This window comes from Uloborus diversus, chromosome 2 (genome assembly GCF_026930045.1).
Source record: "Uloborus diversus isolate 005 chromosome 2, Udiv.v.3.1, whole genome shotgun sequence".
Classification (NCBI taxonomy): domain Eukaryota; kingdom Metazoa; phylum Arthropoda; class Arachnida; order Araneae; family Uloboridae; genus Uloborus; species Uloborus diversus.
In genome coordinates this window covers 85,149,806-85,221,894 of record NC_072732.1, presented here as the reverse complement: position 1 = coordinate 85,221,894, position 72,089 = coordinate 85,149,806, and positions in this window count along the sequence as shown.

The window sequence follows — 72,089 nt, the reverse complement described above, 5'->3', positions numbered from 1 at the left end:
GTGAAAAACAAGGATATTTTATCATTTATAGATTCCATACATTGCATTATTAAAATTTCCATATCACACTCTGGCAGTAGAAAAATTGTGAACTGGTCAGTGAATCTGCAGAAATTCATTTGAGGTATTAGACGCAAGAGATGGATTTATGTGAAAACTTTATATTTTTCAAACATTAGTGCCAAAATTGAGTCTTAAACCTTCAAACCTTGGTAGAAACATAGAAACTTGTTTAAAATGATATTGTGAATGTTTGTAGTTTTACAAATAACATAAGACCTGCAAATAACTATTCATCTTGGGAATTTCATGGTGAAACACAACGTGCAACCACCAACTTGTAGTGGGTTCTGGGTTATTAATTGCTCTTTCAGCAAAGAGCTGCATAGTGTACATTTATTGTAAAAAAAATTATAACTGGTATCTAAAAGAAGAAATACTACAATTAGGGATTGCAATACCGAACTAAAAATTCAATACCGGTATTCGGTATTTTTAAAACGTCATACCGGAATGCCGGTATTAATACCGAAATTTGAAATTTCTCAACATATATTGAAAACATATTGTTTCCTTGCCACATTTCATAATTTTGTACAAAAATTGTTTTATTCAAGAAAACATATTGTGAATAAATCTATACTAATATTATAGAGAGAGAGAGCGGATTTTTGTATGTTTACATGTTCGAGGTAATCTCCGGAATCACTGCAACTATTTGAAAAATTCTTTCGCTATGAAAGGTGCATTCTTACTGAGTGGCATCGGCTATAATTTATGCATATATGCATTCATACTATTTTTTTAAATCAATAGTTTGTCTTCGCTACCAGTTTTTGTCCCGTACTGTTTTGTTCTTATATACGTAAAGCCCCGCTTACCCCGCATTCGCAAAAACAGAATGGTTGCAATTTCTTCTCGAATTGAATGCTAAGGGATGGGAACACGTGAAAGATGAAATATCATGATTCCAGTATGAGAACCGCCAAAAGCTTTACATGCATTTGAGGCTGCACAAGCCAGGGTATGTAGCATTCTATTAGCTAGGAGGACATTAAACATCATTTAGAGTCACAGTATGTTTACGCTTCAAAACATAATGAAATGAAATGTAACTGAGATTCGTTTCGGGCAAATTAGTTTTTGAATTCAAGTAGTGTAGATAGACGGTAATAATCCGTGGTTCTAAAATTTGTAATTTTGCATACATTTCGGGCTATCCTTTAGGCTTTTGATTCATGATAAAATTGAAATGGGAAACAGCTGCTAATGAATTCAATTAAGTACATTTAGTTTAGAAAATTCTCAACTGACAGTATTTCCACACAATTACCGTACTTTCAAAGTTTAGAGTTAAAACAACAACGAACAGAAAACATTGGCCAGGAAATAATTTGACAACGAAGAGAGCAAAAATTATTTGCAGAATTTTTCTTCATAATGATCGTATTATTTGCCCATTTACATTTTATGATTAATCAAATACCGGTTTTTTCTTACAGACTATTTTTTGTTTTTTAATCTGCGTCGCTAACTGCCTGAAAAAAATTCTGCCGCTGTGCTAAAGAACAAATATGTAAGGACTGCTATAATCCCCTTCCGTGGTGTACATAGCAACCCCGCAACCCACGCAAAAGGTATAACGGTGGTACACGCTCTGAAAAAAAAAATATATGTTAAAATTAAAAAAATATACATTCTTATTGGGGAGAAGGGGTGCACTTATAAATCTTACAGAACAACAGCTAAGTCTGTGCACGCTAATGCTCACCCCCTCCCCTAAACAAAATTCTGGCCTCTGAATTGTTATGCCGCCTCCCCCCCCCCCCTTCTTGGAGGAAGCTTGTGATGCACTTTTCTTTTACATTTCTTGGAGATCTTGTAACAGATTTAAAGATCTGATTTTTCTTTCTATATGAAAGGCTTCCTTGAATTAGGGACTCAAGGTAAACACCTTCGCCTTCGGATGCCTTGATCAGTGTGCTTTCATTTTACGGCTGCTTTTCAGGACAGAAACTACTTCAACAGATCCGACCTTAGAAACCCATCACTTTCTCACATTTTATGCAGTCCAGAAATGAACAACTGTTGCCAATAGACAGCGTTAGTAAATAAAAACTAAAACAGCTGTCGCGTGAGAAACACACGGAAAGTCGATAGGTCCTTTCAAATTTTCAAACACTCTGCCTCATATTCTGAGAAGCAGTGTGCAAATTTCTGTGACATTGTCGTATCGAATTCAAACTCACACTCCCTTGAAGGAAAAATCCCATAATAACGGCTTTCCAGTCGGATTTGCACGGACCCCCCATTGCCATCAAGGATGCAAACTCCGTCAGATTTCGGGAACCCGTAGCAGCAGGTCTTCGGCGGTGACAGAAAAGAGAAATCACATCGCGTGGAGGGGTTGAGGGCGGGAAGGAATCAAAACCGGTGAGGGTAAGGGCAAAAGGGATGTCACCATCAGAGGAGACAGTCAGCGGTTTTGACGGTTGCCGTAGTTTCCGGAATCTGTGGATGAAGTTCCAAAACGGAAGTGACACTGATCAAGATTGCGGTAGGCCAAGTAACATTTTCCAAAGCTGTTAGGGCTGTTGTTTCTTTAAAAGTTCCCTTTGACCTGCGAGAATTTTTCGGGAGAGGTTTGCTAAATCTTGGGAGGGTAGTGCACGGTTTTTAATATTTTTTATGCTCGTGGGTTCATGTTAATAAGTATCGAATATCTTTTTTTTTTCCTTTAAAAAAATATTGCTGAATGAAAAAGAATGAGAAATGGCAACAGAGGATCATAGACAATTTTAAACTCGTTCTTTCGATTTGGATTTAAATGAGTTTAAATTGAAAGAACTTTTCCTTGTAATGCAGAAAAATATTCAAATTATTTAGGATGCAGGAAACCGTCTGCGTCCATGCCGCATGATTATGATTATATATTCTTTGAGTGCCTATTTGGCTCAGGCACTCTTGGTTAAATTTAATTCCTAGTGCAGTTTCGCACTGTGAGAGCCTAGCTGCCTCCATCTGGAGAGAAAATAGGGGGCGGAAGATTCTTCAGTATCAATGAGATCTGCGTTTTAATGGTTGCATATGAAAAGAAGAACGCCATATCGTAAGACCAAAATAGGTCTGCAAAAGATTAAAAGGCATCTTATCCATAGGAAAGAAAAAAAAGCATCTTCAATTTGGAAAATCCAATTTTCATTTCTTTATTTATCCCGACTCTACAACTTAAGTTGTAAATTTTTGCTTCCCCCCCCCCTATCACCATAAAAAATAATCAGTTTAAGCAACGGTAGATTAGTAATCGACGACGTGAACTCGACGACGGATGATGAGGTTGACTGGATTTAAACAGATGACTACACGTCTCAGAGGACATAAGTGTTCAAGATTAGAGTCTTCATATGAGAAGTAGTTTTCTTTTTTATTGACTTTTTGAAGCACTCTATGACAGTAAACACTTGTTTTTAGATAACGTTAAGATACTTCGAACAATTGATGTAAATTATTAGGGAATAACCGTGAGAAATGGGACGGCGGATGGAATGGCAACAATTTCCGAACAAGTTAGGGGGAAAAAATTACATTAAAGAAATTTTGCTGTAGTTTATTGATAATCAGTTTTAGTATTAATGAATAACGTACTATTCACTTGATTTTGACTCGATTTCTTAAAAAAAAAATTTTCAATGCTTTTATACGTGAAGTAATACCCTGGATGCATAACAAAAGCACTTGTTTTAAGTTAAATAAAAACCTTTGTGCTGGAAATTATAGTAAAAAATTGAGGTGTTATTTCTTACTTTACTTGTTTTAAGGTTTAAACTTAACAATCGAGTGTAACACTTATTTTGACATTTTTCTAAAGTATTTCAGGGGAAAGGATAAGCGTTAGTGTCTCAATCGAGAAAATTTTGTACTGCTCTCCGGTGACAAAATCTAAATTTCAAATTAAACAAAATCAGTCACTAAATTTATTGCATTTAATTAGTCTGAATCATTTTTACGAGCTAGATAATCCTTAACAAACCACTTCCTTTCTTCAACCACCTTTGGTGGAAAGTATGTAAAATATTTATAATTTTAATCCACCGTCCTTTTTTTTTGAATCGTGAAACATAGTTTTATAGTCCTTCTCAATTTATGTTTCGCGTTTTTTTTTTTTTTTTTAGATTCTCTACGTGATGCCCAACTTTTAATAAATTTCCCAACGGTTTGAATGGGGCAAAGAAAAAAAAAAACATTTTGCTCATTCTAGTGAAAACAGTTGCTAAGCAAAGCATTTAACATTTTGGGCGCGAGACATGTAAATCCTTTTCTGCATTAAAAGGCAGAAAAAAATCGTAGGGTAGACCAGGGTACGTTTACGCGGATTTTTTTTTAAATGAATTTTCTAAATTTTATGTTTTAATTCAGGAAATTTTCGACATTGCGGTTTGAAGCAAGTAATGGGTTTTCAAAATTGATATATTCATTTGTTGCTCAGTTTGTATTTTTAGCCGTTAAAAAAATTATTTTTGAGGCCAAGTCGGTTGCGTAAACTTGCCCCGGACACGGGGCACGTTTACGCATACTTATTTTGACATCTATAAGTGTTTTGAACATAATGTCTTCCCATAGTTAAAAGGAAACAAATTTATTACAGACTGAATAGTGTATAAAGTAAATGCTGAACAAGCATGAAGACAGCACTAAGACAACTGAAGACAACTCCTCCACTTCTCCCCCGAATGGTAACAAGACCTTGGTTTTGGTGGGAGAAGTGGAGTGACATGGGTTTCGTTGCAATACCGCTGCTACTATGACTCAACTAAACTCAGCGATAATAACACTTCCCTCCTTTGACTGGGCTCCTTGAAGAATTGAATACTCTCAAGGTCAAACATTAACATACCGGAGCCGAACAATACTAAGGCCACGAAAAAACGAGCGAACGTATCAGCCATTTTGGATCGGAGTGTGTGTTTGAGTGGTTATTTTTTCTAGCGAATTATCGCGTTTAGGTGATTTTTCACTGCGTGCAATTATTAGTGTCACGTGAATTGTTTACTAAATAAAATACTATTTACTTACAGTTTGGCAAAGCTTAGCAACGTCCCGAAACTTTGGTCTGGTAGCCCTAGCTCCGTAACAATGAAAAATCCGATCCAAAATCGCTGCTCTTAAGCTGATGCGTCGGCCGGTCTCATATATAGTGGCTCTTAACAATACTAAGGTCCCTACATATATATGAGCCGGCGCATCAACTTAAACTCAACTTAAGCTGATACGTCGGCCTGCTTATATAGCAGCTCTAAACAACACAAGACAGACGATGACGTCGTATGCTGTTTGATCATGTTACTAGCAAGAATAAGTCAATAGACATAATGTTATTATTCCATTTCCAGTTTCTGAACATGGCCAGGAAAAAGATTTTAATCTTTTTTATACCACACAATTTTAAAATATCCAAGAACAAAAGAATTTACATATTCAAAAGTTCCTTCTGATAGACAAAGGGAGCAATAAAATTCTTTCTGTTAGTACTTTTCAATTTTCCAATTTTACGGCACCAAGCCGAACCGTACTACTAAATGTACCGCGCGCGAGAACGCAAAACAAACGAACGAATAAAAATAAAAGAACAAATTTCGAAACGTTGGGTCTATAAAATGCTCGCCAACCTCAGCCTTACGTGTCAAACGTTAGGCCTAACGTGGCCGTAGGCAGTTTTTACGAATTTAAAAACACTACAGTCGGCGCGGTCGCGTAATATAAAAACCCACAACGACTGAGTACAAGGAAAATAAAGCCCGAATAAATATATAAAAGGTGCGGTATATACGTTCATCAAAACTGCATGTCCAATAATTGCATTAGGGCGTTCAAACTTCGCACATGGAAAGATTCTAAGTGCCGGAATTTTTCGGCACCATGAGTTGCAATTCCCGCCCCCTGGTGGTTTAGGGCGTCCCCCGCTCTCCCCTCGCCAAGAACATCGCGTCTCTGTCTTGTAATTTATGGGATGCAGCACGTGCGAGGATCGGGTATTTTTATTTATTTATTTACGCCAGCTTTCGGGTTGAGGAGAAACGTGCCTGAGGCTCCACGTGATTTCCCGCCTTTTTATATGGTTTTTTCTTCTTGGGGGAAAAAAGATCTTTATGTTTGTTCCTTTTATCATATATTTATTCGATTTCGCGGTTTGGGTATTTTTTTTTCTTTTGCAAATAGAATCAAAAGATATAGATATATGTTACTTCCTATCGACAAAATATTATCGCCATTTCTTAGTAATGTTGTTTTCCTTTTCATTCACTTAGAATGGATTTAAAACGGTATCAATGGCAATGGGTGTTAAGTATGGAAATCTCTTTCATTTTTGCATTTTACGATTCGCGAAGGAATAAACAATGCACTTAATAGTTTTTCCCCCTCTTTATGTAAAAAAAAAGACCCCCCCCCCCCTCTATTTTTAAAAATATTATCAATATATGCGTACTTTTTCACAAATTGTTTCATATTTGTAGTTATTCTGATTCTTTTTTTTTTATTCACGCAAGAATAAACAATGCATACAATAAATTACCTTACTCATTTACTTCTATTTTAAAAATGATTTTATTTTTTTTCCTCTTAATTATTTAGAGACACAAATGTTTGCGTATTTTCACAAGTAAACAAAGATGCATATTTCTACGCCTGTGGACCCGGGTTCTGGTCTGCCTGAGGTGACCAGTCGGTGGATTTTCGAGATGCAGAAAATCATCAGCGCCCATGTCGTATGATTATGCGGCATGTAAAAGATCCCTTCAAATTCCCTAGGCAAAATTAAATTCCTAGTGCAATTTCGCATCAAATGAGAGCCCAGGTGCCTCCATCTGGTGGAAACTGGGCGTCAAAAAACAACTGTGTCATGCATCAGCACCTTAATGATGACACACGAAAGACATGCATTGTCGGGGAGCGCAGTAGGTCTGGTTATGGCCAAGACGCCTCTTGAGGTGGGTCTCTTATACAGCTCTATTAGAAGCAATAAAAAAAAAAAAGATGCATAAGGTAAACAATATAAGGTTAAATTACAAATAAACAAGTTCTTTGCAATAAAATATATAATTATTATCTGCAAGTCGATAACCTTGTGGCTTCTTTTGTTAAAGTAATGTTCACACAAACAAATTGAGGGTCTCATCATTTCAGAGATTAAGGGAGGGTTGCGAGGAATGGGACACCTACATTTATGACAAAATAAAATGTGAAAAATATTTTTAGCTTATCCCGTAGATACAGCAGTTATAAACTCTTTCTTTATCTGATCTGCTACATCTACTTGACAGACTAGAAATAATTTTTCACATTTTAATGCGACTACCCCATTCCTCACAACTCTCTTCTACAGATACATTCTTAACACACCAAATATGAAGCCGCACTTTAAAATTTACTCACATGAGCATTTTATTAAACTAAGTTGGAGGGGAATTCCGTATTTTGCATCAGAGTTGCGGTCGGAGTTCGGGCTGATTTTGGGGGTAAGGAGTCGAAGGCTGTAAAATTCCCAGAATCGGAGTCGGCCATTTTTCATCTGACTCCACGATTGAGATGGGGAAAATGGGTGTCTGTCGGTTTGCCTGTTTGTTCAACCTCAAAACTTGGAAATAGTCCTATTCGGGACCTTTTTTTTATTTATTTAAAGATCTCGATTAGGACATCTTTCTTATTTCCAATTATATTTTTTTGATTTGAAATTTTTTTCTCTCAATCGTGAGTCGTTCACAAAATTTTAACACTGGCGCCTATGGAGAAATTTAAGGCAACTATACATCCTGAACTTAGAGGCGGGTTTCCTTCAAACAATTTTTGTTGGAAAAAAGTTTTATCGGAGAACAAGCACAAATAAAAAGTCTTTTAATTTATCTGTTTTAAGGTAGTCGCAGAACAATTCAAAAATTTTAAACATTAATACATACGGGAGAATTTCCATCCTTTTCATCTAAGTTACCAGCAACACTGAAAATTATTTACAAAAAAAAAAAAAAAAAACCGAAGCAATTGGGCAGATTTGAAGATGTTCTTAATTTTTGGCTTTAAGAAAAGTGAAAAAAGTTATTAAGAAAAATCGAAATAATATTTCTAAGTTCAAAGTGACAGTTATTGAGATTTTCTGAGCTTAGTTTCTTAAAAAATACTTAAAATGTATCATGAAAAAAAAAAATATGTTTATTTGTAAACTTCACCACCACCCCGATAAAATCTGTTCAAGGACCCGATGTACCCCCGCGGGCTTTGGGTCGAGAGCCCTGTTCTTTATCATCAAATAGTACTTTTCTTAAATGACAGAGACATATTTTGTTTTTAGGAATCAGCTTTGAATGTTAAAAAAGGAATGTTGACACAATTTGCAATTTTAGCTAATTAAGAGAATTATGGTTTGATGCTAAAAAAAATGTTATACGGGAAAGTAGGATCGTTTAGTTCTAGAAGACGGAACTTCTTGTTTAATCGGCAGTCTACATTACAAATTAGATGAACCGAGAAGAAAAACGTAAGTTAACAAGCCTCACTTAAATGCATCGGCTCATGATAAAAAAAATATATTCACCCTTTCAGTGGTTTTCGACATTTATGTCAGCGTCAATGTTTCCTTCGCTTATCTTTTTCGCAGCAAAACCAAGAGTAGAAATGAAAACAAAACATCCCCAACGATAAAAAGAAAAAGATTAAAGGGGTCGAGGCGTAGGGATGAAATAAACAAGCAAAAAAAAAAAAAAAAAAAATCAGTTTGGGGGTGCGAACCACGTATTAATTCGGCACGTATGCAAACACGTCCATCAGCTCGGAAAGTGGGGGGCGGAATTGGTTGTGGCATTGTGGCTGTAGTGTTCGACATCGTTCTTCCACTCTTTCCGGGGGTGCTCCGAACAGGGGAAGGATATATGCTCGAGAAATTCTGAAAAGGGTTTGAAAAGCTATATTAGGTGTGATGGGATGTCTCTCCAGGTTCATCTCTCAAACCGAAACATCTATCTGTGTAAAGCGCTTAGTCCTTTCCCATTTTACTTGGGAGTATAACACGTGTCTACTCGTGTTCTAAAAAGGGGTGATATCTATACCCTTTAGTAGGCGATGATAGATTTTTAAGGATGAGATGGCAGACTTCTGAAAAATTGGCATCATTGAGAAATTCAGGTCACTGCAATTAGAAAATACAGCGGAGAAAGAGTAAAATAAACAAAAAACAAGATAAAAAATGGTGGAAGAGAAAAAACAAAACAACTATTATTTTAGTTCATGATAAAGTTTTTGAAACTAAAATACGTCAAAAGCAAATTGACATGTTTTGGTTTAAAAACTTGAAGTCGTAGTTAAAAGACCGGGCAGAGTTTTTACATTTTACTTTTGTCCATTATATTCGATATAGCGTTTCATAGAAAAAAAAATTGCGTACGGTTACCAGTATTAATGGGTGTATCGTTACACGAATTCTGAAGTGTGTAGTATCACTGTTTTAAAAACTCAGAATATTGAAGTAACCTTGCACTATAATTTCCATCTGCAGTGAGTAGAATTCAAAGCGCATGCGTAAATATAAGCACCGGCGCAGAGCTGATAATCTCCTATTAGCAAAACAAAATCCGGCCTTTGTGACCGAGCGGTAACAACTCTTGCTTTGCGACCTGTGCGTGAGATTCGTCTTGAGTGTTCGGACACCACTCAGGTGTCTTGCTTGTTATTTCCTCGCTTACTGCAATAAAAATGTCTTGTTTGTGTATTAAAATAAATAAATAAATAATAGATGTGTATTGGTTGGGGGGTGAAAAAGCTTGAACTTGATAAATGTTGAATAAACGAATAATTGAAAGGAAAGACTATAAAGAAGACAAAAAACAAGTGGTTTCTAGCATTATTTTTTAAATACTTTATAACGGAATTTCAAGTATTTTTACCTACTAATCTATTTTTGTACTTTCAATTTTAAAACTTAAATAAATTATTACTTAATCATGAAATATGTTTTGATAATTTAAACCATCGAATAGTTAATTTGAAGAATAAGTTTACTTACAATTAAAATTGAGTTCCCGTTTAAAAAAGTCAGATGAAAGCTTAATTTTTGCTAATGTGTAACCTTTCAAGCAATTTCTCTGTAAGCATACAGAAAATTTTGGTGTAACCTTACACAGAATGAGTGAGACGTTACGTGATTTACTTTATCATGGTTAACATTGCACAAGAAATGAGCTTGATAACTTTGATAACTTTACACCAGTTATATCAGTTAATTTACTCCAGAGCGGTGGAGGCAGCTGATCTGCCATCTATTTTATGAGGTGTAAGGTTTACACAATTTTTTTTACGGTGTTGGAAACTTCCGTTACAGTGGAGTATATATGAGACATTTTGTATTAAAATAAGCTGAATCCGTAAAATTTCAAAAGCATTTTCCCCCCTTAATTTGAAACTTCTTTGTACAGTAACCCTTCGTTATACCGCGCTTGTCGGGAGACAACAAAAAATATATCCGAAACCGCGATGTATCCAAGGTCATAAAGAGTAACGCAATTTTGACGTATTTGACGTAAAATTTAATGTGGCATAACAAAAACTTTAATTTAGTATCGAACTAGGACGGTTTTTTTTTTTAATCGAAAAGATATTAGTCTACTAATTTTTCTTTTAAAAAAATAAACAAAAATATTTTTATTGGTTTATTGTGGAATATGAATCGAAAGTTGCAGCCGAAGCTGTAATGGACTAAGTAGATGGAAATCATGTCAGTTTTGTTTTACTTTTTAGATTGAACAGAGAAGAAAATATATTTGATGAGAAATATTTTTTAAAAAAATTGCGGTGAGTTTAAATAAAAAGTAACATTTTTAAATTAAATATATATATTTTTTGGGAGACAAAGGAAAAGCGCGATATATCCGAATCAGTGATATAACGAGGCGCAATGTAACGAGGAGTTACTGTAGCTGTTATTGCGATACGAATCGATTTGGAACTCATCAGGCTCAACTAGTACGAAAACTGCTGTTGGAAGTCGGTTTTGTCGGGGGGGGGGGGGGGAGGAGAAACAGCTCAATCTGTAAACGTTTTTTTGCCTCTCATGCAAAAATTTAAAAAGTGTTTGAGCTTGTTTTGATACTAAAAGCCTCAGACCAGATTTCTTGCTTTAAGTACATAATGAATTCCCAAAGAACTGAATCTCTACTGCAAACTACACACGATCTTCGGGAAAAATAAAAATGAAAAGCATGCCGTGATGAACGGTGTACGAGCAATAAAAAAGCTTCTAGTAGAAATATGAATAGTTGTACATTTGCACGAGTTTACGTAGGACGATGATCAAAATTTCTAGTGCTCGGACATAGAGGTATGCTTGTATTCTGTATAATACTGACTGCACTCGTTTTTTTCTTACACCGGATATGACACCATACTTTTCTTGAAAACCATAAGTCTTCATTGAAAACATTCACAAATGTCCTGTAAGAATCCCATTCTTAATGTTATAAAACCAGTTGATTCCTCTTAATACAATCACGTTTAATACGAAATCACAGCTAAAACGAACATTTTGTTCGTTAAGTTTGTTTTGCTATCTAATTACATTAAAAATTTAACGAGTAATACACTTAAATTGATAGTCTTGGGTAAGAGGAACAAAATATACTGTAATTTGTATCTTTAGAAATTGTTTATCATTTTGTTGGGTAGTAGAAGTCCCATTGTGTATCGAGAAAAAAATATTAAATATCTTGCATAGAAAATTAAGCCCGTACATTTGTTTACCTGTGGACACTTCAATTTACTCGGAGATAAAACTGCTCATCTTCTATTGTGGATATGCCCATACCATCTTCTTTTTTCGATATTTTCCAAAAACATTCATTTATAAGAAACTAGTGGTACCCGCACGGCTTTGCCCGTTGTTGAAAATTAAAAGGTCATTCGGTTCGCCTGTATATTTACAAATAATGGATGACGAATTTCTCGCCAATTGGCTATGTTCATTCGCTCTCCCATTCCACGTCATGATAATTTCGTAATTTACTCGTCCATCTTATGATAATTTTGCTCCGGAAAATGTTCTTAAAATTGAAATAGAAAAAGAACAAAATCGAATTTTTGAAAAATCGCTTCAAGGTGCACACCCCCATGCTACAAACTAACTTTGTGCCACATTTCATGAAATTCGGCCGAAATATAACGAGCTGATGATATCACATGACTTCCTTTTACTTCAATTTAATGTCATTTCCCCATTACTGGTAATTTTAATGTGATTCAATTAAATATTACCAACAGTGGGCAAATTGAAACAAATTTTAAAAAAAATCGCCAAATTTGTCTCCAAGTTGGGGACAAAACTTGCCGACCACCCAGTAAGTGTGTTTAATAACGAGCTGATGTGTGCATCACATGACTTCCTTTTACTCCAGTTTAATGTCACTTTCTCATTATTGGCAGTTTTAATGATTCAATAGTTTACTCTCTAAATATCACCAACAATGACCAAATTGAAACCAGATTTTAAAAAAAAAATCGCCAAATTTGTCGCCAAGTTGGCGACAAAACTTGGCGATCAAAAGATTGAGGATATATTGCCAAGTGTCCACCAAATTATAACACCACTTGAGTTTACATCGAAATTAACAATGATTTCCCTCCAAAAATGGGCAAAACACCTTTTTAAAAACACCCGAATGCAAACAAAAGGAGAGGTGCACAACTAGACTCCACTAAGACTCTACGTACCAAATTTCAACTTTATAGGACTTACCGTTCTTGAGTTATGCGACATACATCCGCACATCCGCATATACATACTTATACATACAGACGTCACGAGAAAATTCGTTGTAATTAACTCGGGAATCGTCATTATGGATATTTCGCGAGTCTATACGTTCTTAGGAACTTATCCACGTGTGGTCGAGTCGAAAAAAAAAAAAAAAACTCAATAATTATTTGGGGGTGAGTAAAATGGAAATTAAGGTCGATTTTTGAGTGAAATTTTTTTCGCGAATACAATACTTCCTTTTTTGCAAAAGTAAAAAAAAATACATATGTTTGAATAGCAGAATCTTAACATAGACTAAAATTCCAATCACTTTTTCTTATTATCATCACTTCAATTTGTCATAACTCACAAAACAAATATAACAAAAAAAGAAAACCTCGATAAAGTTTCATAATGCACATTGTCTTGACAGCGTACCCCTCATATATCATAATAAGTTAATTAAATGGCCGCTCATTAAGTTGAAAATTATCAATTTCTAATTAAATATCCTTAATCAGCTTCCCTATAACCACTCTCACCTGAGCGGGACAGTGATTAAATTAGTGCGGGGAACTGCGGCCGCAGTAATTGGAGAAACAAACTCCAGCCCTAAATCGATTATAAAATTGTCTTTCTTTTTACAAGGGACACTGTTTTCATCTCTTTGCTTTGTTACTGTGAGTTTGTTCGCCTGGCCCCTAATAAATTGGTCAACATTAGCTGAATTCAATAAGCACGCTCAGTTCGTATCACTAAAAGGGCCGACTCGTTTGGGATGACGAAAACTGCGACCCGTTGTGCAAAGTTGTAAGCTACGGTAATGGGGGAAGTATGAATTTCTTCATGGCATACATGCATGACTGATAGAAGATACTTATGACGAAGATACTTTACAATCATCATGTAAATTTTTTATCAAGGGTATTTTTCGTTTTTTGTTGGCGCGTCATAAACTTCTAAGTTCAAACTTCGTAAGTTTGGCTTTAAATATTTTTGTTTTTCATCTCGTTCAGCAAAAAATAAATCGAAATGTTTTTCGAAGAATTATACTTAAAAACAAGGATCTTAGAGTTCTCGTTGTCGACCTATCGATCAAAAATCGAGAAAAGGCAAAATAGATCGCTTTGATGCATTTACTGTTTTACCTCGCCCTTAATTACGATTTAACGATACACGATACATTGATTGTGTATCTGTATGTAGTGTTCTAACTGATCACTAACCATTTTATATATATATATAACTGATATTATTCATACAAATTTCAATAATTTATTTCTTTTCGAAACCACTTACTTCACAATCCATTGTTGAAACGCTCATTGTACTTTTTTGTATACGTTTGTCACATTTCAAAAGTAATGTCTCTGTTTTAAACAAACATCCATTCCATACTCCACCACTTGGATAGCGATATCGCCCCAGGTAGCACACATTACACCAACCCTTTCATAAACGTTTTAAAATAATCGTTACAACATTGACAACAGTTTTACAACGTTTATAAAACAAAGTGGTGTAGGTAAGTGGTGTAGTGGTTGTAGTAAGTGCCCCGAACCTGAGGCACTTACTCCAACTACATACTGTTGTTTTGTTATGAGTGCTCAGGTGCAAATGCTTTGCACGAATCAGCTAGCTTAGTAACATACTATAATGGTATTGAAATCCAAAAAGAAGGATAAAAAATCACAGTGCGCTATGCTATGCTCTCTAGCATCAATAGGAGGTACGGGAAAGCTTTCCGCATCCGGTATCAATTTTTTTGTATGGGTGGAGGGGGAGGAGAGGGGTGCAGAGGCGAAACTCAGACGGAATTGTCTACGAAAAATGCATGCATGTCAATTGTGTGGAATTATCTTTGCAACTGTTTCTGTTATAATTTATGTAATTTAATATTATATAATTTAATATTACACTGCTGAACTAAATTATTGCAAGTTTGAGAATTCTAACATTATTTCAGATAAGTCTTCCTCCTCCTCAACAAAAAAAAAAAAAGAAAATAGTATTTTTTTCAATTAAATTGATTTTTTTTAAAGTGCAAATGTGATGAGTAAGTTAAAGAAATTATAAGTTAAGATATACAGCGCGAGCTGCTCAGTGAAGTTTGGAAAACTTTGTGGATTCCTTGCGTAAATGAATAGGTAGGGAACGCTGTTGTAACAACATAAAATCGCTGATTGTGATTTTGTCACCGATTTCAGCAATGTGTCTGCATGCGATCTAATATTGGGTTATTGAGCTGATGAATGGAGCAAAATGTATTAAAGTCAGTGATTTCAATTTATGAACAACTGTACTGTCTGCAAGTTAGTGGCGAAGCATTTTATTGCACATTGTAGTTTTTTTTTTTTTTTAATTTGATTTCAAGAATGATTCGCTCTCTATAAAATCTAGAATTCACCTATCTATCTGTACGAAAATCAAATTGAATAATTTTTGTTATTTTAAAGCACACTGCAAATATTAAGAAATATTCACTTTCGAAATTACAGGAATAATGATTCAGATTTATTTATTATATTTTCTGCCTAAATTTGCTTGCTGCTCTACGCTATCTTTAATATTTTTGATTGTTAATATGAAATTAACAGTATCGATGCTCGTCTTGAAACAAAACAAAAAGCTTAAGTATTGCTCAAAATTTTTATTACTGTAGTAACAAAAAGCTAATTCCATGCGTGACTCACACAACAAGTAACATTTTCGATGGCATTCAAAAGAAATCGAAAGCAGTATTTGAAATTGAAATGTAATGCTTGTACATTGCACTTTGGATATATTTACTGCAAATATTATAAAAATTACATTTGTATCTATTTCTTAAACAATAACAATGCACCTAATACAAACAGCATTTAAAGCACAAATAAGCGAGTTAAAAACTCATTGGTATACCTTGATGTTGCAAGAATCAATTCAATGCAAAAAATATACAATCCTGTAAAAGAAAGACATCCCACAAAACGTTTTGAAACTTTTATTTTTTTTCATATAAAGTCTGTAGAAGTTTCTCAATGGTATACTTCGCATGCAGTAAGCGAAAAAAAAATTCTTTCGGCATTTTATCAGTTTTAAAAATATTTTATTTAGCGCAACTAAACACGAAAACAGTTTTCGTTAAAGTAACAAATTGTGAGATACTTAGATTACACTGAATTGTTGTTCAAAAAATCGTAATCGATTTTCTGCATATTGCAACTATGGCATTGTGTTTGTAAAAAATGAATGATGCAAAAATAATGGAAAAAAAAGAAAAAAAAAAACAACCCCGAAGTAAATAAAGCACATATTGTCAAAAAAAAAAAAAATGCTGCAGTTTTTTTTTTCTTGACTCTTAGCTCTTAATTTACGTTGTTTGTTCGTTTTATTCATAAAGATGTATGTCGCGTCATTTGAAGCATTTAGCATTTTATAGGATGTTCTCTTGTCCTTTTAGGAGAAGTTTCAAAAACTATAATTATAAAAACAGAATTGTTATCGAGTTTCAAAACAATTGATAAATCCAGAGATGATTTTGCAATTAAAATAGTTTTTCTGCTTTTTAATCAACTGCAAATTTTTAATCATGAAAATGATTGAAAATAATAAAAAATGATCAATATATTTCGTTTGCTTTTTTCTTTCTTTTTTTCCCTTTTTTTGGGTTCTACTAAGTGTTATAAAGGAAAAAATACAACAGAGAATTTCTACTGCAACCAGATAATATTTTTTAATTAGGCACAAGGCCTAACATAAATGCAAAACTACGAATTCGACATACTATACTTAAATGTTTAAAAGATTATTATATCTGACGATATGCTCAGCTAATCACATTGAGAAAAAAAGTCATGATTAAATTTTCAGATCACAAATTGATGTAATTATTATTACTAGAACTACCCGCCTGTGACCCGATTCTCGGCAGATAGTTTGTCAAAGAGATAAAGTTATAAATATTAAAAAGAAAGTAATTATCCTAAGTGGTCTTAGATAACGAGTTATTGTCTTTAAAATAACAAACTAAAATGATGAACAATTATATCGTTAGACAATTTCAGCGAAAAAAAGTATTTTAAATTTTCTCAAGTAAATCACTCAACTTTGAAATGAGACAAATATACAAACCTAATATTTTTTTTGGAGTAGGGAGAGACGGGGTTAGTTTTTTTTTTGCAAATAATATTAAAGATTAGTTTCACAACCAAAATTTGAAATTGGACTGCAAAAATGACAGTTGAAATTCGTATAAAATGTCACTCTCTTCAATTACAGAAAAAAAGGAAAAAAAATTTCCAAAGAAAATATTGAACTACCGTGGTAAGCGTAAACGAATCAAAGACTGAAGTAGTTGTAATTCATTTAAAAATACAAATAGAATCATTCAACTAAGCGGGGGGGGGGGGAGAACCCTTAAAATGAACAAAAACGATTTTTGACAGAAATAGTACACATTTGGGGAAGATAGATGTCACGCAACCAAGTTTAATATAGACCAAGTGAGTGTATGTATAGTGTGGATAAAGTTTAATATAAAATTCAGTCGTGATATTTATATTATCATTTGTCGCCAATTCAATGTACACTAACTTACAAACTAAATATTATTTTTAACTTTCGTTTACACCAAGAAAATGAAATAGATTGAATGTTTTTTTGTCATAGTTAAAACTCTCCAAAATTGAGTTTATATACAGGTGGGGGAACACCCTGAACTACTGCACTGAGTGGTTTCTGTGTTTAGGAACGCCACTGGTTAAATCGCTAGATAAATATTAAAAATGTGTCTTAAAATTTGAAAAAGAAATTCAAAAGTAATTTATAGGTAAAAATTATTCTTAATGTTTGTCTTGATAATTGAATATTCATAACTTTTGAGAGGCTTGAATTACAAAATAATTAGTAAACAAATAAAGAATACAATCGAACTAGCTTATAGCTTGCCCTGTTTTAACGAGAATTCGGATTTAGCAAGGAAATCAAAAAGATTTGATTGGTACAATGTTAAGTCAATGGGAAAAAAGATCGCTTTTAACTAGAAAATCCTGCTTAAAGCGAGCATAATTTTTGTAATTCGCAAAATGTCTGTTGATTTCCTCATTAAAAAAGATTATTCTATTTTTGGAAAAATTTTATTATTAACATTTTGAATTCAACCGAAAGTTAGAACTAAGACATAAATCATGAGAATAAGTGACGACACTGCTTTAAAAAAAAAAAAAAAAAAAAAACTCGTGGAGTAGAGGAGCATTTACAAATTATGTTCAAGAGAATGTTATCATTTTCGAGATATGCTTATATACGGGGAAATTGTAACGGAAAGTCAAGAGAGAAGGGAAAAAAAATGTGTGTGGGTGTATGGAAAACTACCACCATAACGACAAATATGATGAATTTGAAGTTATATTGCCCTCCACATTCTTGACTTTTGAAGTACAGAAAAACTTCATACTATTTTGAAGCCACGGATGCAAATGACGATATTCTTCGGTCCCCACGTTCCTCAAAAACAATAAAAAGAAAGAGACAATAAGACAGTTCAAATCAAATAACCAACTCCTTTGGTACTGTACAGAAATTTAAAAAATTACATAGCAAAACCATACATTAATTTGTATGAGTTTTTTTTCACGAACCCGTTTTATACGAGCACTTGGTTATAACGAGAAAATATCGCTGTTCCTTCAGGCTTGTTATAAAAGAGTTCGACTGTAATAAAAGAACATGCCTTTGTCCTCGGCTTTTAACACTTTGTGAAATCAGCTAAATAAATCTTACTCAATTCGCTCAGGAAGTAAATTATTTCAAATTTACCTTTTTAATGATAAAAAACTGATTCCTGAAAACAAAATATGTCTCTTTTGGGTAAAAAGAATAAGTTAATATAAAAAGGTATTAAATTATTTTTTTTTTTAAATGTTTGGGATTTTTAAATTTTTTTTTTTTTTTTTGCAAACTGCAAGCGTTGTTAAGGAACGTTTTCAAGCGTTTCTTCCCAACACTTAAGCTTGAGAACGTAAGAGATTTAAATTGCAAAGCTTGTGGGTGAAATTGTTTGCTCGGAAGTTAACAATTTTGAATATCGTTGACTCACCAAGAGCCTTTATATTTTCTGTGATTTCAGCATTTCTATGGTATAGGATAATAGTATGTTTGCTTTTCTCTTTCAAATGTCTTTACGAATGCCTGAGAAATCATTTTAAGAAGGGAGGGTAGCACATGATTTTCACATTTTATGCTTTCATAAACGTATCGGCCCTTAATCTGTAGTGTGACGTAAAACTAATTGTCTGTTTCTCCTTTTTTTTGAATAGGATATTTGCCAAATTGCGTTGTATAGGACATGCAGACAGTTTGGTTTCTAAATAACTTCTAACTTCATTAGCTTTGATAATTCAAAAAATTTCATTTTAATTACTTTTGTTCATATTTAAAAGTTGGAAAAGATCATTTTTTTCACAAAATTAATAAAGGCCTAATTTCAGTTTTTTTTTTTTTTTTTTTGAAAAACACTTTCATAAAGCACGAGAGTTAGACTATACCTAATATCATTAACCCTTAACTGATGAGGTGATTTCTGTTCAACGTAAGGTGTGTGGTGGGGTGTATGTAACTCCAGCATTATTTTTATTACTATTATTAGTATTGTGCATTCTACAAAAGTTAGCAATTAAACCAGAAAAACTTCCAATGGTTTTTGTGTTGTTTATTTATATTAATGAAACAGTAATGTAAATGTACGCTCGTATAAGTATAAACCCATATATGTAAATACAGGCGAACACATCGTTAACACGACAACTCTTTACATGAAATACTTGTTTGGTCTCGTGAGTTAAGCTACCACTAAAATATTTATTAAATCCGGTTAACATGAAATAATTATTACGGTCGTGCGTAAGGTCCGATTAAGATATCGACGGGCTCTAAGCCAAAAACATTTTTGGGGCCCCATGTATTTACGTTTGGCAAGCTTTATAACTTTGGCTAAAACAATTATAGCCATAGACTTAAGTAGTTTCAGCCATTTGAGGTCCCTTAAATATCGGGGGCCCTAGGCCACGGCATAACTGACTGAAAACAACGCTAGCTTACTCTGTTATGCTCAGTCACTTTCCATTTGGTTTGAAAAAAAAAAGTATGAAGGTTAACAGCCTCATCTAATAAAGTAAAATAACATTGTTTTATAATTTAAATTTTGGTGGGGTGCAAGACTACACCTCAACAGTTACGGGTAAAGAATAATTTTAATACATATCAGGAAAGAGTTGGTCTCTTTATAGCTGAGGAACAAATTAACTCACCAAAGCTGAGTGACATTTTCCAAAACTACCATCTTTCATTTGCATATCTCACAGAATTGCATTTTGCACTTTCAAAGTAACATCGAAATTAAGATTACAGTTTGATCAAACTATGTCAAAGTTGAAGATGTTTTAAAATTGTGTATGCATGCTCTCTATTTGAATAAATATTTTGCTTATTTTTGTAGCACAGTAAATCTGAAATACGTATTTAATGATAGTACAAAGTGCTAGACTGCTGTTGACCGAAACTTTGATCATAAATGAACAAAGATAAAATCGTCACACAAATAACTTTCTATAAGAACATATTAGGGATTTATTATAGCCTATGAGATTATCTGAGCACGGATTACAAAACTCATAACTTGAATGCAAAATTTTTAGTTTAATAATATTCTTAGAACTATGTTGAAAACAATGCAACAAGGAAAATAACGCGCACTTTTGTATAGGGTAGATAATAACTAGTTTCAACCGTAGTACATTAACTTTAGCGAACACTTCATTGCAAAGTTTCAAAGTTTTTCATTAAACTCCAATATGTTCCTCAGAAGCGCAACCAGAAATTTTCTAAGGGATTGTGCGAGAGTTTTGACTTATAAACCAATCTTTATACAAAAATACGTAGGATTAGCGCTTAAGAATTGAGAGAATATATTTATCAGAGGGACGGATACAGACTAACATTTTAGTGTATGCTGAAAAGTATAGAGTTTTGGGTACGAAAAATATCGAACTGATTTGGTGTCAATAAGAAGCACTAAATTGGCCAGGAATAAGGTGCCTAGTAGGGAAGAAACTTCAACAGTAATTTCGGAAACAATGAAAGAGGAAGTATTATTTCAAATATTTACTTAAACAAAAGAATTAATAAATTAAAAACATTGCGGCAAAGACTTGCATGATATTTTATATCTTTTCATCTTGTATGCAGTTGTTAAATTATGATCACATGCAATAATGATGGATGAATTTTATTGTCGACGGTTTACGGGGGATCATGACTCCTATGACCCTCCCCTTGTATTCGCCCTTGGGATTTAGAGGGAGGTTGATCCTCAAAACCTTCCTCAGGTTGAACTCATAGTGATACTTTTTCTCTTACGTTATATTTACTTATCAAGTAACTTGATACTTTTTATCTTATAACATTTATTATTATTATTTTAATTTCTTTGAACATAATTTCACTCTCCAGAACACAATAGTATCGTACATGCTTGATTCATATCTTGAAATTAAACTGAATTCAAAGGCCCACTTATTTTGATCCATGGGGCTTGTAATGGGAGTAAGTACTTTTGGATTTACATTATTTTTTTCTGTTAAGAAAAATGCGAGACTGCAAGTAAGGAAACTTGAAATGAATGAATCAAAAGTAAACAAATAGTTGGATTAATTGTTATTAATTAAAAAATAGATAACTGTTGCCTAAAGGTGGGAAATATCTGGGCCAACTAGTTGGCCATTTCAGGAAAATGTAAATTATATTTAAAATTAGAAAGATGTTGGGCCATCCATTAGAAAAAAAATCTGAAATAGTACATATTTTCACCTTGATGACTGCGCTTCCTAAATATTGTGTCAATAACGTTCGTTCCTAACGAAAAACTTGAGAACGAAAACGTTTTATTTATCAACATGAGATAAAGGTTCTTAGTTTTCTAATAGTTAGCCATCGTATCACTTTAACGTTGTTGAACTGTTGAAAATACGTCGGATCAAAGTTGCTCACTTGAAAATTTAATGTCAACTGGTACAGACAAAGTTAATAAGGGCGAATTACCTAATTTCTGAAAAATTCTTTCAGCCTAGGCTTTTCTCTGCTATCGTAGTTTCTGAAAAATGCGAAAATACTATCTCGATTGTGAAAGTGATGCGAAGCAGTTTTGCTTTTTTTCTCAAATGAAAAACAAATTAATTAATTAAAAAAGGAATAAAAAAACTATGCAGGATACAAGACATGAAGCAAGCTAAGTTGTTTAGATTACTGTTAAGTTCATCAATACTTAGTCTTAATGGGCATTTTGTCATTTTAATAAATACATTAAAGAGGAAGGGAACTAGTAACGTTAAAAAAAAAAAAAATCTTGTGTTCTCTCAATAGTAAGTACAATCCTAGATCTTTTATTTCAAATTAAAAAGAAAAACTAGGTACTATATTTATTTATTTTAAGATGTTATGACTGAGTTTTAAATTTAGTTTTCAATTGGAGATGAAACACTTAAGGGGACTTTTTAAACAATTTCAGCTTTTTCGCTAAAGAACTTTTGAACTCAGCTTAAACCCTGTCTCAGACCCTCTCCAAACATCCCTCCGGGTACCATTGTTCTATGTAACTGTCATAACGCTGAGAGAAGGAATCGTTCAGAAGGTTACTTTTCAGAAATGTAGATATGAAAATTAAAGCACCCTTACCATGTCTGTCGTTACTATCCTCCTCTCTCGTCCTGTCTTCTTTGTCCGTGAGTACACTCGATGGAGACGAGGTACCCCCGCTGGCTGGACGAGGTGGCGGCAAGAGCAGGGGCGCTCCCAGTCCAAGGCTCGTGTGGGCCAGGGCCAGTCCAGGAAAGAGGTGAGGAGCTGACAGACGATCCACTACGCTATGCAGGGATCGTCCCGGTCCACGATTCTGTAACAGGTGGGGGAATCCGGTCACCGTTGTTGACATAGGACGGTCGGGGTTGAAAGACTTCGACACAAATTCAGTCAGTTGCTCCATAATATTATGCTATTGGCAAGATTGTGATCGAGGTATCAATGCATTGTGATATTTTAATTAACGTTGTAGAAAAATGTTCGTAATTTTGTTCTGAAAGCAAAAGTGTTCTTTTTCATAAATGTATGCGAATTATTTGGAAACAGTTATGTACACTAGAGGTGATAATTTACTTCTGCTCAAATATCCTCACACATTTCTTTTCTCAAAGCGTTCAGACTTAACTCCACTAATGTTTTCTTCTTTAATTACTCCACTATCTCTCAGTCAAAGAGCATTTATTTCATTGTTATTGTAATTCATTGTAGTAGGTGATCTCTTGAATTTTCTAATTGACACAATCTCAGTTTCCTAAATGAGCTAATAATATAGTTCCTAAAATGTGGTTCTCACCTTTCTTTCTTTTACGCTAATTCTATATGATAGAACACGTTATAATTTTTAAAATGATTTATCAGCTTCGGGAAACTTCAGAAACATCAAAGCAATTAAAGCGATGCAGTTCAAATTTTCCAAGAAGTCTTGTAGTACTTTCAGTTATTTCATCACAGGGACAGTTTTCAAACTATTTGTCAAATTAAGTCGTCAAGGAGCGTGACTTATACTCTTTCACACTAAATTCCTTAATCAAAATATTTGGCAAGCCCACTCTACGATTCACTTCAGATCAGTAAATGTACCTGTTAATTACTCCATAGTGGAACATTTGTCAAATATTTTATATTTCGTCAATTATTTCTGAAATACTTTGAATGTCAAATAATTATTTCAAATATGTAAAACGACGGAATTTCAGAAAATATTTATAATACAAAACAGTGCTAATTTCTCCAAAAATAGACGAACCAACAACACGTTCAGTTCACCTTCTTTAAAATGGTTGTTCAATCAGGAAGTTAGCAAACTTCTATTTCGACAACGACACTGAACATTTTACTGATTTTCTGCAAACTTTAAACCTCTACATAATTATTCATATCGCACATGATTAAAAATTCATTGCTCAAATTATTGAAAAGTCCCAATTCGCTTAATATTCGCATTGAAACAGCAATATTTGACATAGTCTTTCTTTGCTCAGAACTCAAAAGTTGTTCGTAAATTTTCTCCGAAAAATCTGTTATCTTTTATGAAGCACGTTTGAAAAAGATTGCTTTGACTTTAACAAAATTTAACATTTTCTAATAAAAGTGTAAGAAGATTGTTTGAACGAAATCTTTAAACTGGCATTCCACATAATCTTTAAAACAATCACCGTATCGGAATAGCGGTTGTTTCAACTTCCTTTTGCAAACCACGTGTTGAAAAATTCCTTTACGGCTTCAGTTATCTATCTTTCCTTATCCGTATTAACTTCACAACTGAGTGTCATAGTCTGTTCGGAAATACCACATTGCTCCGGAAGCGGAAGTAGGAGGAGATTGGAAGGCGGAGTCAAAAAATGACGTAGACATCACGTGATGCCATGCCACTGCCCCCCACTAGTGGAGTCGGAGCTTTTTCTCTTCTAATTTTTCACACAGTAGACGGGATTACCCTCAGAAGCTTTGCGTCATCCAATATTAATTGAGCAATAAATTGTGTAAGAGAATAAACTTTTGGGGAATGAGTTTCATTATTGTTATTGCACCGTCCAATTTTTATTTTGCATTGAATAAATGAAAATGTATTAAAATATGGATAACAACTAGCCACAAGAAATTGGCAGTTCTTATCACTTAATAAGTAAGTTTTTTAATCAATCAATGCAGTTCATTATAGTTTTAAAGAGATAATTAATTTTCTGAAAGTAGAAGTTAGTTTTTACGAATTTCACTAAGTATTGTGAAAAATTAAAAAGCGGAGCGCGCACGCCGCGAAAATCATTTTTAAATTACCACATGTATTCCTATGTTAAGTTTTATTAAGTTTTAATTTGATCAAAATAATAAATAAATATATGAAATAAATAAATTTAAGAATACTAAAAAAAAATAATAATAAAAAATAATAATAAATTTGAAAAACCCCTCAAGAGCAAAAGGAAAAAAAGAAAAAAAAAAAAAGACAAATGTGCTAACAATTAGTTGATTACCTTGATTTGACAAAGAGGAGAAAGAGAAAGCCTACTTAAAGAAAAAGAAAAAAGATAATGTTTTTATAGCATAAAACTTACGAAATAATCTCATGCTCAATAAATTTTTCTGTGCTCCAATTTTTGAGACATAACTGAATTACACAACACACAATTGATAGACACAATTATAAACACAACTGAAATTCTATTCATTTCTTAAAAATAGTTTTCTAACTAGCTATTTTCAAGCTGTTAGATTACCAAACTAGTATAAGGACACCTTCACTAAAAGGTTCGAGTCGAAAATATCGAGACATATTACTTGTCTTGCATATTTACAAAAAATAAAATGTTTCGTTTTCGAGTTCTTCCAGTAAACATTGACTGCCGTGATAAATTCATTGTGCATTAAAAACTCCATCAATTTTTTTATGAAAGATCTCAAAAATTATTATTTTTTTAAAAAATAATAACACATATCATTAAAACGATTTTATTGTCACGCGAAGTTACTGTCGTGCCAAATGCTAGTTTATAACGATGACATAAATTTCGAGTGCTGTTTCACTGATTTTTACGCAGTTTTAGTTTTGTTTTGATTAGCTTAAAACAAATAAAATCCGCCCGAAAAAGCATTATTATTTATATTTTGCTCGAAAGTTTCAGGTCGACTAAACTTTTAGGTCTTTGTATTAAGAACACTACGATATTTGGTCGAAAGATTTTGTAAGAAAGAATACGAGAAGAAAAATGAGCTCTTCTTGACAGTTTACATTTTTAATTTGGATCCTAAAGTAATGAAATGCAAAGCAAGAAATGAATTAGTAATAGTTTGTTGCCCAAAACTGATATTCAGTATTACCTGCTAAATAGAAGGAGGGGAATGTGGGGCAAAGTGAAACAGTTAAGATGGCTGAGCTTTTTCAAAACGAAGAAATTGGAAATTTTTTTTTTGAAAATTACAGTACATAAAGAAAGAAAATTGTATTCAATAAAAAACGGAGCATTGAAATAGTATTTTTTACTTTTGGCAGTAAATTTTCGCTTTAAAAAAAAAAAAAAAGGAAAACAAAAATTTGTACCCTTTTTTTTTCGTGGGGCAAAGAGAAAAAACAAAATATTTTTCTAATGAAATGTTTTTTATTGAACTCAAATGAATAAATGAATCAGTAAATAAAAGGTTTAATGAATAAATAAAAATATATTCAAATAATAAACGAAAAACTAAATAAATAAATAAAATAGTGTGTGAAGAAAAATGAGTGAGTAAAAAAGTGAATGAATAAGAAAATAAGTGAATAAATGAGTGAATTACTAAATGAAGAAATGTAAATGAAAGAACGAATAAATAAATACGTAAATGATTTAGTAAATGATTGAGTTGAGTAAACAATTTCACTTCGCCCCATCCACTTAGCCCCGCATGTACTTGACTAATTGTAAAAAGTATTTAAAGTACAAATAAGCTTAATATTTACTAAATAAATACTTCACCGAATATTGGAAAGGCTCAATTAATATTTAAAATGTTGATAACAGGAACTTTATTATTTTATAATAACAAAAAAAAAAAAAAAAAAAACCTACAATTTTCGCAGCAATTTTTGAAAATTGCCTGCATTATCATGTACTTTAATCTTCGGTGGTATTTCTTTCCTGACTTTAACAGACTACACGTGCTACTATACAGTCAAAATATTACCAAATTGATAGCGCTAAAAGCAGAGTAAATACTTCATCATTTCACTTTGCCCCACTATTTCACATTGCCCTACATTCCCCTACATCACAAATTCAACTGTCACTTCATGTGAGAGGTAAGTTAGTGGAAATGACAAGGCTTTGTTTTTCTTCTATTATTGTAATTTTTCTATTGATCGGCTTTTTTTCAAACGCTCCAGATAATTTCATTACATTTTCAGCAACATATAACAAATTTAAGAAATTGGAAATAAGATCATCTGTAATAAATAATAATAATACTGAATAACTAAGGAAGTCAATCCGTTAAATTTATTCCCGCGTCTATGAGGTTGAACTAGTCACTCATGGTAATGAACAGGACACTATTTTAAATTAGGGAAAACTATCTGTAAAATAAGGTAAAAATGCGCCAAAGAAGGTCAACCTAAATTTCAGGACATAATATATTGCTCATTTATTATTATTCCACTGACTCCAACCGTTGCACATTCATCAAATGACTCAAAAAAATAAGAAAAAAAAAATCAATCCAAGAGAAAATTTAAGTTTAAATGATGCTAGTCAACAGTTTAACAAGAAATGAATTGGATTTACTAATAATAATGATCTCTAACAAGACCAACTCTGATTGTTGGCGCATTTATTTGGCGTACCCACCTGAACTATTTTTATTTATTTGATGAATACTGAAATAAATGACAGAAGAATATTGAGTTAAAATAGCGTAATAGAAAATAAAAGAAAAATACCGTTCTATAAGAAACTTGTAAATCATATCAGCACCTTCTCTGGTTTCTTTTATGATTTATTCAATTACTAAGCACTGCCAATAACATTAATTTATTATCTACTGTTAAAATATAAAATAATTTCTTGTCTACTTGTGCTTGAAAGAAAATGCCTTGAAATACCGCTATACTAAATGTTTCCCGGAAATAATTTTTTGAGCAAATCTCAATATGATCTGTTTTTTTTTAAAAAATTAGTATAATGTTTTGAGATTGAAAAAAAAAGTGAAACATTTGAATTAGTTTCTGGTTTTGAACGAAAGTGAACTGGTATACGTTTGAAATATTTAATAACAATAACTATATCATTTTATAGTAACAAAAATAAGTTTTGACTTACAACAAAATATTATAATATGAGTATCATTTTTTTAAAAATTGCCTGTATTACCAAATGCTTTAATCTTCAGCAATATTTTTTTTCCTGACTGGAGTAGACTACATATGGTACTATATAGTTAAAATAATACCAGATAGGTAGAGCTTAAAGCAGAAAAAATATTTCTCCATTTCACTTTGCCCCATGTTCCCCTGCATTTTCGAGGCGAGGAGCATTTCCAATTTTCAGTGCATAAAAAAGTTTTTTAGAAACGTTTAAGATATCTCTTTGTAACTTCATTAATTTATTACTTCACCAATTCTTGCTCCGTGATACTGTAGGAAAAATTTTAAATACAAATAAAACTTCAGAAAATTAGCTTCTTTTTTTTTCATTTTTTTTTTACTTTTGGTTTTCAGATACGAATAGTCAACTGCAGTATCATTTTCTAATCTGAGCGGAGCTTAAATTCTAAGAAAAGGGTATGAGGAGTATATTCTTCAGAACATGTTTTAATACGTAAATAGACAAGAATTCATTCTAATTTGTAAAAATGCTCATACAATTAAAACGAAGTGCAGAAGCTCAGCTCCCCCATAAGCTCCCACGCAAATGCAGCCGTGATTCTAACCAAGAAACCACGCGAATAGAATAATGAAAAGAATTGAAATTGATAACAATCGAAAGAGCATATTGATATATATTTTTTTTTTTGATACATTTGCTCTCGAGCACCCGCTATCGAGATATAAGGTTTTAAAATGTGGCGAAATTTTAAGAAAAGCGCCAATTTTAACGACTTGGCGAGAATTTGAGGGTACCAATGTCTCGCCGACGATTTCACCGTCTGCATGTGGTAGGACATCCATCAGCAATGCGTGTGAAAGATGTCACTAATTATTCACTGAAGTTCGGTAAATATGTAGACTTTTCCTAAAACTTTGGCAGACTTTAAGACCTTATGCTTCGATGACGGGAACACGAGGGCAAATAATTTATGCATCCAGAAATATGTTTTACTATGATCTTTCTATTGATTATTATTATTATTATTACACTCTTATGACTTGCTGGCACAAAATGTATAGCTACTTTTAGCTGTATTTACTTATTTGATTTGGCAGTAATGTTGATTTTTCTTTCCAATGTACTCCATGCTTCTTCAGGCTTTGCTTAAGGCAAATCAGATTTATTCAGAAATGAAAATAAAAGAATAAATAAATAATGTGAACAATTTGGGTGTTTCAATGTTCTGATTATAAAAATGGCCCTTTGACTGGTAGTAGCTACCAGTACAGCTCGGAAAGCATATTCGCAGGACTGTATTACTGTTATCTGATTGAAATCTCCTTTGAATTTCGAATAAATATCACTTTGGATTTTATTACAGATTTTAAAAGGTACAAAAAAAAGTAAATGACGTTTTTTTTTATTTTATATGTAAAATCTATTAAATTGAATGATAACAGTTTTTTGCGCTTTTTTTTTTTTTTTTTGCTCTTCAGAATCATGTTCAGAACGCTTCTTCAGCGAAATTACAGAGAAGAAGGGGGCGGGGGACAGAAAAAAATCAACGGTTTTGATTGTCATCGATATTTGGAGAGAAACATCAAAATTGATCTTTTCATTTGTTAACAAAATTTAAACACGTGTGAGGTGATTCTTCCAGAGTTTCCTGGTGGCTCATAAACTCTTAGTAAATATGTGAAATTTAACACAATAATTTTTTGTATCCCCCAATACTATTTTAAGAAGATATATCCTCAAATGTTTAATGTTTATCGTCAACGGCACACTAATTGCATTTTTACTCAAATATACATGCCAGTTTTTACTAACGACTTCCTTTTACTGTGATGTTCTTTTAACTTTCTTTTACATATGAAATACAATCAATATATACAAAATCGTAAAATTGATACATGTGGTAAAAAAGTGCAATTTGAGTATTTTTTAACATTCTTTAAACATTTATGTCTCCTTTTTTTGGATAGGTTTAGTTAAAAAGAAAAATCATGATAAAACAATTTCAAAACTTCAAGAAACTACTATCTACGCCAGCGCCGTGTCCAAGGGGAGGGTTTTAGGGGTTAAACCCCTCCCTTGGGGAAAAAATAAGCAAAATGAAGAAAATGTATATTTGACTTAAATTTACTTTAATGAGAAAGTTTGCGTTCAGCGTTTTTATTTTATTTTATTTTAATTTTCCCTCTGAAGTTTTATTAAAGCGAATCTGGGAAACGAAGGAATACTTAGGTAACTTGTACAGCTAGAGGTATCCTTCAAGAATACAGCAGTCCTTACATGTGAATAAACGCCATACTGGGATCGGCAATCTGTCGTAAAACTAAAAGCTGTAAGGGGGTTGAATTCTCCCCCCCCTACTGGTAAGATTAAAACCCCTCCCTTTATGAAAATCTGGACACGGGCCTGATCTACGCAGTGGTAGAATGTGTCAAGAGTAAAAAACAGGAAACGTTGAAGATGACGATGATAATGAATATGATGATATTAGTAATAGTACTAATAATAATAAAAATTTAAAAAAAATCTTCAGAAAATAACGTTTCACAAAGTACACATATTAAAAAAAATACATAAAAAATAATTCCTGTGAATAGTAAAACACAGGAAAGGTTGAAGATGACGATGATAATGATTAAGATGATAATAGTAATAGTAATGATAATAATAAATTTAAAAAAAAATCAAATCTTCAGAAAATAGCATTTTACAAAGTACACATAATCTGAGACTGTTTTTCATCCCCAGTATCTATGCCAGAGCTTGGGTTACGGGCCCATTTCAAACAACTCTAACTTGGCACCCAACTGTCAACGGCCATAGAAGAATCCGCAGCACGAGCACTTAATATCATTACTGACGTTGTTATGTCTTTCACAACTCTGAGTAATGTTTTTCTTCCGGTTAATAATTTTTGGGAGTTTTCCTTTCCTTTTGAATGTTATTTCTTTATTTTTTAATGTTTTTTCCTACGATCACTTTGCTCTATTCGCATATATTTCTCTTCAAGTTATTTCCTTTTTCTCCCTTGTCCCTTGGTGTGCCTTTCTGAGTTCATTTTTATAACATATTAACTGCGTTGCCCGACGTTGCATGGTCTACCTCGAAAATAAAAGTTGTGTCAAGTGAGGCATGTTCAACTATCAGGCTTTAATAACAGAAAAAAAATAGTGTGAAATTTCCCGTCAACATGAAGAAAAGAGCAATGTTATGACTCAAAATTTAAATTTAGACCCCTTTAGATTATTTTAATATTTCAAAAAATCAGTAATTGTTATTAATACGCATAAACATTCCGTTTTATGAATTTTTCGGCGGACAACAACTTTTGTCGCATGTCTTTTCAACCACCACCTCAATTCTTTTCCATTAAAAAAGAAGTTCTTTGCATCCCCAAAGCACTTATGCAGTAATCTGCGATTTTATTCAATTAAACGTTGTTATTTCTCATTTTACTTTTGTTGCATAAAGGTATTTCTTCAACACCATTTCTGAAAAATTTTCAAAAATGTATTGCATTATATAATAAACTCCGTGTTCTTCATATGTAGCTTATACGACGAAACAAGTATTTAACATATTTGGAGGCTTTTAGAGGGTGATTTTTGCAACACTTGATTTTTCTATTAAAACTAGAAAACCACCCATCAAGATATGAGGGGTGAAAATTGCCTCGACATTTGAACGAAGTCATTACCTGCTTAGTGATATTTTGATAGTTGTAAACACTTTTTCAAATCTTCATTCCCCTAAAATTGTCTAACCAGTAAACAAATTAAGTGACTGGATCCAGTTCAGCCTTGTCAAAATAAAGCATTTCCCTGCATGTAAAACATTACCAAAACACATTTTCAAATTATCATGCCGTGGCGTGAGTTTCATTGTTGGTGACGTCAGGAACGTTTCTCGATCCATCGAGGGATTGAAATATCCGTACTCAACTGGAATGAATAACGTAATATAGTAACTTCTACAGAAATACTTGAGCTGAGCCCCATGAACTCACATACAAACTAAGCCCTGTCAGTGCCTGATTACCGTACAGGCCACATGGGCCTGGGGCCCCATCTTCCTCAGGCCCCCATTAATTCTTTAAAAACTTGTGCAAAGCATTGATTTTTATCATGTATTTTTCTGAAAAAATTAAAATTCCTCTTTTAAATAAATGTTAAATATTATTTCAACATTATTTTGCTTTGACTTAAAGTGATAGAATAGAAAGGGGGCCTCCAAAGCATTGTGGGCCTTGCGCCTTACCTTTAGTTAGTCGAGCCCTGAGTTCTGTCCATAAGTCTAAATAGCGCTGTTTGAAAACTTGATAAGCTGCAATAACTAAGTAAAAACCTGTAAATGTAGTTTAAGTTTAAATAAAATTTTCCTTAATGATTAATTTCATAGAAGACTGCTGTGAATGTGAGCAAGCTCGTATGCTTAACAGGTATCTTCATCAAATTATGCGTCAAGTATATCTGGTAAAAAGCGAAACTTTCCCATGGTACGAACAATCTTCCCGCTCCACAAGTTAATTCCAATTTGAATGTACTTTCTTCGGTCTAACAACGTTACGGTCTTTTCCCCGTAAATTCTATACGTAATCCAATTGTCAAACGGAAGTCGGTTACCCCTCTCTGCCCTAGAACAGGTTAATAAGGGTACCACAGGACGGTGAGTGATGGTAATTTGGGTCGCTGAACAGAAAATGCAACGTTGGGATTTGTTCCTTGATGAAATTGCGCTTTAAAGAACAAAATCAAGAGAGGCTCTTAAACGGACTGAATTTTTGAAACTAGAGTACCTTGAATATTTAAATATTTTAAAGAAAAACAAAGTTAGAAAATTGGTAATTATTTTAAAGCAGTACATTATGAGAAAATTTTGAGTAACAGTTCTGAAAATTCTATATACACGCAACTTTGATCACCTGTAATAATAGTTTTAAGTTTCGAATAATAATAATGGGCTATCTTTATAGCACGCTCAATATTATAATTGGCTTTGTTTTATCTTTTACTTGCTGATGATCCCTTCGCTGCATAGGTTTTAAATGCGATTTGCTAACCCAAAACAAAACAAAAAGACCAAATGCTAAAGAAAAACGCCTAAACCAGCGATTCTGAACCGATGGCTCGGCGGACCGGTACCGGTCAGCAGAAAAAAATTGACCGTTCCACAGTAAAATATACTATATGCATACCTAAAACCCGGGCCAAAAATCGAAAACTTCTGCTTGCCCACTAAAAAAAATAAATAAATAAATAAAAATAAATAAAAAAAAAATACCATGATAGTAATAATAATAATATCCCAAGCGATTTCTTTTTTGCAAATTTTGTGATAAATTTTCGTACTTTTCTATGGGTTTTTCAGCAATATTTATTACTTATGTGTAATTATTACAATATTTACTTATCTTATTGTAACGGATTCGGTGCGACTTCCACTTTCTTGAAATGAAAACACAGTTCTTGATAAAAACACAGGAAATTTATTTACACTATGTACAGGAAAGATCGTCAACAACTGCTCAATTATTCATCAGCAATTAAGCAATTATCACACAACCCCGTAAACTCAACGTTTACACACGTATTTACTTCCAAATACGAAAACAACACAGCGAAATGCCTCGCTATAAACAGAGCTAATACACACTCTTAGTCGAAATCTGAATCGAAACTAAACTGTTTATCCATCGCTAACGGCTTATATACACCGAAAAGAATTTTCCACAATATTCTTACCTCTTCGCGAAATGCGTAGACCGTTATCAAATTTTATCAATGAACAAAAAGGAAATAGGGGTCGTATACTTTAGCCATATGAAAAGGGGTTGTATATTCATTACGGGAAACTATTTACAGGTTACGTTCCTACAATAATTACTATTTACAGGATTTGTAACATTGCCCCTTCCTAAGAACTGCACGTCCCGGGCAGTACAATCCCCAGAAAGGGTGCCAAACTTCTATCACATGTTCACAAATACACACATTAAATAATAACCAATGATGCATAGGAAACACAATAATAACAAGAAATATTACTAAATATTAAAAGCAAAAAAATTATCTACAACTTTTATGTTATCAACCATGGTTGTTTACGTAATACTCATGAACTATGGCCATAGTATGGGGCTAACCGATCATAATGTACAACCCTAGGTTTTGCATTAGGTGATTTTTGGATCATCACTACGACGTCATTTAGTCGTTTAAGGACTTTGTAGGGTCCATCCCAATGCGACTGCAATTTGGGTGACAGACCTTTCCGTCGGATGGGATTCCATAACCAAACCTTGTCGCCTTCGTTGAATTCATGTCCAGTAGACCTTGTGTCGTATCGGGTCTTCATCTTCTCCGCCGCGATGTTGATTCGCTCTCGTGCGAAGTTATGAACGTCTTCCAACCGGGCCTGGAGATCTTGGATGTACTCCTCAGGCGATGCAGGCGCATCCGGAGGACGACCGAAGACGAGATCACAAGGTAGCCGAAGCTCTCGTCCGAAGAGCATCTGAGATGGGGAATATCCGGTAGTCTCGTGGACAGCACTGCCGTAGGCCAGCAGGAACAAAGGTAGCTTCTTGTCCCAATCCTGTTGATTTCTGGATACCATAAGCGAGAGATTATTTAGGATTGTGCGGTTAAATCTCTCCACCATGCCGTCCGATTGTGGGTGTAGTGGTGTTGTCCTAGTTTTCTCAATTCCGAAAATTTTACATAGGCCCTTAAACACAGCAGAGATGAAATTCCTCCCTTGATCGGAATGAATCTGCAAAGGGGTTCCATATCTCGAGATCCAATGTTGGACTAGAGTCTCTGCTACGGTGGTAGCTTCTTGATCTGGAATGGGATACGCTTCGGGCCATTTGGTGAAATAGTCGATGGAAACAAGAATGTATTTGTTCCCATCAGCAGTTCTTGGTAGAGGACCCAGGATGTCGATCCCAATTCGTTCGAAAGGAGCTCCAACGTTGTACAGACGTAGCTTCCCTCTGCTTCTTTTCTTCGGTCCTTTACGAGCAGCACAGGCGTCACAAGAATGGCACCACTTCTCCACGTCATCCTTCGCCTTGCTCCAGAAGAAGTGCTCCCGAACTTTATTGAGGGTTTTCAACACACCAAAATGTCCTCCAGTCGCACTACTATGTATTTCTTTCAGAACATCTGAAATCCTTGATCGGGGAAGTAGTAACTGCCACCTAGACGTTTTGCCGTCCTCAGATTCCCATTTTCGGTACAGTACGCCGTTCCGTAAATGGAGTGAATTCCATAAAGCCCAGTATCTTTTTGTTGCAGGACTAAAGATGGAAACGTCCTGCCAGCTAGGTCGCCGACTGTCACTCTCCATGAACTCCAAAATTGGTTTTATGTCGGGGTCTTCAAGTTGATCTTTTCGAACTTGGTCGTCACTCCATGGATCAGGTTCTGAAGATGTTGGAGTCACTGTCACCTGATAGGCAGTAGGGCTAGTCGTTCCATACTGTTTCTCGATTCGGGAAAAATAATTGCATTTCTCAGGACAGGGTCTCCTTGATAAAGCGTCTGCATTACCGTGAGACAACCCTTTTCGGTGCTTGATCTCCATGTCATATTCCTGGAGCCGCTGTATCCACCTGGCTATCTGGCCTTCTGGATTCCTGAAGTTCAAAAGCCAAGTTAACGAGGCATGATCTGTCCGAAGCAGAAATTTTCGGCCGTAGAGGTAATGATGGAAGTGTTCTACAGCTTTCACTATGGCCAGTAACTCCTTTCTGGTGACGCAGTAATTTCGCTCCGACTTTGATAAGCATTTGCTCCAGTAAGCGATGACATGTTCATTTCCGTCAATTTCTTGGGATAAAACGGCTCCGATGCCCTCGTTGCTCGCATCAGTGTCCAGGATGAAGGATTTTTCAGGCTGAGGATAGGCGAGGATAGGCGTTGATGTTAAAGCCTCCTTCAGTCGTAGAAATGCATCTTCGCATTCTTTGGACCATTCACACTTTTGCTTGCTCTCCGTCAGCTTATGCAAAGGTCGTGCGATGTTGGAAAAACCCTTTACAAACTTCCTGTAGTACGTGCAGAGCCCCAGGAAACTTCGCAGCTGATGGATGTTTTCGGGACGACTCCAACTCTTGACCGCGGATACCTTTTCTGGATCGGTTTGTACACCCTCAGAAGAGATGATGTGACCAAGATAGTTCACTTCCCGGCGGAACAAATTACATTTGGACGGGCTTAACTTCAGATTGGCTTCCTTAAGCTTTTGCAGCACCTTCCTAAGATTTGCCAGATGTTCTTCGAAACTGCGTCCCACGATGATGATATCGTCTAAATAGACCAGACAAGATTCGTAGGAAAGTCCTCTTAACACTGTCTCCATAAGACGCTCGAACGTAGCTGGTGCATTGCAGAGGCCGAAGGGCATCACTTTAAACTGCCATAAGCCTTGTCCAGTTGTAAACGCTGTCTTCTCTCGGTCATCAGGGTGTATTTCGACCTGCCAGTAGCCGCTCTTCAAGTCCAGGGTCGAAAACCACTTGTATCCGGAAAGAGTGTCCAAGGTGTCGTCTATCCGTGGAAGAGGGTAACTGTCTTTCTTGGTGATTTCATTCAGCCGTCGGTAATCCACACAAAATCTAGTCGAGCCATCTTTCTTTCGGACCAAGACGATGGGAGAGGCCCAAGGACTGGATGAGGGTTCGATTACATCATTCTCCTTCATCTCTTTCAGGAGGGTCTCAACCTCTTCCTTCTTGGCGAACGGTAGTCGTCTTGGATGCTGTTTAATAGGGGGGTGTTCTCCAGTGTAGATCCTATGCTGCGTTAAATTCGTACGGCCAACATCCTCCGATGTAGATGAAAACAGATGCTTGAAGTCATCCACCAATTGTTCCGCAGCAGTTCTTTGATCTTTCGATAAGGGTGCACTCCCAATTAACTTCGATGTCAAGGACTCAGAAGACACAGTTTCGGGGGAATTGATTCTTCTAATGATGCAGTTTACTGGAGTACAAGTTGCTAACACTTCACCTTTCCGAATATTCCTTGGCCTTTCACTCACGTTGGCGACTCTTACAGGAATTACATCCTTAGAAAGGTCCACAAGCGTAGATGCTACCAGCACTCCTTTTGGGTTATTGATTAAGTTGGGGGATTCAATGAGTCCAAATCGAAAACTATTGCTTTCTTCAAGGGAGCCAGGTATTAATGATTCTGACCTTGAGGGAATCGATAAATCTGTTTGGGCTATTATTTGATGAGCGGATTTTACATCACTTTCTGCAGGGAAAACGGCTATGTCTTCTCTCATCGAGTGCAGCTCATTAGTCTTGAAGTCGAGGTTGAAGTCATACTTCTTTAAAAAGTCCAATCCGAGAATGAAGGGGTCTGTGATAGCAGCAACGAATGCCGTATGATGGTAAGTGGCATTTCCAAACACAATTTCTAAGTTTACTTTACCTTCAATCTCGATCTTGTCACCTGTCACAGTTTGGAGGGTAACGCAGGGCGGCGTCCATAGAATGTTGAGTCCAAATTGACGAGCCACATCTGTTCTAATGATTGTAACATTGGCTCCAGTGTCAATAAACAGTTCGCAGGGAAACCCGTTTACGTATGCGTAAACAAACAGTCCATTACTGCCACCACTCGTCGATGAAATCTGGAAAACTTTAAGATGGGGCTCATTCCAATTTGGCGACCTCCGCCCCGCGAGATTGCCATGGCTTAGTTTTCCTGGACCTGCGAGGAAGAGGTGCTCTTCCCTCTGGTTTCTTGGCGAGCTTCACAGTTTCTTCGTAAGTGACCCTCGCCGCCACATTTCCAGCACTTAAGTGATTGTCCATTTTGGAACTTGGGAGCCAAAGTCCTTTTGAGGATTCCTGCAATTTCGTTTATTTGCTTTTCCAGTTCAGCAAAGCGTGACGAAACCGGATCAGACTCATCAGTTTTCACGCCGCGGATTGAATGGCGATCCTTGCGGGTTGCTTGCTGGGCGGCCTCCAACTTCATCGCATACACAACAGCAGAACTCAGGTCTTTGACATCCGCCATCCGTAGAGCTTTCTGGATTTCCGGATCTCGAACCCCGTCGATGTAGTAGTTGAGTGCCAGGTTGTCTCGAACATCCGCAGGACAGTCGCAAAAAGCAAGATGAGACAGTCTCTCGACGTCCGCCGCTAGCTCTTGCAGGGTTTCCCCGGTTTTCTGGAAACGGGACTTCAACTGGAGTCGGCTGAAATCTTTCTGGCACTTCTCACCGAAGCGAAGCTCCAACGCAGATGTGAGGGCGGCGAAATCCAGGCGCTGGCTGTCCGAAAGGGTCTGAAGAATGTCCGCTGCGTCACCTCTCAGGGATGCTGCAAGATGGCAGGCCTTGGTAGCAGAGTCCCATCCGTTCGCTTCCGCCACTATCATGAATTGGGTCTTGTACACCTGCCACGAACTTTTCCCATCAAATGTGGCCAGTTTAATGGACGGTCTAGCAACAGATGTGGGAGCGCAAAACTGTACAGAGCTGTTTTTCGCGGTCGCCAATCTCCTTTCCATGTCTTTAATTATTTCTTCCTTAAATGAGGTAAATTTCTTGTCTTCTTCTTCCAACTTATTTTCCACATTGGCGATACGCTCTTCCACAGTATCAAATTTTTCTTCCAGAGCATCGACTTTATCTGCCATGGCGGTTAGTTGATTCTCCATCATGGTTTTCATCGACGTTAAGTCACTTTTCATTTCATCTTGACTTGTAGTAATTTTAGTAGTTAAATCATTATTTAACTGTTCTTGGTTAGTCGCTAATTCATTTTTTAATTGTTCTTGATTTGCAGTAAAACTTGCAGTCAAATCACTTTTTAATTGGTCTTGATTAGCCGCCATATCATTTTTCAATTGTTCTTGATTAGCCGCCATATCATTCTTCACAGAGGTGATTGCGTCAAGAAGTTGTTTTAATTGCTCATCCATTGCGCGGGTAATCACCATAAAAATAAAGTCCAAATTTAAAAAGTCTTTATGAAAAAAAAATGTCCAAAGTCACACTTACTGCAAGAAAGTCCTGAAGTAGCCCCACGTTGGGCGCCAAATTGTAACGGATTCGGTGCGACTTCCACTTTCTTGAAATGAAAACACAGTTCTTGATAAAAACACAGGAAATTTATTTACACTATGTACACGAAAGATCGTCAACAACTGCTCAATTATTCATCAGCAATTAAGCAATTATCACACAACACCGTAAACTCAACGTTTACACACGTATTTACTTCCAAATACGAAAACAACACAGCAAAATGCCTCGCTATAAACAGAGCTAATACACACTCTTAGTCGAAATCTGAATCGAAACTAAACTGTTTATCCATCGCTAACGGCTTATATACACCGAAAAGAATTTTCCACAACATTCTTACCTCTTCGCGAAATGCGTAGACCGTTATCAAATTTTATCAATGAACAAAAAGGAAATAGGGGTCGTATACTTTAGCCATATGAAAAGGGGTTGTATATTCATTACGGGAAACTATTTACAGGTTACGTTCCTACAATAATTACTATTAACAGGATTTCTAACATTATTTTTTAACATTTAAATTTTTTTGTTACAGCTATTTAATTATAAGTGAATTTTTATGTATGTAGTATTTATTAATTATTTTTTTTACTACTATAGGCGATGGGTGTCAGTCAACTTCTAGAGACGGGCAATAATTGTGAAATACTGGCCTAAACGATAGAAAAAGACTGAATGGTTTAAACATTAAAGTAAGGTATCGCTCCTCCCCCGAAAATAGTAGCTTTATTTTTACATTTTATTATTCTGCAGTAAATCACCTGTTTAATAACACTAAAAAAAATTGAAACCCGAGGAAAATAAAAATATTTACAGCCTTGACACACTACAAACGTTCAAGTAAATTCTTAATAACCTACACACTAGCAGCAATGAAGAAATGTTCGTAAAAGATATCCCGTACTTGAAAAATTATAATTCTTCAGGTTGATATTTGGAATTAATTCGAAAATTTTGTCCTTTATTAACTTTTTTTAAATCATTTAAAAACCTTTTAATAACATTTTGCAACCGTACCATTCTAGTTTTGCGTAAAGCTTATAAAATTTCATCAAAAAAGTCTATTAATCGTATAAATATTTTAATTTATGTGATCATTCACGCATTTTCCCCCCCCACACAGACGATATGTTAGTATTGAATTTTCAATTTAGCAGAGCATTCATTGTAAACAATTATTCCAATTGTTGTACACATTTGATAATTTAGGAAATTTCTTCGTTTTAAAATTAAAATTGTCATTTTTGATTTTTCTAATTTGAGAATAATAAATATATAAATAAAAGAAAAAAAGAAAATAATAAAAAAATAAAGAATAAAAAAAAAATAAATAATAATAATAAACAAATAAAATAAAAATTCATGGAAAATAGTCTAGGTGCTAAAGCACTTTCCCACAAAATTTGGTAAACATACGACAAGAAATGTAAATTTGTTTAAGGAACATATACAATCATACATATACGCACTCTGCTTTATTTATATAGTTTGTCATATCTTAATATATAAAAATCTTCTGTGCGGACGTTTGTCACACCGATTTTGATCAAATTTTTTGTGTGTAATTAAGTTGTGGCAAGCATGGTTTCGAAGCGCGATGGATCGAATCTGAAACGTTTTTGTTAATTAATTAATTAATTAAAACATTGGATGGTTATGTCTCCCAAATCATAATATTTATTTTAACCTATTGTTGAGCGAGAACTGAAATAAATATTGAACCCGTTGCCAAAGGACAATAAGAAAGCCAGCTCTGCTTTTTGTGATGAAATTTCCTTCTGTGATATGTCAATTGAGAAAAGATAAAACGTATATATATATATATAGAGAGAGAGAGAGTGAAGCCTTCATTTCTTAAAAGCAACGATTTTAGTTCCCGTGATATATTTTAAAGTAAAGTACTGGAAGATTCACGCAAGACGTGTGTTCTGTCGTTGTAATTGAACCATATGACCGGATCAGTGCTTTAGGTTTTCCTAACCAAATGATCAGAAAGTACCGTACCTAGCACCATTTGTTTCTCTGCTGAAATCCATTTGAGTTTTGGCATCAATGTCAAGAATACTTTAAGTATTATCTAACTAATCAGTACATTATTAAAAGAAAAGATGATGGAATTTAAAGACAAAACAAATTTTATTTTCGGCCAGATAAATTACAACAGGGTAGTTCTGTACACAAAAGATCAGTGCAGCGGAAGATTTTATCTTTGGTTTAAAGAACAAATTAGGCAATATATGAAGTTTAAAAAGTTTTCGTTCAAAAGATCGGACAACTAATCGGTCGGAGTTGGCTTCGCTCACTGATCGGCTGGGTTACATTAACGTGGTGGCTTAGCGACTTTGGCTATAAATAATAGAGTTGCGTGATCATTTGTTTACATTTTAAAGCTACTGTTAATGTATTTTATTGTATTTTTTATTTATTTGGTGAAATATTTCAAATTGCAAAGAATTCTTTTTCGTTTTTAAAGAGTTTTTAGTCATTTTAGTTGAAGAATGTGTTTATTTTACATCGGGAGGGTCGAGGATAGGGATGAGTGATTTTCGCTTATTCAGAGAACTGTTTTTACCTTTATCATTTTTCTAAACGATATCCTTTCGATTGCTTTATTCTTTTTCATATAGGGGATGTTGCAGCAGGATTTCCCGTTTGTTCTAGATGGGTAGTTAGATTTTTACACTTAATATCTGAGGACGCTTTTTATCCTTTGAGTATGGCTGAAGGAAAAAAGCATCAAGTAACGGGAGAGAAAATAGTTAACAAAACAACTGCTTAGTGGGTATTAGATAAATCAAGTCGCATTAAATATGCGCATTCTGACATCATAGCAGTTTAAACCATTTTTTTAAACTTATTTTTTCAACAGAACGGTTCAAACACTTGATAGTTTATTGACATTTTTTAACTTTTCAATTCACAAAGTTTGAACAGAACAACGTCTGTCGGGTCCTCTAGTAATCGTATAAATATTTTAATTTAAGTGATCTTTCATTCATTTTTTACTTCCTTTTACTACAAAGGAAGTATTGTATTCGCGAAAAACTTTTCACTCAAAAATCGACCTTAATTTCCATTTTGCTCACCCCCGAATGAATGTTGAGTTTTTTTTTTTCGACTCGATCACACGTGCATATATACCTAACAACGTATAGACGCCAGAAATATCCATTTTGACGATTCCCAAGTTAACTACAACGAGTTTTCTCGTGACGTCTGTACGTATGTGCGTATATGCGTATGTATGTCGCATAACTCAAGAACGGTATGTCCTAGAAAGTTGAAATTTGGTACGTAGACTCAGGTGGGCAATCGGCTGTTTGTAAGGGTGTCTTTTTCCCCTTTTTGGGGGGAAATCATTGTTAATTTCGATGTAAACTCAAGCTGTGTTACAATTTGGCGGACACTTGGTGATATATCGCCAGTCTTTTGGTCGCCAAGTTTTGTCGTCAACTTGGCGACAAATTGGGCGATTTTTTTTTTAAAAATCTGGTTTCATTTTGGCTACTGTTGGTGATATTTAGACAGTAAATTATTGAATCACATTAAAATTACCAATAATGAGAAAATGACATTAAATTGGAGTAAAAGGAAGTCATGTGAGGCACACATCAACTCGTTTTCTTACCCACACAGACGATATGTTAGTGTCAAATTTGCAATTTAGCAGAGCATTTATTGTAAACAAAAATTCCAATTGTTGTACAAATTTTGAATAAATTTCATCGGGTGCGCTATCTTTCTGGCATTAAAGTGCTACGAAAATTGAAATGTTACAGAAATTCATGCATGCATTCATTTGATAATTTAATAAAATTTGTTTGTTTTCAAATTAAAATTGTCATATATAATTTTTCTAATTTGAGATGTAAAATAAAGAAATACATGATTGGAAAAAAAAATAAAGAATAAAAAAAAATAAATTAATAATAATTAAAAAAAAACAAATAAAATAAAATTCGCAGAAAATAGTCTAGGTACCAAAGCACTTTAGTATAAAATTTGGTAAAGATACGACGAGAAATGTAAATTTGTTTAAATAGAATATACAATCATACATATACGCACTCTGCATTATTTATATAGTTTGTTAAGCGAAATTTAACGTTTTTAAAATTACAATCCTGAAACATTTTTTCTTTTAATTCGTAATATATACTTTATCAAAGCATGTTTACGTTTTCGCCATAATGCGATTTCACGATCCATATTAGCTTTAGGCTTAAAGCAAACATATACTTGTTGAAGTGCCTTCAACAAATCTTTGCTCAAAGTCAATTTCAAGCCGACTGAAAACAAAGACAACTCTACCCACTTTAAAAGAGCAGCCCAAACGATCAAATCGCAAGCAAAATCTGTATTACGAGCACTTTAGTAATTCAAGCAGAAAACTGAGTCCCGACAGTGAAGAGGTTCTCTTTTTTGTTTTCATTTTTCTTTTAAATTTTTCCCCCTGCCCCTCTGCCTTCAGTTCGATTAAGTATTGCAGCGTTCAAATGCATTAAAGACTGAAGACCTAAATTCTAAAGTGCAAACTCACTCCCGCTTTAAATTGGAAGCAAAAAAAAGTTTGAAAAAATAGGAAACTGTGGGGTGGGGATGCAGCAAGTTAAAACGAAATCGAGGATGAGGGATTTTTTTTCTTCAAAATTTCATCTTTGCGAAAAAATACAGTACATCTATCACGAGTAAATGTGATTATCTTCTTAGATTGCTGAGAGTTATGAACAAACTGTCTTTAGACTCCAGACAGATTTTTTACTTAAAAAAGTTTCTTTCTTTTCTTTTTTTTTTTGGTGACTAGTGTTTTTTCGTTTGTGTTCCCTTCCCCACTTTGTTTCATTTTTTTTCTAATTTTCCAAGTTACTTTTTATTTTGTTGCAGTTACAAAATGTTATTGTCTCCATGCCATCTCGAAGAAGAATTGAACGTATATTAGTTTCAGTTTTAATTTGAGATTCGGAAATTCTAGGACATTGTGAATATTTATTATAATTCATCGGTTATTTTAGAATGAAAAGATTATAATATCTCAGGTTTTATTTCTTCTTACTTTTAAGTACTTTTTACTTAAAACGTAAATTTTAATTGAAGTTAGTCATAAATAAATTAATAAAAATTTGATACATATAAGCAATAAAACTAGCTTCTCAATACAATTATTTTTACGAGTTTTATCTATGAGAAAAACAAGCTTGATACTAATTTATTTGCCTCGAAAATTTAAAATACTGGTAAAATGAATATTGAATATGTTCCTATTGACGAAACAATAAAATGCTAACATGTTTCTCTCGATTAAGCCATTAAACTTCATCACATTTACATTTGTGCAGCCGTTCATTTTTGATGAGGACTATGAACTATATGCCTTGCTTCTCTTTCCCATAGTGATCAATTTATTGATACGGAATACTTATACGTATTTTAAAGGAATTAGGAAAGGGTGGGAGTCGAACCCACTGATTCAAATGCAGGAAACCAGCGCTCTGACCACTACTTAACCACCGAGTGTTATCAAACCTCATCAATATTTCTTGAAACCTTTTTCTTTTCTTTTGTTAATTTCCTATGGGCTGGTAGAGAAAAATACAAAACAAAATGGAGTACACGAACAAAAATGCAGAATACACAAGCAAAAATACAAAGAGCAAAACTGAACATATCAGCTTCTCATATGCTCTCTTGCTTCCCAATATCTTTCACAGAGGCCCCGACTAGAGAGCGAAGAACAAGTAGGTGGAGAATGTCCATTTCCTGATGTAGGTTACAAAGAGTTGAGACTCTCAAGTGCTGTTCACTTATCGGCCGTCCGTCCAGTCCATCCCGAGTTTTTCCACCCGAAACAAGTTTTCTTTGCTGGTTGCCATGACAGCAAGCAATCTTGGACGGGACCGGTTTCAATCAGAAGAACCTTAAAATCTGACGGTTGTCAAAAGAAGGACGGCATTTCATTGGTTTCGCTTCTCTCTCTGGTGGGTTATTTTACCTAAGTGATTTGTAATAGGTAGAATTAGCCAGAAAGTGCAGAATAGTAAGAGGCGCGTTCTCGTTGATTCTATCCTTAGGGCAGGAATTAAAATGGAGGTAACAAGTCCAATCATTGGCTTTTGCAAAAGCTGACCCAAAGACCCCAAGTCACGTGACTCGACAACGACGAATAGTTGGCACGATTTGCGTGAAACTAGCGAAACAAACCTGATTTCTTCCGATGCTTTGCTTTAAAATCTATCACGTGACTTGTGGTCTTGGTTTCGTGAATGAAAGTCTTCACTCCTTCCATTTTATCTCTTCTCAATGATTCCATCGATTACGAAATAATAGCAAAAATCTATCACAAATGAAACAAGTGATGTTTCCACTTCAAGGTCATTCGCCATCTCTCCGTGATCAAGATTTACTAACTATTACTTGAAACTATTATTTCTTGAAACTATTATAACCTAATATGAGATATCCTTTTTTCCCCAATCTGATAAACTTTTTCTTTACATTTTTAATCAATGAACTAGATTAAAGTGTGATTCGGCCACGCTGTAATAATTTTGACGGGCACCGTTTTCTTCTCTCAAATGATAGCCCAAGAAAACATGTTCAATACATCATTTTTAAACTTGTTTAATGCGATCTCTGATTTTGCGAAACTGCACTTTGTATCGACTTGCATAAAATCTTCAAAAGCGGGACAGAAAACCAACCGACAAAGCAGGGGGGGGGGCTCTTTTTTCCTAATGAAGTTATGAGTTGTCGGAGAGGAGCGCCCCGCGGTAGGGATTTTAATGCAATTACCCTCAACCCCAGGGGACAGGCTTGATATTATTGAACGGCGCAGCGACGAACAGCGAAACAAACGATTAATCGTTTGCCTGGGGACGAGCCAGTTTCGCAAGAACGATTTTTCAACAGTCGTAATTGGAATATGAAATTATAATTGTCTCTCGTACAAAAGGGCATAAGACTAAGCTATGCAGTGATTTAGTTCGTTTGATATATACTGTGATTAATTTTATTTATCATTCATTAAACTTAATTATAGCCTAAAGTGAAGCAAAATCAAGCATTGGACGTACATTCAACAAAAGCTCTTATGAAGCATGCAACGTAAGATGATTTTATTAAATTTAAAACTTCTTTGAAATTAAAGAAAGCTTTTTATGTAATTCTCTCTCTCTCACACACACAAAAACACAAAACTTAGCAATGGAAAAGGTTTTTAAATATGCGCTCAATTTTTAATTTTTGCAAAAAAAAAAAAAATTAATAGGTGCTTTTTTTTATTTTTATTTTATCAATTTTTCTCGATTGTGTGTTTTATGCGTAAGTTCCTTTTTTTCCTTTCTTCTCTTAATTCTTTTTTTTTCTTTTTTTTGATGAAATTAATATATAGCAGCCTTTTAAAACTTTTTTTAGTTCTCCGACCGGTAAAATTTTGATAACATTTCTCTCTCTCTCTCTCTCTCTCTCTTTTTTTTTTGTGAAAAATTATTAATGTAATGTATCATTAATAAGATAATTACAATATGGGTTTATTTTTATTTACATTTATTCATCAATTTATTTATAGTTCATTTATTTACGGCACCAAACTCAGTGACGCAACAGCCCATGAGGGTCAAGGCCTACTGTGCTCATCTCGGATTTCTTTACCAAGGGCTCTGGGGTGCTAGACAGATGTTCTGGTTAGGTGGTCAGCTCAATGCGGAGCCCTCAGTGTTTGGTTCCTAAGCGCGCTTGGTACTCTTCTTATCGAACCATTGAAAGGATGAAAGGCAGAATTGACAGTTCAAAACCTGCTAACCGAACTCAAGGAGCAAGCATTAAGCCACTGAACTTCATTTATTTACAGAAATATTTAAATTTAAAGATACATATTAATATTATTTATTATCTATAATTAAATAAACCTTTGAATAGATAACGGAACATTTCAAAAAAATAGTTGCAACTTCCAGTCTCGTTGAAAAAAATAAAGAGAGTCGTCGCAAGTGAGAATTCTTCCGGTGTTGTCAACATTCAAAGACAAAATTATGGATTCTAGGTTTTAAATCACGTCATTAAGAAAAAACAATGATAACAAGTGCCCTGGTACAGATATTTCGAACACATAATGTTTCGTTGAAATCGAAATGTTTGCTCTAAAGTTTATGGGGTGGAGGGGGGAGAGGGAGACCAATATATACTCAATCTGATAACCCTAATTCTACAACTTTATTTTCAATATTTTGAAAAGTTGTTTAACTTATTTGATTCTCTTTTAGCGATATTTTTACAATGCACTAAGCCCTCTTTCATACTTTTTTTAAAAATTCGTTTTGTTTTTTAAAAATTTTCCGGAATACTGGTTGAAAATTTCAAAACTCCTCCTCTACAACGTCAATGTTATTAACTATAAAGCTATCTACATTGAAGCTTCAGAGCAGATGTAGTGGGAAAATACTTTTATTGATTTTCTGCAAAGACAAATTGATTAATTGTGTGTATCCCAGCATTGTTCTGCCCTAACTAATTTTCTTGTTATCCCAGTTTCTTGCCTCGTCACAATATTGAGTCACAGTGTGAAAAACGTCTGTCTTATATGAACTATATAACAGTATTTTTACCAAAAAATCATTTTATATATAAAAAAAAAAAGTCAGTATCAGAACTATTAACAAAATAATTTCAAACTGATGTTGAGCAAAATTTGTTACTTTTCCTAAACCAACTCGTATTAGTCCTTCAGCACCTTGTTATTACCTACGCATTCAGTTGTAAAACATAAAGCTTCAAGAAATAGTTGTCAAGAAAGTGTTTCACAAAAGATCAAAAACAACCAAATATCACCAACGCTCAACTGAAAACAATAAAAAATCTTTTAGTTGCCTTATAATGGTATTTATTTTGTCTGCATCAAAATTGTGGTGCAGTAATCTTATTTAAATTTCTTAATTTTTCAGATTCCTTACCAGAAACTTTTTTTCATCTATGAGCATAACCGCTTTCACGTAGTTTTAGATTCTCTTGAAAATAGTATAAATCATATCAAACACTTTTGATATTTTAAATCAATTTTAATAATTATCACCATTGTAATCACATTGGAAAAAAAATTTTAAAAAAGGGAAAATTTTCATTTCAAAATACATGGAGCAAAGTGCAAGTACAGCCTTTTTCTTACACTATATTTTTCATATTTTTTTTTTTAAATAAACGAATGAATGAGTAAATGAATAAAAAATGAAACAGTAAACAAATAAATAAATAGATTAATTAATATATGAGAAAAAAGAGGGTGAATTAAGTAGTGAATGAATAAGAAAAATAAGTGAATGAATTAATAACTAAAAAAATACGTAAGTGATGCAATAATGAATAAACAAACAAACAAAATAAACTATTTCACTTTGCCCCATCCACTTTGTCCTGCGTGCACGTGACAAATTTTACTTAAGCATTTAACATCAAAACATGCTTTATATTAACTAAATTAATGCTGCACTGGGCATAAGTAGATCTTAATTAATATTCAAAGTGAATTACAAGAACTTAATCATTTTATAAAAACAGAAAATGTTTTTTGATAAATTAAAAGTATTACAATGCAGCTAGCAAATTTTTGAATCACTTGTATAACTACATACTTAAATCTTTAGGACATTTTTTTTGTTTGACAGGAATCAATTATATGTTTAGAAACATAGTAAAAGTTGTGTTAGGTAGGTGGCGCTGCAAATCGTAAAAATATTTTATGATTTCACTCTGCTCCACTTTTCTACTTTTCCCCACATTACCCTACATAAGTAACTTATGAGGGGTTTAAAAATATTTTGTTTTAAAATAAGAAATAAACTATTTAGTGTCCCAATTTCAAATCACTGGGAGATAAAAAGTGATTTTAGATCACGCTAAACTACTACAGTAATATATAAAATATCAATTAAGTTAAACCTTTCACGAAAAAAAAAATTATTATAATTTTAAAATACAACTTGGAAAAAAAATATTCCCCTAAAAATTGTTTTCTCTTTGTTTTCCGACATTTGTCCAATCTGTTATATTTACTTCAAAAATCAAATAAAAGAAATACATCGAATCTGGTAATACCTTGAAGAAGTGATATAACTTTTGTGCTTAGTTATCCTCTTAGAATTCTATTGTCAATAAACAACGTGAGTTTTATTTCTTTTTCAGAGAGTTGATTTGAGTTACTGGATGTCCATTGTGTTAAATTTGTAATACTGATATTGCAAGCAGAATAACAGTTTTAGAATCTTTGTTCCATTTTATATATGTTCTGTAATTATAAATTTCCGTTATGATTAGAAAGATTTTTTTTTTTTTTTTTTTTTTGAGGCTTAATTTCTCACTCTGTTATTAGTTCACCGTGTTACACTCCATGTACAACAGAGAAGTCAAAATACTTTTAAACATATTATAAATTGCTTATGTACAAAATATTCATACTTGATTTACACTAATAAATGGAGAATCAATTAACATAATTGTTAATTAGTGCAAATTATAAATATTGATTTAATAAAAATTTAAACTGTCGGACATGATTTGTTCTGTTTTTGCGAGATTGACTAATCTACGTAAAGTCGAAGTAAAGCAGTAATCTTCAAAATGCTGGCTTTTATACTACAAATGCAGGATTTAACTTCCAAATGCAGTCTTAAAATGCAATATTTTAATCAAAATAGGTAATTATGAAAAAACAAGGTTCTGATTTTTTTCCGTGATTTCAATTTGAAAACACTTTGCATTTTTCTTATCTGACAATATTTAATAATAACCAAAATAATATTTAATAGTAACCAAAATAATATTTAAAAATAACCAAAATAATATTTAATATGGGAAGAAAAAGAAAGGATTTGAGAAGGTTAAAACAAGATTGCAATAAGTTATGATAAATTGAAAGAAAACAAAAGTTCACGACATAGCTCACGATCGTTTTTAGGTTTAAATTATTCCATTATCTCATTTAAATTTAAATAAATCTTCTCATTCAGACAAAATCATATTAGGAAATTTTTGAGTTCTGAAAATAAACTATAACATTTTCCACATTTTTTAAGTAAACAGAATGTTTGAATAAAATAAAATGTAAGCTTTTCGAAGCTTTTATGCAGTAGTCATATTTCTTACAAGCCAACGAAATCAAACGAAATACAAAACTTAACCTAAATCTATCCTCTGAGAAATGATACGTGAATTCAAAAAGTCTGGATGCAACGAAGCCTCCATTTTAAATAAAAATGATATCTTTTCCTTAGATTCCAATACTGTCAGATATACTGAATTTTATTTCAGCTCCAAGAATATACATTTAAAAAAAAAACCACTCGGCCGATGTGATTTTGAAATAAAAAATCAAAATTTCTCTAATGGTATATGAAAGCCCAACACAAGATTAAACCCTGCGGCGTATAGTGTCTTTCGCTATTTGATTTGCCACAAATCACATTTTTAAACTGCATCGGTACACATTTTCTATATATATCCATATATTTATCTTGATAAAAGACCACGGAGAGAGGGCGAAAAAAATGTTTGGTACCCCCCGTTGTGAATGACCGTTAAGAGATTGAAAAACGACGGGTGAAACCAAAATTCTACTACATTGTTTTTCACCATTTTGAGAGGGGAGGGACGTCATATAAAAATGTCCCTCCCATTAAAAAGCCATTAAGTTTGAGGTGGACTGGGCTGACCCCATCTGTCAACCATCCTACATTGCCACGGAATGGTCGGTCTGATGGACAAAAGATTTATAGCTTTGAATTCCTAATCAGAGTCCCGTATTTTGCAATCTGAACATGTATGTATGTATGTGTGTGTGTGTGTGTGTGGCTGAGTCCGAATATATATCGGGGTGGATAGATCTATATTTTGAAGTCGCATTGAGATATGAGGAGCATGTTTTAAAGCATTCCGCTGTGTATCAGATTTCTGGAATTGAAATTTATAGATGCCCCAGTTTTTTCTGTGTTCGAATTGCTAAAGAATTTATTTTACAATTGAAAACAATATGCCATACTTTTGTTTAGTATTATCAATTTATGAAAACAACAAAACATTTAACGACACTACAAGAATTTGATGATGGTTTTTATTTTTTAACATACTGTTAGATTTTATAAGAAAGTATAATAGTTCTCTTTTAACTAGTTAATACAATAATTAGTTGTATATTCATTCTATAGATCCTTAAACTTATGTAGCCCATAAACTCTTTTCTTGAACAAAAAGCTTGTACTGTTAAGTTAAGTACGACTGTTGATCCTTCTATTCTGCTTTTGAATATATGATTTGTCTTATGTTTGCGTCGATTATAAAACTATTTCAGTGGTGTAGTTATTCAGTAGTACTTAATAACATTCTTAGCTACTGGGCTTGTATTTTTTCCTTTTAAGTTTTTTACGTAGTCGGATTTTTTGTTTTTATAAAATTTATTTATTTATTTATTTATTTTGAAATTTATTTGTATGATAATTTTTGAAAATAAAACTGCTGATTTAACAAAAAAAAAAACTGCATTTCATTCATTACCACTAGATATACCCTCTCCCGAACCATCAAATCAAGATAATGAATAAAAATAATCAAGTCATAAAAACTGAAGACTAAACAAATCTTTGCATATTTTGCAGCATTAGTTTTCTTTTCACCTTAAAGCAAAACAAAAAATTAATCTCCCTTCGTTCTGTTTCATAATCTTCTGGCTGAGTTATGAATAAATTCTTTCAAATAAAAGGCATCAAAGAATAATTTTAATCAAATAATCGTCATATTACATCCACAAATTCTTCCTATGCCAAAAGGAAAAAAACTCACCAGTGGAGTGCATTGATGAAAAGAAGAACTTTTTTTCAGCGAGCAACATCATTTAGCCTTTAAACTGCTTCAATTTGAATGTGTCTGAAAATAATCGAATTAGCAGCCCCTACCAAAGAAAGGAGAAAATGGGGAAAAACCTGATTTCAATCACTCTAGCACAGAAGAAAAAAGGCTGTCCTAATGTTTGGTGACCAAAACATTCATTTGCATTTTTAATCATGGACAAATACTTAACTTGATTTGGGTTTGGTGCCAGACTTTTTTCTTCGAATGAACGGTTTTTTTCCTTGGCGCTCAAGTTGTAGCTAAAGTAGAAGTATTTTTTTCACTGACGACTTTAATTTCTTACGTTAAAATAAGGCCTCAAATGAAAGAAAACCAGAAAAATTTTCGTTTAGAATTTTAAAATTCTATGGAGTGATTTAAAGAGGTGAATTTTGAGGTGTACGTGCATGGTAAAGAATCGAACGTTTTAGTTTAAAGCTTTACTTTCTTTTGCATTGCAAAAAGTAAGCTAAAATCACAGAATTACCCACCGGTCCATACATTTTTTTTCCGTCTTAATTCTCCTTGAAGAATCTTAAAAGTTTTAGGAACTCTTAATTCAACCTAAATCAAGAGGAAACATTCTTCATTCTTTTTCTTTTTTGTTATTACTTAATTCTAGCTTTTCAAATGAAGTTAAAAAGCAGAAAAAGGCTTGAATGTTTTTAATTAATCAATTATTTTAAACCAAGATGCATGATGTGTTCTGTGCATGTATTTTTCAAAATTAAGTTTGCACAAAGTTCATAGTCATTTTTTTTTAGTTTACTATCTTTGATTCAAGCATAACATTTTAATTAATAGAAACAACTGATCTGTGAAACTACTTTTTTCTTCTTCAAACTACATAAGCATGCTAAGTTTTTATCTGAATGAAACTGAAACAAATTAATGTAATAGCTAATTCTCCAAAACAGACGAAGAAAAATGTAAAAAGCAATCTGTTACAGAAAGAATTATGCAGTTTTGTATTCTTTAAAACTCAATTTCTTTTTTGAGCTTTTTTTTTTCTTTTCGCTTATTAAAAAGTTCATAAATAGAACTTTGATCTTTTCGTCTTGCACAGTAAAGACACAGATTTTTTGGATAGTTTGCTAGTGGACTGATTTTTTAGGAATGTTTTTGGGACTTAGGGTAACGGCACCGGGAACAGATATGCTTCAGACATCGCTCTCAGGTTAACTCAATTTTCTGAGCCTTTTAATGTATTTAGAATTTTAAAACTATTTTTCTCTCATGCAACTACATCTCATCTAACATTTGGCTGCTGCTGGATCCTTTGAATTTGTTAATTTTATTTTTATTTGCTCAATTTCGAAAAAAGGTCCGACCCCCAGCAACACACACCGACAATTCTGGTGATGCCCAGCAACAGATAGGATGAGGAAAGGATGAATAATAGAGAGAATTCCATTTTTCTCTTGAAAATGAGCAAAAGTTCTTTATTTGAACGTCTAAAACCTTATTAAATTCAAATGAACATGAAACACCGGCAGACTTCGTGGTAGCTGTTCATAATCTTCCACCACTGCCTTGTAAATACCAACTGGTTCACAAAATTCATTCTGATAACACTAGATGCTTGCACCGTATTCATGGGTCGCAGCAACATCAGTTTAACTCGCCTAAAATACTAATTATTTAAATCCAAATTTACGACTGTCTGTTACTTGGCGGTCATTCCATGCTCGTCAGCTTGCGAGATCGAGATTCTCGCTCAGGTGATTGGTTGTGACGTAGAAATGTCACAAAATAGTATTCTAATCTACTCGAACCTAGCCGCAAGCTACGTCCGAGTAGATTAAAATGCTACTTTGTGACATTTCTACGTCACAACCGATCACGTGAGCGAAAATCTCGATCTCGCAAGCTGACGAGCTTGGAATGGCCACCCTGGTGCCGTTACACTACTTTTAAGTAATAAGATTTTATTCTCTCGGAAAATTTTTCACATCTTATATTTAAATTCTACTTCCAGACAAGGGAGGATCCAGCTTCTGGTTTTGGAAACAGATATTTCCGGAAAGGAAGAGAGTCGCAAATGTCATTTTTGGGCATAAATATGGGCTCTGGGGCAATTTGTTCGAAATATAAGTCCCAAAAATGTTGTTCTAGGCTATCTTTGGGTATTTCAAAGCCTCCCCTGGATCCGTGTCTGCGTCCAGAATCCTAGCTATTGCCTCAATCTTATCTGCCAATATTTATGTCATGTACAGCCTCATGCGTAAAGAAGTTTTATTATGCGTACAACGATTTGAATTTGAGGAATGTTCCAGCAATTTTTAATGGATATTTTCTCGCTTTAAAACTCTTTGCGAAATAAATGTTATCATTTTGATTCGGGATTGTACACAAAGGATGTCCCACGCTGATGGGGGAAAGGAGGAGGGGGAGTGGTTTTTGATATTGTGACAGTTTGTGAGTAGGGGGAGAGAGCGGGTAAAAAGAAGTGTTACATCACGCATTTTTATATGGATATGATTATGAAAAGTATCTTGACATGTGAAAAAAGGGAGGGTTAAAGGATAAGGTGAAGTGTGATACTTAGTGACAAAAGGAGTGGAAGGGGGTTGAAAATGTTGATAATAAGTGTGACATCATTTATGGACAACCACTTTGCGGTCATCCACAAATGATATCTGGCTCTGAGTGTGGGAGAGGGGGTTGATAAAACTGCGAATTTGATATAAGGGATTTAGAAGAGGGGGGGTAACACGAAGTGTGACTTCATTATTTTGGTTGAAAGAGAAAGAAATTTTTACATAAAAATATGTTTGACATCTGACGAGGAGGGGAGGGCGAAAGGTGGAGTACAACATTTTGTGATAAAGAGGGATGTGGTCAAATATGTTGAAGAAAAGTGTGATATCGTTTATGGATAGCCTCATTTGGGAGTACATGTACCATGCATCTACCAGATAGGGGCTATCCACTAATGATGTCACATTTTGCGGGGTGTTTGTGAAATTGTGATAGTTTGTGACAAGGAGATGGTTGGAGATTGCATGTGTGACATCACGCATTTATTTTATATCTTTATGAAAAATAGTGACATGTGACAAAGAAGGGGGGGTGAGAGGGTTATAAATGTTCAAAAAAAATTGACATCATTAATGAACAACCCCTTAGTTGCCTGCACTGCTCGTTACTTACACTGTCGGAGGAATATTTGTGATCCCACCCACACTCGGGGTAAACTTAACATTTTTAACAGCTGGAAATTGAAGTGATATAGAAGCGAAAGATGTATATGATGTTTTGTTTAAACGGGAAAATATATGAATTAATTTCATAGAAGAGAGACTTTATGAAACGATTTTCCTATTGCTTTTCAGAAGCAACAAATGATATTTTAATATGATTCAATTTATAGCCTTCGCCAAGCTGCCTGATACGAACATTATTTTTCTCTTGTTTAACAAGTTAATAACAAGTTGCAATAAAGATTAAAGATCTTCAAGTACAATGGTACATCATACTGGAATGTACCATAAGGTTTACACCATAATTGAGATAAAAAAAGTGAAATTGAGCAATATGCTAAATGAAAACAAGGTGTATAGTTCAGTTTGCGTCTCTCGATGAATTCCAAAGACTTCAAAACAAATTATAAAGAAAATTATTTCGGGATGATGGCGATTTACTATTTCGTTCACAAGCTTTTCCTTATTTATACATAACAAAAATTTCGATTTCCCGGTATTCCGAAAATGTTTCTATTAAATGATACTTGACGCTTAATTAGGAATAGTTGATACATTAATAAGTGATACAATAAGTTTTCAAATCGATAAAGAATTTTGATGACATTAGAAAAAGTTTTTTTTTTTTTCGAAAAAGAAAGAAGAGAGATAAAGGAGAAAAAATAAGTGGGAAAGAAAACGAAAAAGAAGAAAAAGGGGAAAAAAACCTCATTCTAATTTGGATTATATTACAAAAGACATTAAATTATAAAAGAAATTCAGCGCTTAGATTTTGCAGAAAAAATATTGTAATGAAATGAAAAAGGAGCAATTATTCAACAGTAGATAACGCAAAAAATATAGATATTTGAAATCAATGAAATTACCGACCTGCTAGTTAAAGAAAAATAATAATAACAAGTTTTTAACGAATGTACAAGTTTTTAAAATTTTTTTTGTTGCCCGTTTTCAGTAAAAGACCATAGCCATATAAGTGCCCGGTAAAGAAGAATAACAAAAGTAGACATGACTCAACGATAATACTGCTGTCTAAAGTCTAGTAGAAGCACAGGCGTCCCTCGTATAACACGATACTTCTATAATTCCGTTTCGATATTATACGGTACAAAACTTGAATCTAATGTTACACGGTTTTAATGTAACACGAATTTTAAACGGTGTAATTTCATTTTTGTTTAAAATTGTTTAAAAAAATATGATTATAACTCTAATAAGTTTTTATGAAACTTATGCTAAGGGTCCGTCTCTAAATCGAAAGTTCGGTTTCCCCGTAAAACACTTAACTTTTAACTTTTAAATACTTTATTTTTCTCATTGGTATTCTAAAAACAAAAAGATGAAAATTATTTTGTTTCCATTGCCTTGTAAGAAAACAATATTAGGATTAGACATATGCTAAATTTGGCAAACGATAAACAAAAAATGTAGTAGAAACAAGATATATATATATATATATATATATATATATATATATATATATATATATATATATATATATATATATATATAGTAAGTCCGGCGATCTTGCCCCACCTAAGCAGAAACTTTTTAAATATAAAATGTATAAATGTGTATAAATCGATTATTGAACATAATATTTGAACGCTAGTTAATTAACCAAAAGTTCTTAAAAGTAAAATCTTAGATCAAGCGTTAAAAAATGTCACTCTTACCTTTCACTTTGCTCTGAAGCTGTAATGACCTTTGAAAAATCTCTGAAAATGGCTTTAGTATATGCGTGTAACATTTTTATACACAAATACCATTGAAAAAGTTGACACAGGCGCACTCTGTTGTTACAATCGTGAAATACAGTTACTGGGGCAATTTATCAAATGGGGCAAGATCGCCGGACTTACTCTCTCTCTCTCTCTCTTTCTATATATTATATATATATAAATTAATTTGAATTTTGACATCTTGAATTCAAATTATGTTTTTCGCAATCACGAGTGTGTGTGTATGTAGGCGTGTGTGTTTGTGTCTGCGTGCAGTCGTGTGTGTATATATGTGTGTGTGTTTGTATGTATGCGTATTTGTGTAGGATATAAACGCAACCTGAAGACAGTATTCTCTGGAGGAGCAGCATCGGGAGGGACCGGTCGACGGTGGTGCTGCAGAGGAAGGCGGGAGGAAAATAAAATATAGGAACGTCATACCATCAAGTGAGAACAATAAGCAATTGTGATTGCTCAGTAAAATAAAGTGAATAATTCTATTTATTTTATTTTATATTTTGCTTCGTTGTTATTGCTCAGACGAACTTTATTACTACAAAAAAAGCTTAGACTTGTTTTCTGACAGAAGGCGTTTTGTTCCTAGTAAAGAAAGTTGATAAAGTTTTTTCTTGCTGTGCATAAAACAACTCTAAATGTTCTATTGAGACGAAATTTCAGCTATTAAAAAATTTGCATCTTAAGACTTGGTTTCGATATAACGCGGTAGAAATTCCTTGGTTCACATTATTTCGAAGTCTGGTAAAACACGGTTACACGGAACACTGTTTCGATACGACACGGTACCTATTGAAATGATTTATAATGTTTACATGAATAATTGGCTTCAAAAATAAGTAAAAAAACTATTTACAAAAAAGTATCGTATAATACGGTTTTGATACTACACGGAACGAATTAACCGTGTTATACAAGGGATGCTTGCATATCTAAAAATGTTCATTTTTAAAAAAAAATTCTCTAAATTGTGAAATTCTTTTCATGTTATTCTAAAAGATAACACAAAGATGACAAAAATAGCAGCAGCTATATATATTTATGGAGGATCTTACTGCTTTCATTATCTCCTGTTTTATGAGTTCCGTATATGTAACAGAATTATTCTTTGCTGTTTAAAACATTTTCCCTGCTGCTTACAAGCAATGCAGCTAAAATTTCGCAACAGAATGTTTCTGTAAGCGGGATTTTTGCATACGTTTTCAAAGGAAGTACAATGTTCTTTCGAATAAGTAATATTTATAAATTTTGAGCTATTCTCTGGCCATTGCTAAGTAAAATATTATAGTACTACTCCTTATAAATCAAAGTGCCTAAGGTAACACAAAGTTGAATATTTCACAATCAGAAAAGTCTTTTGCATTTTCCCCTTTTCAGCTGCAATAACGAAGTTTCTCCCAGGGCTTTGTGTTCTTTCTCTTTACGCAAATACTAAAGCGCCCCCTTCCTTCATATAGTGCCGGAGGAACTATTTTTCGTCCGGGCAAAATAGGATTAACATCGCAACTAGGCTTTAGACTTGATTTTTCACTATTCGGACCGAAATTTTCGAGACGTACGGAAAGCGTAGAAAAATAGTTCCATTGATTTCTTTTTATCTCCTATAGTGGAATAAGATTTCGGAGGATAATCTCGCAGGAGCCGGGCTTGCTGTCTTATAAATATTTTGCTGAAGCGGCCAATGAAATCTAAGAAATCGCAATCGATTTTAAACAGAAAATATGAGAGGTAGAAGTGAGGGAGTGTTTGGGAAAAATTTGGGCAACCAGATTTGACCCCGTTATTGGAATTCGAAATTTCAGCATTTCGGAATCATCGATTTGTTTTCTGCTGTTATCTGCCATTTGGGGCTTGGATTCGCCGAAGAGGAACTCTCTGCTTGTTTATCTTACTTTGTAGGTAATCGTATTGCTGCTGATTATATTTGAGAATAGCGTGGAAGTTTATGAATTTGAAATTGCCTCATCTACTATACAGGTTCTTATTAAATCGTTCTTTTTCCTCGGGCAAAGTTGATGTAACAAGATGCGATTGAACAAAAATTGGATTCAGAAATTTGAGCCACAGGTTAATTATGATTTTCAATGAAATATATATATATATATATATATATATATATTAAGCTTCATTATTTCCTACAATCTTTCTTATATATAGGCAAATTGGATTCTTTTTCAGCAATAAAACCAGTTAAGCTTTTTTTTTTGTGTAATGTTAAGGATGTCATACTTTTGAATTTCTAAATAAAAATAACGAATTGTGTATGTTTTTTCTCTCTCATCGTTATTCATTTTATTATTTTAAATAAAAACAATATTTATCCTAATTGAACAATTATCTATAACTTGAAGCACAGCAACTGTGGTGATCATGTACGCTCATGAAATTATTTTCAAACGGCGATTTGTAATGTTACACTTTTGAGTTTCTAAAATAAAATTATAAATTTTTGTAATTTTTTCAACATAATTTATTTTAATATTTTGGAAAATTTACTTCTTATTGAACGATTAGCAAGAGTTTGAAGGATAATCACTGTAGGGATCAGGGTTATCTTTCAGACCCATGAAACTTTTTCAAAGGCAAGGAAAATCTTTTTTTAAAGATTTAATAATCTCGACTTCTAAATAAATTGTATCCTAAAACGGCTTATAAGCTTATAAGCTAATTAACGGCTTATAAGCTAATTAAAAATGAATAGCAACTAGCTTTTCAAGAAATTATTCATTATTTCAATTTTATTAATTTATCTTTTAAAAACACAGCAGAATTTCTAGAAAAGGGTGATTTCACGTGATTGCTTCCCTTGCGAACTCCCATGAAAATTGCCAAATTATTACTGAACGAAGTTTACTGTCACTATATTTATTTATAAGGCGCAATAAATAATCAATAGGGAAAAGCAGAGTAATAAGACATGCAATATTTTAAAGAGATTGTATAAAATTATAACTTTAATGATCCTCTGATTTTTTACTAACATTATCTCATTAAAACTTAATTATTTAAAAAAAAATGATTGCATGAATTCCAAAAAATTTGGAAATAGAAATGTTTAGAAATACCTCTTATTTCTCCTCAAGTTATATTAAGAGATAAGATTTCTTATTACCTTTGCAAATTATTATAAAATCAAATGGAAGGAAATCAGTCATCTAGAGGCAAAACTGAATGCTCCCCAATATTTGTGATGAAATTATTTACAGCATTTCTAAAAATAATCAAATTTAAAAATTTGTTATTTCAAATCTTTTGCTTTTTATTTTTAGGTATTTTTTAATAAATTTTACCTTTCTATTTTATAGTATTTAAGTGACCTTCAGATAAGGACGTTACACTATTAAAAAAGTTTTTTTTTTTTTCAAATCCTCCAGACTCAAACGAACACAATTCTAAATCGAAGAAATACAAAACACCGCAAAATAATCATACAAAAATACAACTAATAGTAACGACAGCAGTAAGGAACTAAATTAAACGGTTAAACAAAATAGAAGTTCTCTAGCCTTCCAATAACTGGAGTAGATAGAATTTTTCCTTCAAGGCTGGGTAGAGAAGGTGGTCAGTCATCAGAGCGTCACAGCCACAGAGGGGGCAAGCAGGGATGTAGACAATTCGAAAACGATAAAGGTGAGCATAGAGACAATCGTGCATGGCAGTCAATCGAAATTATTAAAAAAGTTAATGAACAAAAATTTATAATTTTTTTCAAAAAGCAACTCTAAATACTGATGACGGGTACTCGGGGAAGACTAGCAAAAAAATAACTAAAAACAAGAGTGTTTGATATCTACCTGACTTGTAACGCGTAAATTATACCTATTTTAACCCTTCTATACTTATTTAAAACCAAATTTTAATACATATCTGCAACTGCGACAAATACAGTGAATTTCCGTTACAACGAATACCAATACAATCAAATATCCATTTGAACAAAATACATTTTCAGTCCCGATTTAATTTAAATTACACTTCTTGAGTTCCATTACAATGAACGAAATTTGTGATCCCTTGAGGTTCGTTGCCGGAGGATATCACTTTATATTCACTAAACGTTTTACTATAAAAATGTATTATTCCTATTAATCCATAAAATATCACTTTCACTTTAAGTTTCTCTTTACTTTAACAGACTAATTGAGAATAACCGCTTATTATGTGAGTATAGGGTAGTAAGAGACGACATTAAAGATTAAAAATGGATTAAGGTCCACTCCAAGGGAAATCAAACATTTTGTCCTGCAGGTGACAGCTGTATATTTAATTCCAAAAGTACTATTCAAAATGTGTAGAAAAAAAAATTTTACAGAAAAAAACACATATGTATGTGGAGTTTCTTAGTTGTAATATATTTTTAAAATATGAAATGAAATATATGGAGCTGTAAATGTGAAATACGGAGCTGTAACGAAATCTAGTTGGAAATGAAATATAGAGCTGTAACGTGCGGAAAAAAAATCTGCTTGTTTTGTAATTCTTTATGGTTAGAATAATTTTCAAGGCTTTTTTTTTTCACTCTGTTTATCGAAGTGGTCAACAGGGGTGCCCACAGGGAGGGGGGTGGAATTATGGCGCAAGTTGTGCCATCAAAACTTTTGGGAAAGATTTTTAAATCTTTTTAAACTTTTTTGTTTAAATTTATTTATTGATTTATTTTAAATTTACAATATTTTTTTAATATTTTATATTTAGTTTGTTTATACTTCATTTCACTTATTTATTTAGTTTGTGTGTGTGTGTGTGTGTGTGTGTATGTAATTAGCGTAGCACAGAACTTTTCTAATAAAATAATAATAATAATTAAAATAAATAAAAAATATTAAAAGATATAATTAAAAAAAAAGGTAAAAAATAAAGAAAAGGGGGAGAGGGTTGGGAAAAATGGAGGGGTGGGGGGATTTGCGCTATTGAACTTGGTGGGGATGGGAGGGCACCCCTGGTGGTCAAAATGTTTTTAAATCCATCATAAACCACTTACGTACAAACCACTGGTACTTTATTAAACGCAAATAAATGAGGAATAAATAAATATGAAAAATTGGTGGTAATTAGCAAAATAGATTAAAAGAATTTATAAAAGAAGTTTTTTGAATTGATAAACAAAATTCAATGGTGTCGAACATGATTTGTACTATTTTCGAGAGAATGAACCTTTTACAAAATTGATGTTTCAAAAAGTCTTAAAATTCGATTTTTTTTCTCTGAGAAAAAAATGCAACGACCCGAATGTAAAAACAGCATTAAAATCTGATATCTTGAGAGAAGCCTTAAACGCATAGTTTGAAAATATATCTCCAAGGATCAGATTCAAGAAAAGCATTATGATAATGATTTCCGGAAGCGTTGCATTTTAAATATAGAAATCGCCGAGAAACTTCACATTCATCAGTTTTAGGATATAATATATTTCATCGACAATCTTTTTCCAGTCAATGTATTTCAATCGAATATTTCACCTTTGGGAATAAAACATTTCTCTAACAGATAGTGAAGAAATGAAACGACGTAAGAATTGCTTCCATCTTTCCTTTCCAGTCAGACGATAAGAACAAAATAGGGGAGAGGGGAACGTGGAATAAAATTTGATGAATGAGAGAAACACCTTCAGAAAAGGAGGGAAAAATACTGTGATAATCTGAGTGATCTTTTAAAAAGGAACTCAAATAAATAGGATGAAGTTGACGATATATCTCGTTACGTAGGCGATGATATTTCTTTTCACGGTGAAAAGGGCTTTGTTCAAAGAAATTGTTTCTCACAATTTAATCTATTCTGGTTTGAAACAGAATTATTATTCAGCTTATATTTTTAAACGGATATCGCTGTGAGTCAAGGATCCAATGTTGCTGTGAATCACAATTTTTAGAAGTCGATATATTTACAGACAAACTGTGTATATATATATATATATATATATATATATATATATATATATATATATATATATATATATATATATATATATATATATATATATATATATATAATGTTACGGTAAATGTGTTAAATTGTAGTTGTATGTAATTACTGGTGATTATACACAATCACCAATAAACTTGGTAAATGTGATCAATATTTATCACTTTTACCGGTTTATTTATACAATCCCCGACTCGTGATGGGGAATGTAATAAATTTAAATAATTCTGTTGAGTAACGAGGGTTTCATTCCAAAAAAGTAATATTTTCAACACTGAAAATTACTTTTACAATTAGAACAAGGTTTGATTTCTATCAAAGCTTACAAAAATATTTCAATCATTAGAAATTAATAAAATTGATGTTGCTTTATTTTACTTAAATTAAGTATATTAGAACAAACAAATTGGATGATGTATCATAAATAATGTAATCGGAAGCGTCACTACGGGAGGGGACGGAGGGAGCCGTCCACCCCAGATTACACCTTTCTGGGGAGGGTTCATTGAGGGCTCAAACTCAAAATAGTCAGTTTATAAAAAATACAAATATTCCAATTCTGATAAGTTTCCCCAAATAAATCTTAAATTGCTCCTTTTATCGAATTTTAAAGAAAATTCGTTACAATATTGTGGGGGCAATGCTTTCATAATTATACTTGTCTTTTAATGTAAATTTTCGATTTACCACATAAATTGAAATTTATTTCTGACAATTGTTTGAGCTTCATGTTTGCAAAAACAATCACCACTTTGTTTTGGAGTGGGTTGGGGGGACTTCAAATTACCCACCCGGATGACATAATCACCACTAAACCAATTAAAAATGATCAAATTTATTGTTTTTTTCCTTAAACTTGTAATGGAGAATGTAATAAATTCGGATATTTTTTCCCGAATAAGGTCTAAATTCCAAAGAAGAAAGTATTTTTTTTTTAATTTCTTTGAAAATGTGTAGTTAAGAATTAGAAAAAACGTCATGAAGGCTGTTAAAGCTTAAAAGCTTAAAATAATATTTCAAACTAAATAAATAATTGAATAAAAGTAACTCTTTTACTTAATTTTCATTAGATATTTTATGAAACACACTTTATATACGCATAATATATATTGTAAATTATATTGAAAAATATAAACTTCTGTGGTAGTATTACCAAATATTTGGTATTACTTATGCTCCCTCTTTAGGGCTCGTTTAATCTTTTTATTTCGCCACCATAGCCGACTGATAAGTGTTCTTCATGATAAACAACATTTCTTCAAAGTACACGTAAAATCTAACATGCAGCTGCCTTACTTACGGGATAGATTATTTTTTCAACATTGACAAAACTTTCATTACGTCATATCTTTTTAGTCTATGAAACTTTTCCTATTTTTCCACTATTTTTTTCCACTAATTTTGTTTTTACTATAATTCACGTTCATATACAAATCGTTACATTTTTCTTTCGTCAACAAAAAGCTTTTTTGAGCTCATAACATTTACTAAAAGTTTAAATTGAAAGCAGCCATGGCGAAAAAAAGGTCGTGAAAACAAGTGCATCTGACATATAGCCCTCGTCGCGCAGAGATACTATACGTAGTAGAAAAAGTCAGGTAGATGCGCAAACTGAACGAATTTTGACCATGTATCGACTTTTATTACATTCCCCATTACGAGTCAGGGATTGAATAAATTAACCGGTTTGTTCGATAAATATAGCTAAATATTCAATGATTTATCACATTTACCAATTTTAGTGGGGATTGTGAACAATCACCGGGGATTATATAAAATCACCGGATTTATCACATTAACGTAACATATATATAGTTCGTCTGTATATGGACAGATATATGGGCACTGGAAACTTTCTTTCCCCATTTATAAAAATTAAAAAAAGAACTTTACCCATCAAGAAAGTTCAAATTCTAATTAATTTAAACAGAAAAATGCTAAAATGTCTTTTTCGAACAATAAATGTTTGGTAAAAAATGAAATTAATAATTTAGGGAACATTAAATCCATCTTTTTTGGCTCTTGTCGAACCTGACGCTCCAGACGATCACCCGCCCCTCTCGCCGGCTCTTTCTTGGGTACTTTATACTTCTTTTGACAACTTTCAGAAAAATTTAAGTAAATTATCACTGCTTCAGTAATAATATTTTTTTACTTTTTTGGAAGTTCGTTTAATATTCTGTTTTTTTTTTCACTATGGTCTACTGAAAATGTGCCAATAAATTACGGTAAGCATTTCTTCAAAATGCACATGAAATCTAACATTGGAGTTGCCTTTACTTTACGGTATAGATACAGTGGCTCCCAAAAGTGTTCGTACACCTTGAAATTTTGTAGTAAAACCAAAATAACGCAAAACTGAATTCGAATATGAAGTTCAATTTTTTTTCACACCATTCCTGTGCCATTCTAAATACAACCCAGTAGTTTTTTCAAAATACTGCCAGATTTTATTTTTGAAATTTGTCAAGAAACGAAGACACAGAGAAAAAATACGCCACAAAAGTCATCGTGCACTGAAATAGTTTCGAATAAATTCATGATTAAAATTATAATATGTGGTTTTTTTATTATTTTTGCATTGTAATGACACTGTAAAGTCATTTGCCTTTAAATTTTTGTTTATTTATTCCCTAATATTCTGTTTATTATTTTTAAATGGCAGGTATGCGTAGAAAACAAACACGATTCGAAATTTGATTTTTTTTCCCTCACAGTAGCCATAAATACCATTCTATAGTGAAGGGCTTGACAAAATGCTTTAAAGACAAGAATCGGATCGAAAACAAAATAAGGAAAGGTCAACTGGTAAAGTTAACAAACCGTGATAGGAGGTTTACAGTTAAAATAATTATGAAAAATACGCATTTAAGTGCTGAAAAAGTTTCTGCAGAATTGAATGAAACATTTTACGTTTAATTTTCACTTAAAATTGTTCGCCAAGTTCTCTGATTAGCTTTATTAAAGGGGGCTTCTTCCGGCAGAAATTTTCTTGTTCGTGCGAAAAACAGAAAGCTTGCGCTTTCCGTCGTAAAACGTAAAATCATAAACGTACATCATCAAACGTAAATTATAAATAAGCTCAAAACGTCTTGGATCAACGATAAAATAAATTAAATATTTTGGGTTAAATTGTTGTATAATTGTCAATAGAAGAAAAAATGAGGAATTCAATCTTAAGAACTTAGTTGGATCAGTTAATCAGGACGGTGAAGGTGTTCTTGAGTGAGGGTGCATAACAGCATCAGAACTTTTAAATTTGAAACTTTTTGATGAATTAATGAATCATGCTGTTCATTTAAATATTTTAAAAAACAATTTTAAACTATTAGCCCAAAATTTGGTAATCGGAAACTACTTTGTTTTTTATCATGGTAACGATAAGAAATACACGTTTGCGTTTGGTGCTTCAAAAATTGTCCTTAAACTTAGAAATATCTCATCAATCCCCAGATTTAAACTTAATGGAACATATTTGGAGATATCTGGTGGCTAGATTACGAAAATACACCATTGAAACGAAAAGCGAACTAGAAACAGTAATACTCGAAGTGCGGCTGAACACTTACTCAGAAATTGCATAAAAAAAAGAAAGAAAAAACAATGAAATATATTCCCAGACGTTTAAAAGCTGTTGTTGATACCGAATGATATTCTACTAAATAATAATTTTGTAAAAGGTTAGATTATTTAGTAATTTTTTGACATTTTTTCCAAGTGTACGAAGACTTTTGTGAGATAAAATTTCCGGCATGTTTTGGTTTTTGATTTTTAAAAAAATTAAGTTTTAATGTTTTATTAAAAAATTTCGTGTAGTTTTGTGAAAAATAGATCGTGGATCTTATAATTAAATACCTATTCCGAAATATTAATTCTAGCCAGTGCATAGGGTCATTTCATTGAAAGTCATAGGTGTACGAACACTTTTGGGAGTCACTGTAGTTTTACAACATTGTCGATCTTCGTTGCGTGATATCTTTTTAGACCGTGATAATTTTTTTGTTTTATCCTTCAAGTTGTGTTTTTACTGTTATTAGCTTTTATTAACAATTCATATTTTTCTTTCGTTAGAAAACAGTCGCTTATTTTTTTCGAGTTCACACCATCAGCTAACTTGGAATTGAAACACTGAAGCAAACATATCTTGACCATTATTATAAACTCTATAATGGCTTTCATTTTACACAAATTTAAACAGCATACTGTAGTGTAAGTCTGCTTGGGGAAAATGCATTGGATTCTTATTTCTTTATCCACACTAGCTAATGATTAAAAAAAAAAAAAATAATAATAAAAACCATGCTATGATGTAAAAAATATGATTTTTTACATTTAGCCTTTCGGAATACCACCTTTTTTATCCTCTAATTAAATTCGTTTTTTATATTTATTACTGTGTTCTTTCCCTCATAGTACCACTGGCGAGGCTAATTTAATTTTCAATTACGTGTAAACGTTGCCGTAATTTTTCTTGACATTTCGTATTATGTAATTAATAGTTTTGTTCAATATATCTTTGCATTACATTTCCAGTATCATTTTTGGCAAGTAGTTGTAATTCTACTCCCATTTACCCTCAAAGGAGTAAATGGAGCTTGAATTATTTCCAACGCTTCCATGTAACATTGAGAAAGTTTACTCTCAGAAAAATAAAACGAAAGAGAATGGCTTTGACAATCGAAAAACGCTCCTGGGGGAGGGGGGAGGGGCATCGGGCGATAATCTTCACTATTTCTCCCAAAGGGCTAAAAATACAAATGATGAAATGTACAACATTTCTCGTTATGCATAAAACCATTTTTCTTTGGATGCGAGGTGTATGGGAGGGATTTCTCAGTGCGTCACTAATGTATCCCTTTCCAATTCTTTGCTTATAGCATCATTTGATTACGGTGATGACTTTCGAAAAAGATATTGATGTTAGTGCTTTACATTCTTGACTTCTTTATTTTGAACTTTGTGCCGTGTGATATTTTCAGAAATATTTTTAATTCTTCCTCTGTACTTTACGTATTAAAAATTGCAGTGGTGCATGTCCGTGCGTTTGTGTGATATGGGATTGTAATGAGAACTGCGTATTATAAAAGTTAACATCCCTCACAAATCATAATAAATTCTTAACTTCGTCAAAAACCACCGATCTAATATATATACTTCATATTTTCCAAAAAAAGTGAAAATTTATCGACGTAAAAAACGACCAAATGAAATATAACTCAATGAAATGAATTATCAAGAATCAGTTTCTTGATAATTTATATTTTTATTGAACATTTTTGTACTGTTTTTGTGTTTAGAAGCTTAGTGCTGTGACTATAGTACATATTTGGCGAAACAAAATTAACGGTATTCCTCAGGGCTCTAAATTTTCTTCTGTATCAGCAAGAATGTTCTTGCACTCATATTTTTTCCAGTGATTCAAAGCATTTATCCACCTGATTTACATCTTATCCAGACAATTGTTAATAGCAGCCAAACCGAGGTTTTTGATTTTAATATCTGTCTTTCTAAAAATGCTGTTCTTATTGATCTTTTTGATAAAACACTTTCTTTTGAATTCCACCTTAATCGACTGATTTCATGAAATTTAAAAATCGCCATTAAAGTTTTCGCAATACACTAATTAATGAAATCGGTACAATAAAACTGCTTGCAACAAAAAATAGTTTGCTTATAAAAAACTTTAATTTACTAAAAACTGCTTTAGATAATAATAATGGCCCTTCTTCTTTTAATTAATGCTACATAAGCCAAGTAGGGAATTGCCTAGAAGGAAGTATAGCGCAACTGTATTACTGCAGAAAGGTCACCTAAACTGTAAGTCTGATGGAATCTATCCTGAAAATATCTATTGTAGTTTTTGTTTTTGTGCTATCTTGCTTTTCCTAGTTTAATATATTTTTCTTTTTTCAATATTATGTCATTACGTTGTCACGATAATTCAAAAAAGAGAAACAGAGAGCTTTTATTTACAATTTCATGAACTTTTTATTTGATTTATCATTAAAGAAAGTTAACTTCCCAACTCATTTATTCTATCGCATTTTTGACAAAGAAAACACTTGGGAATATTTATCAAAGCTACGCTGGGATAAGGGAAGCTTCGCCTTCTGGTTTCCCTTCTGCTCCCAGAAACAAGTGCAAAAACAAATTTTTATACATAAATGGCTACTTCTGTGTGTGTGTGTATGTATGTATGTCCGGTATAATCTTCAAAACTACTGCTTCGATTTTAACAATTTTTCACCATAGATAGCTACATTATCAGGGGGCAACTTAGGCTATAATTTATTCCTAAAAAACTTAGTTTAAAAACGTTATTATGGGAAACAGTAAATGTCATGCAATTTCCCCATTAAATGATTAAATATAAAACCCATTGTTACGAAAATTCGTTGCCTTACAACAGCAATATTAAAAGTAATCATAATGAAAATTTTGAATCAAGGCTTCTCCGAAGCAAACATGAGTTCATTCAAATGAAGTCATTCAAACATTTGGAAGCTCTATGTTTTGCACACTTAGGGAAACATAGTAGAGAACTTGTTTTATTTTCTTTTTCTGTGTGTGTACTATTTAATTAAATAAAGCACGCAGTTTTTTTAGTAATCTTTGTTTTTGTTAGTTCATATTTTAGAAATTCTTCAAATTTTTATATGCTTCAATTCGTGCTTTCGTTTCTAAATGAATACTCGTTCGTTCTTTATTCTTACTGCTATTTTACTTTTATGGGTAAGGAAGAAGCTCGATTTTTAATCACGTCAAAGTGGTGTGTTTTGAGTTCTTTCAGTTAAAACAGAAAACGAAAGAAAGTAGCGATTGTTTCTCACAATTAATACTGACCCAGGCAACGCCGAGTATTTTTGCTAGTAACGAATAAATACGTTTGTGCTTGAAAATTAAATGAATGATTTACTAACATTTTAATGCACAAAAATTGCAATTTTTTCAATTCTGTGCATTAAAACGTTGATAATTCATTCATTTAAAGTTCAAAAACGTTTCTTACCAGTTACCTACTATGTGCACGGTACGATTTATGCAGTAAAATCATGCTCCTTTCACATGCATCCACGAAGAATGTATCGAAGCACTCACCTGCATACTTAAATTCGAAGATTTTGATTTTTAGACGAATTCATACGTGCTCAAGATATGGCAGTTCAAAACAACAAATCCATTTTGAAGCAGTGTTTTAAAGGTAAATGTAGCTTTCGATTCGTTCAATATTTCAAACATATCGGGTCAATATATACTTTTTAAATCAATGCATCATTTGTCTTCTTTTTATAAATCGGAGAATCTTTTGTTATCTGAATGATGTACAATACATATACATATCTAAACTCAAGAAAAATACTATAATTTGTCATATAAGTAAATACTGAATTTAAAAAGTTATATTTTATCAATATAGTGTTATAGAAAGCAAAATGGATCTTTTTATGATTAAAAATGAGTACAAACAATTTAAGGCTAGAATTCTGGAGGACTTGCTGTCGTATTTTGCATTTAATGAATGTATGCATGTTAACTGTTTCCTCAGATTGCAAACTAAACATACGTATGTCTCTAATTACAAAAAAAAAAAAAAAAGTTCAAAATGCAAAGAAAACTTCATCGCTTTAAATACTGCTATTTATCAGAATGATTTTTAAAATTCTTTTTCATGTTATAAAAAGGCATAAATGTACTACAACGTCTTTCATAGCATTTTAAGATTAAATAAACTCTTCATACAAATTTTTAAAAAAAACCGTCTGATTGAGAACTACTTAAACTCTAAAGAAAAAAAAGGTATTCTCTCTCTCTCTCTCTCTCTTTTCATAGCTCTTCCAGTAAAATAGTTTTTTCTAGAAAATTTACTTTAAAAAAGTATTTTTATAAGTTATATTTTGTTTCGAAATCTCAAAAAGCAATCAGTGCATTTAACGCTTTTATTTAAATACTAGTGGTACCCGCACGGCTTTGCCCGTAATAGAAAAATTAAAAGGTCTTTTGGTTCGCCTGTACATTTACAAATGATGTGTGGTGAATTTTCTCACCAATTGGCTTGTACCCATGTTAGGTTCTAAGTTATGATAATTTTGTATCTCTCCAATTGACTTGTGCCCATGTTACGGTTCCACGTTATGATAATTTCGTAATTTACTCGTCCATCTTATGATATTTTTGTTCTTAAAATTGAAATAAAAAAAGAACCACATCGAATTTTTGAAAAATCGCTTCAAGGTGCACACCCCCATGCTACAAACTAACTTTGTGTCAAATTTCATGAAAATCGGCCGAACGGTCTAGGCGCTATGCGCGTCACAGAGATCCAGACATCCAGACATCCTCCGGACAGAGAGACTTTCAGCTTTATTATTAGTAAAGATAAAGACTAGTGGTTCTCGCACGGCTTTGCCCGTAATCGAAAAATTAAAAGGTCTTTTGGTTCGCCTGTATATTTACAAATAATGTGTGGTGAATTTTCTCGCCAATTGGCTTGTATCCATGTAACGGTTCCACGTTATGATAATTTCGTATCTCGCCAATTGGCTTGTGGCCATGTTACGGTTCCACGTTATGATAAATTCGTATCTCGCCAATTGGCTTGTGCCCATGTTACGGTTCCACGTTATGATAATTTCGTAATTTGCTCGTTCATATTATGATAATTTTGTTCTTAAAATTCGAATAGAAAAAGAACCACATCGAATTTTCGAAAAATCGCTTCGAGGTGCACACCTCCATGCTACAAACTAACTTTGAGCCAAATTTCATGAAATTCGACCGAACGGTCTTGGCACTATGCGCGTCACAGAGATTCTGACAGACAGAGATCCGGACAGAGAGACTTTCAGCTTTGTTATTAGTAAAGATAAGGACAATTTTTAACAAAATAAAACAACACATAAATAAAATAAAACAAAAGTTTCAAAATAATTTTGTCAAACCAGTCATATCACTTCGTTCAACGTAACATTTTTAAAAGAGATGAAAAAGTAACATGTATTTTAAATGGTTCCATAAAATGCATTTCATTATTTGGCAATAGCCACATTTTTAGCATTATTTAACGCAATGAAACATTCATAAACGCCGCAATTAAAGAAATGTCCTTATCCAATATCAGTAATTTTATTCCCACTCCTTTTCCACACATATTACTCTAATGACTTCATAAAATATTTCAATTGAAAATTAAACCTCCACTTCCCATCACACCACGCTTAAATTGCATTAAAAAGAAATAAATACTTTTGAATATTTCCATTTAAGCACGCCCCGCATTCAATTTCTAAGCGCATTTCCAAATATATACTTTCCCGCAAAAAGTATAATCTCCACAATCACTTTAGATGATTCGAATTTAGTCCCATTTCTATTATTAATGAGAATGTTATTAGACTAATGGCTTAAATACACTAAAGTATTTGTCTTTTCTCAATTTAATTTTCATTGCCATAATGGGTTAGGTTCAACTTCACTTTCTCCCTCTGCTAAGCGTCATCTCCGAAGCATTCTACTTGTCTATTAGACTTTTAAAGGATTACAAACGCCCTCTGGTAGCTGAAAATTAGCTGCTTAGTGCGCGGAATAATTAGAACAAATAATTAACGATCTGATCTCTTTAAAAATTTACACTTGGGTT